This window comes from Amblyomma mixtum, chromosome 3 (genome assembly GCF_055824585.1).
Source record: "Amblyomma mixtum isolate Tamu chromosome 3, ASM5582458v1, whole genome shotgun sequence".
Taxonomy (NCBI): domain Eukaryota; kingdom Metazoa; phylum Arthropoda; class Arachnida; order Ixodida; family Ixodidae; genus Amblyomma; species Amblyomma mixtum.
The window spans coordinates 77,997,135-78,068,427 of record NC_143014.1 but is presented as its reverse complement, the minus strand read 5'-3'; the positions used below and the strand labels follow the sequence as shown (position 1 = coordinate 78,068,427).

Genomic DNA, 71,293 nt, shown 5'->3' with positions numbered 1-71,293 from the left:
GGCGCAGTTCTGCCTCCAGAAACACTTGTCGGAAGCGCCGCAAAGGCGTTGTTACCCAGAGGTTACTTTACTATACAGTGATCATAAATAGCGCCATAATGTATAGTTACAACATTAAATGTTACAGGAAGTTCGTAATTCGGTACCGGTAGGGTGTCTTGGCCCTGTGTCAGCAGGCATGAAAATAAAGGAAGGTTGAGGAACCGCATATTATCTTCCCCGCATAGACTGGATGCCGATATGTGCGGCCTGCGGCCCCATAGTGTCAGTGGCGTGACCAAAGACGGGATTAAGTAGCCGCCGCCGCGGCTGCGCTGCTGAGGAAACGTCGTTGTTCGGGAAGCGGGTTTTATTTTTTGCCGCGTTTAGTCGCTAAGAGTAAGGCTGTTGTCGCAAACGTTTTCACGTGCTCAGCAAGATTAAAAGGGATATTGGTCCAGCATCCTTTGGCTCTATTATTTATGCTGTCAGTGAGAAAGCGTCCCTGTACCAGAGCGATTCGTTGTAAACGCCGAACAAGCAACCCACAGCACTTCCTCCCGCCCCACTGTATGCAGCGTCAAAAACAAGACCACGAACGGCAAGTAGAAAAGGAAGCGGTTTGTCAAACGTTTCAGGAATCACATTTTGCTCCTGGCGCTGCATTCCAGTTCTTAGCGCCGGCGATCGCCAGCGGGACTGTACAATGACGACTGCTGCACGTATATAGCGAACCACTTAAGTAAGCAGCGCCACAATTTCTGCTCAATTGGGAGGCCAGCTCCTAGCCACGTTCGCTGACATCGCACAGTGCACGTGTGTTCACGCATTTCGCCTGCACCAAAATGTGACCGCCGTGGGCGAGATTCGATCTCGTGACCGTGTGCTCAGCAGCCGAACGCCACAGCCACGGCTCTCTAGACAAGTGCTCTGGACAGGTCTGCTCACGTCTGTACATGTGGGCTTTTAATGAAGCACGGAACCGTTTTTCAAAAGGTGCATGCATATTCATTCTCATTGAGTGCGTGTAAGGGCGCATGACACGATCCTGGCTTGCGCTGCGTGCAGGTTCGTGTACTTGAAGCTACTGCAGGTCCTGCAGTGGCGACGGCTGGCAGCGCTCACCGAGGACGGCCACAAGTATAGCGAGTACCTTAACCTTCTGCATGACGACATGCAGAAGATGGGCTACACCTTCATCACTAACCGCAAGTTCCCCCACGACCACGGTACGCACAACGGCACTCACAAGTGTCAGGACATGTCCCAGTACTTGGCGGACCTGAAGTCGCGCAACGCGCGCATCATCATCGGTGGCTTCGACGAGGACGCCGCCCGCGCCATCATGTGCGAGGCCTACAGGCAGGTACGCGGCCATTCCTGCGTCTGCCAATGCGGCCGCTCGACCCGAAGGCCGGCAACGAGCCGTCAAGCTCTCGCTCTGGCCTCACCGGGATTTGAAGCTAAGAGCCTTTCACTGCGTGAATATGCTAGAATCGTAAAGAATGGTCTTTTTGTGTTTTTCGCTTGGCCGGAGGCGACAATCCACAGAGTTAAGCCACCCGCTTAGCTCTCTCTAAAGGAGGAGGAGGAGGAGGAAAAAACTTCATTCAGAGCCAGCACTAAGGCCCAGTGAAAAGAGCGCTTGCTACGCTAAGGCCCGCTGATCATCTTCCGAGCCCGAGTGAAGCCGAGCACTTCCAGCAAGTAGGGGAAGGAAGGGTAAGCGAAATGAGGAAATGTAGTGGCAGTGTTCATGAGTAGAGAACGTGTTCTGTGTTTGCCCTCGTCTCCGTACAGTTCGGACAGTGAGCTGTGCCACGCCATCCGAAGTTGCAGAGAATTAGTTAGGAGAGGAGAGTGTTAGTTTGAACTGTGCGAAGGACGTGTGCTGGTTTCGTGTTGAGTAACTAGTGGGGGTGGGGTAGAATTGTATGACTTTTCCTGGTGTTATGGTAGTTTTCAGTTAGTTGCTCTTTGTATGTTCCGGCGTCTTCCGCTGTCGTTGGATTCGGCCAGGTGATCTAGGGCGCCCGGTTGTTAATTTCGCGGGCCCGTTGATGAACCAACTCATTCACCTCGATCCCAACGTGACCAATCCAAGGCAGGGTGATTGTAACGTTCGAACTGCGGTTACAGGATTCTATTAGAATTTCATGTACGCGGGTTTCTAGTAGTCGGTGTTGTATATTCCGAATGATTTTGCTGGAGTCGGTATAAATGTTGATGTTAGGGGCCTGGTGTTTAGTGAGTAGAGATGCTTCTTGTATGGCATATATTATCGCATTAGTTCCTTGAGTGGTTATGTTGGGAGGGTTGCGTTGCTTGTTCTTCTCTAAGCCCAAAGCATGCTGTCCGCAATGCATTGCGACGGTACGCACAACATTTTCTGCTGCATCCGACAATCGGCACGGTTTTCCGTTTGACAGGGCATGACGGGAAGAGATGGCTACCAGTGGTTCCTGCCGACCTGGCTTGGCCAGCAGGAACAGCGCCACCAGGAGTGGTACAACACCGAGTACTACAATCAGCACTTCAACGAAAGTGTCAACTGCACCCTCAGTGAAATGAGGATGGCTATCGACGGTTACATGAGCCTGCACCCCAAGGCGTACGCCGACGACAACGCATACATGCAAGATAACAAGACAGTGGCTGACTGGAAGGCGCAATACAAGCAGATTGCTACAGGTCAGGTAGGAAAATGGCGTTGTCTTCCCACTGCGCAGTGTTTTACCGGTTCCAGAGATGAAGTGTGGCACTAAGTTCTGGGCTTCATGCGGTTCCGCGCAGTCCACCGTATAGAGTGCACGCCCGTACAGAACACTTTTTTCCTTCCGCAACGTTGAGATCATGAATTCACCAAACGTCACTATTACTGACACTGTATGCGAAGGGGTTGCGACTGATCGAAGCATAGAGGCCGAATATTTCCGTTCTTACTAGCTGCATGTCTACAAAAAGCATCCAGAGCTCTGGGTAGGGAAGGCATATTGTAACACTCAAAGAAAATATATCATTAAAGGGGGCACGGAAACGCCCTTCTAATTCGAGTAACGCTGATGAGGGGCAACGGAGCGCGACATCACAGCGACCTTCATGGCCTGCCACGTGCAACGAGCCTGGGCCAGTGCCAACCAGGGAAAGTGCTGCTCCGCCATCTCCTGAAAAAACCCTTGCCCAGCGACGGCCCATATTAGAAAACGGCTCTTCAGGGAAGTCGGCCTCCTGTGGAACCGCGAAGGGGACTATGTGAAGTGGACTATGGACAATCACTTCACCAGCAGACTACCTCGCCGAAACTGGTCTACACTCCTTCTTTTAACTTTCTGTAACCTACATTCCACTCCCCCTTTTCTTAACTTACGCCTCATGGCAGACTTCTCGAATAAAAAAAAAGAACCTTGGTCGGCGGGTTCGCCATGAGGGAAGGTCTCACAAACACGTTGGTCTAAATGACTCCCGCTTGTTCCGTTCTCTAACAGTCCCTTAACGTCACCCCTACCATTTTACTTTCCATAGCTCGCTGCGTTTAAAGCACATTTAACGTGCAGTGCAGAGGGCGTGCGACAACCGGCGCTGATTAGTACTACACAGTGAGGTCGAACAGGTGATTGTATACGTTAGCACACTTGAGACCAACCAAATTATTACCATGCATAAATAGCGTTTGAAGCACGGGAGCTTCAGATAACTGTCACAATGCCACTTTCACCAGATCGCGCCTTTGCGTGAACGAGAACTGCCCCGTAGCTTCCGCTATCGAGCACCGAGGCGAAAGGATCGATCAGCAGGTTTTGTAGCCATGGGCAGAGCTACAGTATTCTCTGTTGCGGTGGAGTGGAGCTGCCGGCCGTGAGCGGTCTGTGCAGCACGTCACCTGAGCTGAGCAGAGATGAGAGCTGGTTTTCGGGAAACTCAGGTGGTGAACGGTGAGGGCATAACAGCATATTTCCGATTGTTGAGATTACAAAAAGTAGAAAGTCAGAACGATAAATCCAAACTGTGCGTGCTCCCCGTTGATCAGCCATCGAGATTCTCGCAGCGTCATTAGATTGTTCAGGCGCCTGTGCGCCGGTATTGCACGTTACCCCGCGACACGCTTGTCAACTACGACATTGGCCGAAATAGCGCCAAGCCCAGGTGGTCGAAATTATTCCGGAGACCTCCACTACGGCAGCTCTTTCTCACTTTCTTCTTTGCCTGTGCGCTGGTATTGCACGTGACACCGCGACACGCTTGTCAACTACGACATTGGCCGGAATAGCGCCAAGCCCAGGTGGTCGAAATTATTCCGGAGACCTCCACTGCGGCAGCTCTTTCTCACTTTCTTCTTTCACTCCCACCTTCCTCCCTTTCCCTTACGGCGTGGTTCAGGTGTCCACCGAGATAAGTGAGACAGATACTGCGCCATTTCCTTTCCTAAAGAAACAATTTAAAAAACCAATTTACCAGTCGATCACCAAAAAAAATGAAATAAGAGTTTTGGCACATGCAGTATACGCGTTTTCATTCATGTGTCGAGGAAGTGCGCATGCTATACTGATGGGCACATTACGCGAGAAAGCGCCGTGTGGACAAAGGCGCAGTAAACAAGACAATTTAGTTTATAGTCTCCTGTTTTGGATGATAACGCCTGCGCCCAGTTTACTTTCAAGCAGGGACTGGTTAATGGGCCACTCTTGAAGGCGGCGGCCCCATTCCTTGGGCCTTCATCGTCGAAAAAAATGTTCAGCACGATATTCCTATATGAAATTCCTTTGCCACCTTCATAAATTCGCTCCTGCTTGCAGTCAGCATGTGCGTTTTGTGGTCTTCGTAACAAACAACGGCTACAATGAGCTCACCACTGCGGTTGGTGTGGTGTGACCACAGGGTCAGAGCAACGTACAACCATAATAATAGTGTGGCAGTAAATAAAGCCTTGCGCTATGCCGCTATAACATCTGCACTAAAGTTTCCCCTGCAGTTTCTGGGCAGTATAGATATGATGAGTGCGCGTTGCAGCGCATTTTCCCTTCGGGCCACGCATCGGGGCTGTCGCACCACTGACCAAGTGGGGCCGTTCAGAAGCCGCTGCGCTGACGTTGTTGCAGGCACTTTCGCTTATCGTAATTTTTTTCTCCCGTCCAGAAACAAGAGGACAGCGACTACGGTGGTTACGCGTACGATGCCGTGTGGGTGTTTGCTCTGGCTGTGGATGCTTTGTTCAAGAAGAACCACAGCTACACGTCCTCCCTTCATGAAGACGCTACGTTCAAGTGAGTCTTGACTCGCAGTTCACTGGCTGCTTTCAGTATTACGTTGAACTAGCGCAGTCTGACGCGATTCCGACGAAACTGTCGAAAATTTTCAGCAACTCAACCAGGAGGGCTCAAATCGGCCCAGTATTCAGTGTTATCTAAGTTCCTGACGCTGTTTTGTGAACCAACGGGGCAAAATAAGGCGTGGCTTCTTTGACGAATGAGGTTCTCTTTTGCGATAGCACTAGTGAGAAGCAAACACGAGCGTGCCTTCGGGAGCAACTGTTCGGCTGCGCTGCTCTGGCCCTGTAAGTGCATCGCGCACAAAGGGACTTGTAAGTGTTGCATGTACTGTCGCGATCACAATATTTCGGGACATGGGAAAGCGTGGCAAAACTGCGTTCTGCGCCTCCTAACGACGCACTCCCGCTCGTTCTTTCTTCGCAAGCATCTCTGTGCCCTCACTCCTACGTTTCGCACGGCGGACGTAGCTCGGAACCGGCGCCAGGTGCCGCTTCGATATCCGGCTAGCGTCTGCCCCAGCCGCTGAGAAGAGCGAAACAGATTGCTGCTGCCTTTCGCGACACAGCGACTTTGCGTAAAGGGGAGGGGGCTCGCAGTGAAGAGTTCTTTGTTTTACTGCGTTAGCACTATGAGCGACACTTCCCCAAAACGGCGACTTATGAAGCCTCCATCATCTCAGCAGTTCAACTACAACCAGTAAGCACAGTCGACGGCAAGTTCGCTGGACATTAGCTTCGCAGAGTGCTAGACACGCGGAACACACCTGATGGAATTTTTGCCGGGCATTGTTATATTTCTACTTTTTCTGTTTCGCGTATCCGCATTTTTCGCGCAGGGTTTGGTGTACCAACGCTCTTCGCGACCATAAGCAGTTGTCATCTCGGCATATGGAGCCTTGTGGCCCGTTCAGCGCTTGCGCATTGAAAATTGATGGTCACGCCTGCGAAGAACACGAGAATAAACAGAAAGCATAATTGCACGCTCCCTGTCCTTTACCAAGAGTCGCTGCGCCGCGAAAAGCGACACGTGATCTGCTTCACCCATTGGCTGCTTAGGCAAATGCTTGCCAGATATCTATGCGCCACCTGGCGCCATTTTTTATGTACGTACGGCGCACATAAGGTAGGAGTGACGGTACAGAGAGGCCTGTGATGGGCGAAAGAGCGAGGGTGTGCCGTTGGGTGGCGCAGAAAGCAGTTTTGCCACGCTTTCCCACGTCCCGCAATATTCTGTTCGCCACAGTACGTTGAACAAGGCTTGAAAATATGTGCGCATTTTGGCAAGAATGAACTCGGGTGGTGGTAGTGGCGGAAAACCAACGCCCGCGGGACTGTTTACATTATTGACTCCGTCAAGATTTGGTTATGCCAAACCCACTGAACGTACTCGAGAATTTTCAAGCAAAATATATTCATCTTCAAGAGAAACACCGAAGAGCGAAATAGATAAAATGGTAGCTGTCCTAGAAGTATTTCTTTTTTCGCGCTTTGACTCAAGCGTATGGAAGCTTGGAGGCTCTCGAGACCGCGCCGTTCGGAATATGCGATGGCGATTACGACTGCGTCTGCTATAGGGCGCGCCGTGACAGCAGTCGCTAAGCGCGCAGCAGAAGAGCTGTCGTTACAAAAAACATCGCTTTTGGAGCTTTATTTCATTCCACACATAATTTTTAAGCAAAGACATATCACGCATCTAAAAAAGTTGAGCTTAAATAAGGCAGTGAATTCAGGAATTAAAAAAAGTCCCAAGTGCACTGCGTGAGCGCCGACAAAGCTGCTATCCCTCAAAGAGAACCGTATTTTTTTTTTTACCTCGCTTTCAGTTACACGAAGTTTAAGCAAGAAATCCGGCCGCCCTGCTTGCATGCTCAGTAACCGGCTATGAAAGAGCTGAGGGCAGCTTGAAATACGTGCGCGTGCGCGTGTACGTGTGCGTGTACGTGCGTGTGTGGGGGAGAGAGAGAAAGAGAGAGGGGTAAACGGAAATCTGGAGTAAACGTTGACCAGTTTAAACGTCACTGATTTGTCCTGACCACTCAAAACCGCATGGATGGCTCCGCGCCGTTTTCTTCGAATCTCAATTTGTTCGCATTTCATAGCACCTTCTTTGTGAAGACTTCAAAAGGTGGAGCGTTTGCAGTGCGTGGATTATCGATTGCGAAAGTTAATGCACTGCTATATGCGACGGGCAAGCCCTCTGCGCCAGCAGCAGGCAGTCTCTCTTTCATTGGAGGTGCCGTCGTTCGTTTAATTTTGTCTACACCTCCAGGGCTCGGCAGAATTGAAGCCTTATTGGTTTTAAATTAGCGACTTTTTCTCGACCTGCCAGTATAGAGAAAAATGCACCTTTTTTTTATACTCCAAGTCATATTATCAAGCTGTCTAGCACCTAGACTTCAGTTAATGACTGTTTTCTATATTTTCGCCAGTCTCATTTTATTGATCAGGTTTTCGACTAATCATTGGTTCGTCTGTTTTTGTAAACTGAACCATCGAGTTTCCAAATTGGTTATCGTGCACTTTTTCGTGCCGACTGTCAAGATAACTATGACATTATTGGTCCTAGCTGTGTGTCTGTTGGTTTCCTCGCTGCATTTGTTTTCTCATTCCTCACATGGGAAAACAGTCTCATGAGACCAAGGCCGCAGCAGTTTCCATTATGACCATTGTAAGGTTAATCTCACCACTGAAAGTCGTGGAGGAACAATCATTTATTCGCCGACATAACTGGCGCGCAGGGAGCTGATCCGGCTAATCAACGCGACCGACTTCCACGGCGTGTCGGGCCATGTGCGCTTCTACCGATCCAGTCGCCTGACGGACGTCATCATCCGGCAGTGGGTGAACGGCAGCCAGCACCACGTGGGCACGTACAGCCCCGGCGTGGGCGGCGCTGACAATCTGACGATGCTGCAAGCCATCCACTGGCCCGCCGGCCGCAACCACGGCGACGGCAGTGAGGAGCCCCTGGTCTGTCCGCTCGAGGGGCTGCGCCGCCTTCTGGGCACCAGCTGCGACCTGGCCATCGTCGTGGCCAACGTCATCGGGCTCAGCCTGTTCGCCCTGCTAATGATAGGCGGATGCGTCGTCTTCAAGAGGAGGTACTCCTCCGGGGCCTTCAGCCGGCCTTCTCGGCCTGAATGCTCCACTTTTGGAGCCTTCTGCTATTTTTTTCGACCAAGGAAGCAGGGATTTGGTCTTAACGATATCTTCGACGTAGTGCACGCTTTCGGGCTGGCAGTTGTCGACGCGATACGATGTAGCGCTTGTGTCTCGTCGTCGTTCTTTCTCGTGGTGTGCATGGTTTGCGCTATTTTTTTCTCTATTTCAAGTATGCACCAACTAGCCCAAAAAGAGGTGTTAATGAAGTATCGTTCAGAGCGAGTAGAGGTTTTTTGGGCCGGCTATCATAGGCGACTAAGTGTTCATTCTCATTTTCTATTCGCTCCGACTGAACATGTTCGTGAGGGAACTCTTTGGGGTTTTCTAGAGGAATCTGGCGACACTTTCCACTTACTCACTGTGCGCTTTTATTTAGATTACCTGTACGGCCTCTCCAGTAGGCAGATGACACAGGTTTTTATAGTCTTTATTTCGTGTTGTTCCGGCAGCCTTACCTTGCGTTTCTTGACACTTGTACATTAAAGCGAGTTAAGCGTAGCCTTTTTTACTCCACACGTCGGTCAAAAGACTGCTTTGCGCCAAGAGAATGTTCGTGTCATGGTCGGAGAATCGGCGCCTGTGTGCTCAGTTAAAGACCATTGATCATCGTTTTGTTTCGTGTCGTGATGCTGCGCTTTGGGACATATACTACAGTGAACTCCCAAGAAAGCAGATAACACCGTGCAGAATCATATTTTTGCCTGCCGAGCAAAACTTTATAATTCCTTGTGATCTGTTTCTGTTGATGGGGCTGTTCATTCTATTGAAGAACTGGATTATGGATTGACATGCCGAACCACCCCGTTCGACCAAGTCTGTTCCGAGAGCAGTGCGCTTTGATCCGTAGGAAGATCCCCCTGACTGGTTACCCTTTCTTGACGCACGGATGTGCCTCAGAACGCTCGCGGTGGAGTGCGGGGGTACGCGTCGAGATCGCATCGTGCGACCGGGTTATGTGAGGCACGAGCCGGTTCAGAGAGGGAGTTAATTTCCATGCAGTAAAAAAGCTGTGGCGATGCCCTACTAAATGAAGCTGCCCTATAATTACGCGGGCGTTCGTTCGAATCCCGCGCGGGGCGCTGAGATTTAAAGTTTTTTCTGCTGGATGCTATTTGGGCGGAGAATTTCGGGTGTTTCCGAAAGTTCTGGCTTCAGGTTCGGTTTTAGGTTTGGGACGGCGTTCGCCTCAGTTTGCTGAGAATATGCCCCAAAAGCATTTCATGCTTGAAAAGTGGACCGCGTCAAAATAGTCGAGCGTGAACGCTGGTCAAGAAAAAAAAAATGGTGATGCAGTGGTCGCTTTTCATCCATCCACCCGTTGGCACGGCCGTTTCAGGTACGAGGAGAAAGTGAAGCAGACCGAGGCGCGCATGCGCGAGCTGGGACTGCTGCCGTCCAACCACCTGCCTTCTTTGGACGGATGGGAAATGCCGCGGGACCACATAGTGATCAACCGCAAGCTGGGCGAAGGCGCCTTCGGCACTGTGTTTGGCGGTGAGGCGCTGATAACCGACCAGTGCTGGCAAGCCGTGGCTGTAAAGACGCTCAAGGTCGGTGCCATCATCGAGGAGAAGGTACGGCATTCACTCGTGTCCAGAAATGCCAATTTCTGTAGCATGTGCTTTTGTACTGTGCACTTGCCTTTTCAAAGCCACGTATTATTTTAGGCCATGCGTGACTGATGCGTTGTAAGCCTTGGGTATAGGTGCCTGGATGCGCGCTCTCTGCCCCGCGCTGAGGCAGCGCGCATGCAGGCACCGGCCCAGCCTTCAGGTGCAGGGCGCGGTGCTGCCCTTGAGCGCACTGCAAGGTGTGTTCGGCACTTGCAGCTGGACTTCCTGAGTGAGGCGGAGATGATGAAGCGCTTCGACCACAAGAACATCGTGCGGCTGTTGGGCGTGTGCACGACGGGTGAGCCCGTATACACGGTTATGGAGTTCATGCTGTACGGGGACCTGAAGACGTACCTGCTGGCCCGCCGGCACCTGGTCAAGGAGAGCGAGCGCCACAAGTCCGAGGAAGTGTCAGACCGCTGCCTTACGGCCATGGCGATGGACGTGGCGCGCGGGCTAAGCTACCTCGCTGACCTCAAGTACGTGCATCGCGACCTAGCCTGCCGCAACTGCCTCGTCAACGCCGGCCGCACCGTCAAGATAGGAGACTTCGGCATGTGTCGGCCCATGTACGACTCGGACTACTACCGCTTCAACAAGCGCGGCATGCTGCCCGTGCGCTGGATGGCACCCGAGAGCCTCAACGACGGCATCTTCACCACCATGTCTGACGTCTGGAGCTACGGCGTGCTGCTGTACGAGATCATCACCTTCGCCAGCTTCCCGTACCAGGGTCTCTCCAACAACCAGGTCCTCGAGTACGTCAAGGGCTACAACACCCTGCCAGTGCCCAGCGGCTGCAAGCCCGAGCTGTAAGCCTTACTCCGCACGCCCTTGCCCGCGCTTCGCCAGCAGCCGAGTGCAAATTTTGCAGAACGCCCGACTCCTGTAAAGCGCACTTTTCCGCGCTTCACGCTTGTTTCGGGGCGTGAAATGCATGTAGGGCAAGGAATTGTCCGGTGCGCGAGAGTACCGCGAAGCAACGTTTATTGCATGCAAGTTTAGTGGCTGCCTGTGCTCTGTACACGCTTGCGGCAAAGCTTGCGGCTGCCCAGTGGGCGTCGCGACTCGATGGGCGCGCTGGGCGGCCGCTCAGTGCGCACTGTGCGGCTCGCAGGGAGGCTCTGTTGCTGCGCTGCTGGGCGCGCAGCCCGACGCAGCGGCCCACGGCGTGCGAGATCGTCGAGATCCTGGCTAACGACAGCAAGCTCATCTCGCCCTGCCTGGACTTGCCCCCGGCCAGCGTGCAGGTCGAGGGCACCGACTCGCTCGAGCTGACCGCCATCTGCGATCGTGGCCGCCTGCACTCCATCTCGTCGCTGGCCCGGCGCGTGGAGTCCGCGGATCGCGCCGCCGGGGTGGTGGGCCAGCCGCCGCCGCCGCCGCCGCCGGGCTCCCCGGTGCCTCCCCCGCGCAACCAGTACGTCATTCTCCGCCAGCTCAGTCGCGCAGCGCTGGATGCCGCCGGCTGCCACGTGACGCCACTCTGAGCTTCGCTTAACGGCGGCCGTTGTTGCGGACTTTTCTCTCTTTTGCCTCGTCAATTTTGCGCGCTCTGAGTCCTGCACATGCATGAAACCCAGGGCAGCGTTCTTTTTCCTTTCAGCCCGGCCTATCTTATCCACCCTGAGCTGCGCCCTAGCGTTGCCAACCACCCTCAAACGCTTGAGGCGCCCAAGACGCTATCGCCGCTCCTGGGAAGCTTGCGGAAGACGCCGAGGTTCTTGTACTCGTCGCGCCTGGCGACTGCGACGCTGACCTAGCGCCGCCGGCCTGCGCCTCCGGTGTGGACAAGACATGCGGCCGCCCCTTCTCTACTGTGCCTATGGACGCATGCCAGTGACCCATCGCACCGCTTGGCGGCGATGCACTCTAGTCCTACAATCGCAGTGTGCGAGATCATGTTCACTCATTACGTGTGTGTGTGTGTATGTGTGCGCGCGCGTGTGTGTGTGTGTGTGTGTGTGTGTGTGTGGTATGTGTGCGCGCACGCTTCTCCAAGTGTGCGAATTGAATCGGTGGAGAGACCGGACGTACCTATATCACCTATACTGTACAGCAGTCACCGTCCATTTTTGTTACGTATTGTCTGTGGTCTGGCCTTATAGCGCTCCACCAATACTCCCGACTATCTTGTCGTTGCGGCTGCGAACCCTGTGGGGCTCGGGATTGGTCATCAGGATAGCGCATTAATTTATTGCTTTTGTGCAAACCCTATGCGCTGCTACTCGGAGACGAAAGAATAGACACGTCTGCACGTGTATATTGGGAAGGAACAGTTTGCTTTTCGGATGTTCTTGTTTCGTTATGTTAAAAGTAACGTACATAATTGTTGTTGTTGTATATATTCTGCCTCCATCAACGGTGTTCGTGTCGCGATACAATTTGCGGTTTCGCTGAGCGCAGATTGTGTATAGAAACTGCTGTTCCAACGGCACTTGTCATATGAAGGACTTGTTGCTGGGCTATTCGCCTTAAAATCTTGTTGCAAGATACTGAGCGCCACCATAAGCAAGGAAGGGAGTTGAAACAAGTTCTCCTGTGAAATTAAGGCACCCGACACACTGAGGATGCGCAGTGAACCAGGTAGACTGCTTTAAGTATCCAGCGTCTCATCTGTGAACTCCCTTTTCAGCGATCAGCACGAATTGTACAGGCCTAATAAACATTCGACCTGTTTGGATGTTTTAATTTTGTCACGGGTTTCTTTTCGTCTCCTATGTATGTGTGCCTCTCGAGTGACCACCACAGCTACGCACAGATATGATGAACTGTCCACCTGGTCGTCCATACCTAATGTAAGAGAGTGTATCATATATCTCGCCTGAAAATTTCTTACCTCAAATGTGCCGTGCAGAAATGCATGCATGGCCAAACTTCTCCACTGAGTGCTTCAGCTAAGTAGTAAAAAAGCTGTAAAAATGCAACGATTCGGCTGGTGCAGAGTTGTAGAGCGTCGTCTTGACCAGGTCGCCATATTTTTTAATGTGCCCAATTTTCTAATAAAAAAATAACTTTACTAACTTTTTATCGTTAACTTTGGAACAATTTTTTTTACATAAAAGCTCTAGAGCCTGTTCGGAATTAATCTTCAATTTAGTCGTTCTCTCTAAATCAGCGTCAGCGCGCAGTCACGCGATCTAAATATCGCGTGACTCTGAAGCAATGCCACATACCCACGGTGGGAGAGCTCGCGCACACAGCACGCGCGCCCATCTTTATATTTCTTATCTTCACAGCCGACACACAGGCGCCGTCTGTGAGCGCCTCTGCGGTGCGGCGTAAGTGGGAGCTACAAGGCCCCCCGCTGAGATGGAACGGCGAAATGGAAACGCCGAACAGGCAAAGATGCGGCTGCCTTGGCGGCAGATAGATCGGCGGATATGCCAGTGACATTCTTGGGAGCTCTTTAGAAGGCGTCTCGAGGTACGCCGGTTTGAGGCGGTCCAGGGTGGCAACCTCTTAGGGACCATTAAGGGGTATGGTCGCAGACTTCGGCGTCTTGTGGAGTGCACGGTACGGGCCGTCATAGGCTGGTGTAAAACGCGCCTTACAGCTTCTCGCCTAAGAAAAACGTACCTCGAAGACGCAAGGTCAGGATGCACGAAAATGTGCCGCTCACAAATCGGGCGGAACCGGGAAGAGGTGCTGTATGCAGATCTGTAGGTGCTGGAGGTACTGCTGGGGTTGGGGTGACGGAACCAAAGGAAGGAACAAGTCTGAGGGAAGCCGTAGGAGGGCGCCGAAGAACAGTTCGGACGTGGAACAACCAAGATCCCTATGCAGGATGGCGCGTAGACCGAGATGGACCATAGGAAGGTGGTCGACCCAGTGCTCTCTGTCCAGGCGTGCAGTGAGGGCAGCTTTTAAGCTGGCGATGGAGCCGCTCGACCGTGCCGTTGGCGCAGGGATGGTATGCGGTGGTAAGGCAATGCTTGGTGTCGAGCAGATGGCTGAGCTTGTGAACAGGGCACATTCGAACTGCCGGCTGCAGTCCGTTGTGACTATGCCAGGGCAGCCGAAGCGTGAATCTCATGGTGAGACGATGGCGTGTGCAACTGTGTCTGCTGTGATGTCCGGAATGGGCACAGCTTCGGGACAACGGGTGGACTGGTCAGTCATGGTGCGGATGCACCGGCAGTCGTGAGGGGGAGGAAGTGGCCCAACCAAGTCGAGATGGCTTGGGTCAAAGCGACAGCTAGGTGGCAGGAAACGCTGTGCGGGAGTCTTCGTATGGCGGGTCACTTTGGCGGACTGGCAAGCGAGGCATGTCGATGTTAATGCTCTGTCGGACGTACCGCTGTACGACGAGGCGTGGCTTGGCTCGGCTTGGACGCTGGGATGGCAAATGTCTTCAAGGGAGTGGAAAATAGCACGACAAAAGGCGTTCAGAATGAAGGGACGAGGTACAGCCGTTGACGCGGCGGTCCAGAGTGATCCGAACACAAACGGATCAGACACGATGTCCAGACGGAGGGTACAGGGACGGTCACGAAGCGATTGGAGCTCAGGGTCCTCAAGCTGCGCACGGGCCAGACGTCGGACGTTCCCAGTCTACGGCAGGTGGAGTAGTGCCGATGGTGGTAATTCGAGAAAGGGCGTCAGCAGCCTCGTTGTCTGTGTCTTCGACGTGGCGGTTATCTCTGGTGAACTCGGAGATATAAGTCAGTTTACGAAGCTCTCGTGCGACGTACTTCGAAGTTTGTACGGAATACATACGCCAGGGGCTTGTGATCCGTCAGGACGTAAAATTATTGTCCCTCCAAGAAGTGCCGGAAGTTCTGGATAGTGGAATAGATGGCGAGAAGCTCGCGGCCAAAAACGCTGTAGCGCGTCTCGGCAGGTTGGAGCTTCCGAGAGAAGAAACCCAGTGGGTGCCACTCGGCGTCGACTTGCTGCTGGAGAACCACGCCAATGGCAACGCCGAAAGCGTCCACCATGATGCGTGTTGGCATGTCAGTCCTCAGATGGATGAGGAGGACCGCATCCGCATCTACGACGGCCTGTTTAACAGCCGAGAAAGCGGCTTGGGCTTCGTGATACCGGGCATTTGCGGATGACGAGCTCTTTGTCGTGCGGAGGTCTCTGTCGGTAGGTCAAGGGTGCAAGAGCTCAGCACAGTGTGAATAAAGCGCCAGGAGAAATCCACCAGGCCCAGGAACTCGCCCAGCTTGCGCAGGGTAGTGAGTGCTGGGAAGTCTATTACTGCCTGTACGTGGGAAGACAAAGGGCGAATTCCCAACACCGAGATGTGGTGGCCTAAGAACTCGAGCTCGGAAGACCCGAAGACGTATTTCTGGGCATTGACAGCAAGGCCGAATTGTTGACAGAGCTGGAACAGTTCCCGGAGGTGACGCTCGTTGTCTTGTAAAGTAGGACTCGCAACGAGTATGTCGTCCATGGAGGCAAAAACAGCCGGGAGTCGGCGTGTTACCTCTCCGCTGTAGATTGTTGAAAAGTCTGAGCTGCGTTGCGTAGGCCAAAAGGCATTCGCACATACTCAAACAGTCCGAACGGTGTAGTGATAGCGGTCTTCGGTATATTGGTTAAAACCTTGCAGCCTTCCAAGTTTGCGGTGAAGTCTTGGATGTTTAGAAGGGGATATATTTGTCGTGAACCGTGTGAGATTTCAGGGCCCGGTAGTCCCTACAAGGCCGCCAGTCATCATCATCAACCTGAATATCCCCAATGAAGGGAAAAGGCCTCTCCCATGTCTCTGTAATGCTGCGGCCACCGTATCCCCGCAAACCTCTTAATCTCATCCGCCCACCTAACTTTCTGCCACCCCATGCTACGCTTGCCTTCTCTTGGAATCCACTCTGTTACCGTTAATGACCAGCGGTTCTCTTGCTTTCGCATTACATGTCCTGCCCAAGCCTATTTCTTCCTCTTGACTTCGACTAGGATGTCATTAACCCGCGTTTGTTCCCTCACCCACTCTGCCCTCTTCCTGTCTCAACGTTACACCTATCATTTTTCTTTCCATAGTCTGCTGCGTCCTCAACTTAAGCTGAACCCTTTTCGTTAGCCTCCACTTTTCTGCCCCATAGGTGAGTACCGGTAAGATATAGCTGTTGCATATTTTTCGCTTGAGAGATATTGATTCTCCTCGTTATTCCCCTCTCGTGATCAGGATCAGCGGTCAATACCTGCCCAAAGTAGACGTGTTCTTTTACCACTCCCAGCACCTCGCTAATAATTGTGAACTGCTGTTCCCTGTTGCCCAAGAAAGAACCGGGTGACTGCCGGCCACTATTTGACTCAGTGGCCGCCAGTCACCTGGTTCTTTCTTGAGCACAAAATGTAGAAGTGAGACCAAGACCCATGTGCTAGAGGAAGGGCATATGATACCCAACTGAAGCATATGGTCGAACTAGCGCTTCGTAATCGCCAGACAATCGCCAAAGATGCGGCGAGGATGAGCTGCAGCAGGTGGACCGCGCGTAACAGTGCGATGAGTCACGCTGTGCTTGGGTGGCTGGTTGAGGTTGCAAGGCTTAGTGACGTCTAGAAAGTCCTGAAGGACCTTGGCATACTGGCATGGCGGAATCTGAGTGCGGATCCCAGTGGGAACGACGACCGACATCACGAGAGTGATGGAAAGGCTTCATGCTGCCGTTGAGGCGATGTCGCCGCATGATGACGTCCAGGTCGAAGTGGGTCAAAGTCGGGGCCATGGATGGGCTGATGGACGTCGGCGAGGAGGAAGATCCATCGGAACGCGCGCCGGTGGAACAAAGAGGGAGGGAAGGAAGACCATACGTGGCGCTCGTGGTGGCATTCGCCGCACGGAGCGTAGGTCCTCGTGACTTGGAACTGCGGTCAGCCTTGGAGGACGGTAGCACACTGACCGGGGCACTCGTATCGACAAGGAAAGGTAGACCGGAAGTGTGGTCCCCGACCAAGAAAAGGCGGCCAGGTTGACGAACGAGGTCACAGTCCGCCGTCAGTGACCTCGCCTCGCATTTCTCGACCAGCTGCCTGATGAATGCACTTGCGGGCGCGGTGCTGGCAGGGGCTGTGATGCCAGCATTGGCGAGTTGGGAGGACAGTTTTTGCGGGTGCCGGTCGGGGAAAAGGAACGACGGCTATGACGTGAAGAGGGTCCACGCTGGCCATGAGAGGACGTCCTAAGGGTGTAGACTGAAGCGGCGAGCTGGTCAATCCGAGCCTCTAACCGGGATATGGCGGATGGCTAGGGCATCGAAGAGAGGGTGACGATTGAAGGGAAGTCGGGTCGTGAATCCTGTCGGCTAGCTCGGTGAGGCGGTCGAGAGTCTTGTCCACTGCAGCAGCCAAGACGAGGCGAAAGGACTACGGCAAACGCTGCAGGAACAGTCCCCTCAACAGCGCACCGTTAGAGTCGACGTTGCTTTCACCCAAGTTGGATTGCAAAACATTTATTTCGTCAGGAAAGGCAATATGCAGATGATCCGTGCTAGGTGGCTATCAGTCCAGCTGCCGCATGCTGATGATCAGCTCGAAGGGTCGTCAATCGCCCATCTCTTCGCTGGTGAGCACGTGGAGACGCGCGCGCTCGGTCGCCGTGGTGCGGTCCAGAATGCTCTGCTTAAGGCGCTGATAAGTAATACCGCCCAAGGGCCCAGCGATGACGTCCGGCGCCTCAGATAACGGGACTTGGCGTGACCTACGACGACGCGAGCCACCTCAGAAGACAGGTTGGAAATTAGGTGCTGGAACCGAGAGGTCTCCAAGGTGACGCGGTGGAGGTGGAATACGGCTTCCTCCTATAGGCGAACCACACCTGCGGGTTCTTGCGCCACAACGAGCGTAGGCGAAATTGGATGGCTGCAATACCCCGTGGGAGCGAGGTAACGTCAGGCGTCGCCTGAGTCTGGTTGGTTGCTGGGATCGGTCATCTCTTAGGCTTGTTAAGAACGGGCCACAATCCCACCGCTGGAACCAGTGTTAAAGATGGGGCTTCTATCCCACCGCTGGAACCAGAGTTGAAGACGGAGGGGTACTGGAGATGACTAACTCGTTTAGCCCCGCAGGTACCGGCTCCCAAAGACGATGTCGGACTGCGTTATCGAGGAAACTGTATAGAAGGGTTTATTCTACATATTTACAGATGAGAATCGAATCGAATGCTCCGATCACACAACAACATCCCGTTAAATACGGTTCGCGTTCCCCAGATCCCTGACTGGGGAACTTAGTTCGAATAACGTTGTCCAATCGGATGGGCCATTGATGACGCTGGCGGTACCACCCACGGCACGGGGCGGTGCTGAAGCTCTCTCGCTCTCTCACAGCTCGGGGGATGAGAAGGGGAACACCAACAAACACTGAGGTGTCGCCTTGTCCACTGGGGCTAGTCTTCTGTGCGTTGCCGCCGCGGGAAAGGAGAATCCCGCAGTCTCCCCGCAGGTGAATGACCTCCTCGATCTCCCCCGCCGGATGGCCGAAGCACGAGACCTCTTCGAGTACACAGCGTCTTTCAATTAGCAGCCTCGCTCGGCGTGACCTTGTGTAGCATCAACCCGTCCGGTGACCCGAAGACCGACTCGGCCAACGTATACCGCTGCTTCCGCCGTGCTTCCTGTGCATTTCTGCTTCCACCGTTGCTGCTGCTGTCGCAAGCTCTCGCCGCATCTTTGCCTAACGACGACACTCGTCTGACAGTAATTTCTCCCAGGCCCGTGGGACACAGCGTCCTTCGATCGGTTCGGAGGTTCGGTTATTTGGAGTGCAACAACCCCGTCCGTCGTCGTCTATACTTCTGCCGCCGGCGCCAGGCCTCGTCATATCCCTTGCTTTGCGATGAGTCACACCCGGCTCCCAGGACCACGTTGTCCACTCTTAACAGGCTGCAGTCACCACAGAGGGTCGCAGCGGAGCACCAGGAAAAGAGATCCAGCGTTGCAGGCATTCGGAACTGAACTGCCCCTTGTTGTTGTTGTCCTCAAGAAGATAATGGCCCGTACCTACTGTGGGGGACTGGCCAAGACACGGGCGGCGACTGAAAGGTGTTCAAAACGTTTTTTAAAAAATGCAGATTTGGTGATTTAAATTAAGAGCAAATCAAACACTGTGAGATTGGCGACTGAAAATGGGAATGGAGAAAAGTAATTTAATTACAGTAATTTAATTACTGCCATGTATGCCCGGGACACCCTACACTTTAAGCGGCGGAGTCGCAGACGTGGGCGAAAGCGGCGCGACACAGGTTATGATGACTCGTCGCCTCCCGCGTGCACCTATCGCTGTAAGGCCGTGCACAATGAGGTGTGGCGCATCTATGCTCCCGGAGGGGTCGAGCCCTAGGTTGTCCCTTCGCGTATTCTCGGAATCGTCCGCTCCTCGGCTCCCCGATCCCGCTCGGTGGCGACTGACTCACCCCACAGCCGCCGCGATGGCTCCGTGGTTATGGCGCTCGGCTGCTGACCCGAAAGACGCGGGTTCGATCCCGGCCGCGGCGGTCGAATTTCGGTGGAGGCGAAATTCTAGTGGCCCGTGTGCTGTGCGATGTCAGTGCACGTTAAAGAACCCCAGGTGGTCGAAATTTCCGGAGCCCTTCACTACAGCGTCCCTCATAGCCTGAGTAGCTTTGGGACGTTAAACCCCCCTGAACCATGTGACTCACCTCCTTTCTCCACAGGAAAAAGAACTAGGCGGGCTTTTTTTGCTTTTCGAACAGAACACTCCTCCCAACCAAGAATGGCACAGGGACACTTGCTGTCAGTGTGACTTTAAAGTTCAGCCATGGTGTCCGAGAACAACAGAACTACACAAATATACATGTCTGCTCGGCTGTTCAATACGTCCACAAACACGCACACATGCGCACACATAGCGCTTCGCTCAATCCGCACACACAACGTTTTAAATCAATCTGCGCACTCCATAATCCACCATGTTATGTCTGTATGCGAAACTGGCTGGTTGGCTCCCAACCTCCTACACCCCTGAAATGGCTGTCGCAGGGTTTATTGATCCAAATCTCATTTCCGAAGAGGTACACACAAAGCATCAGGTATTTGTCCTCTATATACAGTCACCACTATAGGCTACTACTCTTTCCTGCGGTCACTAGAAAGGCAACAACAAGCTCGCTGATGTCTCAAAATTACGGTTCTTCCTTACATTCTAGGCGAGAAAGTGATTCGACACATTTGTGCAGAGAGCCCTTGATGTGCACCATCTCCAAGCCGTACTTTCGCAAGGCAAGTGACTAGCGCATCAACCGCAGACTAGTGGACGCTGAGCAAGTGAGATAGGTGAGTGGGTTGTCGTCGGTTGCGACCCTCACTTTAGCCCCGAATAACCATGTATCCAGTTTTCCTATGGCCCACATGACTGCAAAAAGCTTCTCCTACAAATGCGGACCATTTGGTCTCATCAACTTCTTACTCAGAAATGCAATTGGTCTCTGCTCACCTTTAACTGATTGCCCTATCGCAATTTCTCGTGCGTCTGTTGTGAGAAGGAATTCTCGGTTGTGATCAGGTTCGTCCAGCTCGGGCAATGACGCTAGTACCATCTTGACCTTACAAAACGCCTCCTCCGCTTGCTGCTTCCACGAAATAATGTTGGTGACCCGTTTATCTGTAAGGTCCGTGAGTGGGTGCACCACCTTCGAGTACTCCGGCACATATTCTCGGTAATAATTGAAGAGGCCGAATATACGCCGCGCAGTTCTTTCTTTGTTTTGGGTTCGTTCAGTCATGTGAGTGCACTCACTCTGTCTGGATCAGGAGAATGAGTGCCAGGCCCAACCTGACTTTTGCCTGTGCGAACTTGCATTTGGCTGCATTTGCAGTTAGTCCTACGCCTTTCATTGTCTGGAGCGCAGCCCGAAGAAGTCTCACGTGGCCCTCCCACGTCTCTCAAAAAATAGCGACGTCATCAATGTACGCCATTGCATACGATATGTGTTGCCTCACAACCTCATTTATAGCCCTCTGAAAGGTCGCTGCCGAGTTTCGCAGCTCATACGGCATTACCTTCCATGCGTATAGACCTTGAGGGGTGGCAAACGCGGTAAGCCACTGCTGTTGCTCGTCTAATGCAATCTACCAGTACCCGCGAGTGATATCTAATACCAATATGTACCTGGCACCTGCGACTTCATAAAGCATCTCCATCATGTTTGCCACTGGGAAGCTGTCGGGTTCTGTGATCGCATTCAGGTTTCGGAAAACTATGCACATTCTCACCTAACCGCCCTTTTGTTGCGAAAGCAACACTACGCGAGTCACCGAGCCATTTCGCGGAGCCGAGGAAAGGCCATACTGCGCATGCGCGACGACGGCGCACAGCTTTGGGTAAAGGTTTGAACTTGAATCTCGAAAACTGCGGTACAGCAAATAAATATATGAAAGTGTTACGCGTATTTTCTGCTTTTTAAAAATATTTTGTAATGTTTAGGATACTGATTGGGGCCTTTTGATTTAATGATTCTGAACGATGTTCACGAGTTGAGTAAACGCTCTTGGAGTTTTAGTTTCAGACTTATGTTTTCGAGCGCAGTGTCGTAGTGCTTAAGATGAATAAGCTATGGGATTACAAAGAGCCACTTGCGCTCTCATGCTGAACTGAAATTATTTTTGAAAGAAACTAGTGTTTCAGTATTGGCCCTCTCGGAAGCTGGCCTGTTAAGCGGGAGATCTTTGACTGGATATGTCGTCCGTAAAAACTGCAGCATGAAGTGCAGCAAGATGTGCCGCGCTTTATGTGCGCCCGTAGATTCCACACGATTCTTTGAACGTCACCGAACTTTTCACGGATGACATTGAGGTACCGGCTGTAAAGATACAGCTCGGCTTTCGAGCCCTTTCTGTTGCACCCTGCATACGTGTCTCCGCGGAAGACTGTAGCATTGGATTTGTTTGTACATCAGCTTTGTGACAGCTGTCCAGCTCATCCCGGGGGCGCATGCACTCCTTCAGTGAGCTGACCCAGGTATATCGCGTCAAACGCCAGCTATACCCCTCACCCCACCAATCCCTTGACAATTACCACCAAATATTATGGCGCCGCATTCAGACCCGCACCCTCCCCTCCCTATATTTGCTCTCCCGCATCCACATGGGAGCATACACCTTCTCCTGTACCTAGTGCACTCACCCATACGCTACTCTTACCCACGTTCTCCTTGAATGCCCTGCGGATCCTCCCCCGAAGGGACCCGGAGCTCCTGACCATTTGGGAGGAATGGGAGATCCTACTGCGCTTGACGGACCCGGCCGGGCAGAAGATCGCCGCTGACCGAGCCGCTCACGTCACGGAACTCCATGAACTCATGAACGTATAGTGCCGTGATGTCGTGCGGGGACCCAGGGACCTACGTGTCGCAAATTTCATGGTCAATAAAGTTACTTCCCTCTCTCTGCCCAGCTGCTCGAATTATATGCGGTGATTTCAACGCCCATCGCTCCGTCTGGGGTGACAGGAACACGGATTCCCGCGGACGCAAATTCGTAGACGTCATTGACAGTTTGGACCTGTGTGTTGCAAATGGCGGAAGCCCTACTTTCTTCCGACCTCCAGCTTCAGCCACAGATATAGACCTGACCTTGCATTCACCTGACGTCCGGGTGAAGCGGACAACAGCACCTGACCGCATTGGAAGGGACCTCTACCTTAATTTTTGTATGTGCTGCCGACTTCCGTATGCGTGGTTCTAGAATAGGGCATGTTATCAAGTGGGACAAGTACAGAGAACACCTAGCATGTGTTTCTGGTGACGTTATTGACAAAATTATTTCTAGTAAGATGGCAGCAACTACTGCGGTCAAGTTACCTGAGCATTTTCCGGTCCCGGATTTACAACTTTATCAAGAACCATTACGCTGCGCGCAGAAGGGCGGAGCGACAACTAATGAAGAAGGAAGACAGAGCCTTGAAGACGGCCTTCAGTACGCTGAATTCTGCCATTCCACGACATACGTACAAGCTCTGCAGGTCGCAATGGGCCTCCTCCTGTGCTAGTTTTACTGTATTCTCACCGATGACGAGAATATGGCGAGTCATTGGCAGTCTTGCTAGAGAATCTCAACCTTGTACGCCTTCTGAGGCTCTTGCAGTGTGCAAGCAGAAACATCTTGCGTGCTTGGCAGAGAAATTTGCTGATGCGTTTGTACGTGAAAATTCTGGAATTGACCTCTGTCCTTCACCTGCTTCCTGCACGTCTGTCATGGATGCTCCGTTCACGCTTAGAAAGCTCCAGACAGCGCTCAACGGCCTGCGGTGCCGGTGTACACCAGGCCCCGAAGGCATCACTAGTCAAATTTTGTGGAACCTGACTCTGGAACACAGGAAGGCGCTCATGAACTACCTCAGTCGGGTTTAGGAGACTGGCGGCGTTCTTCCGTCATGGAAGGTGGCCTGGCAAAGAGATGACGGACCTGGCCACGCGTCCTGTCTCACTGACATCCTGTGTGGCTATGCTGATGGAGAAGCTGACAAGTGAAAGCTTTTCATGGTGGCTCGAGGACAGCAAGGTACTGCCAACATGTATGACTGGATTCTCATCATCATCATCAGCCTGACTACGCCCACTGCAGGGCAAAGGACTCTCCCATGTCTCTCCAGTTAACCCTGCACTTTGCCAACTGCAGCCACCGTATCCCTGCAAACTTCTTAATCCCATCTGCCCACCTAACTTTCTGGCGCCACCTGCTACGCTTTGCTTCTCTTAAGGACCTTAAGGACCAGCGGTTACCTTGCATTCGCATTACATGCCCTGCCCAAGCCCATTTCTTCCTCTTGATTTCGACCAGGATGTCATAAATCCGTGTTTGTTGCCTCACCCACTCTGCCCGCTTGCGACCTCTCAATGTTACACCGATCATTTTTCTTTCCATAGCTCGCTGCGTTGTCCCTAACTTAAGCTGGACTCTTTTCGTTAGCCTCCACGTTTCTGCGGTAAGATACAGCTGTTATATACTTTTCTCTTGAGGGATATTGGTAAGCTGCCATTCATGATCTGAGATAGCCTGCCATGTACGCTTCACCACATTCTTATTCTTCTAGTTACTTCCCTCTCATGATCCGGATCAGTAACCACTACCTGCCCTACACATATTCCCTTACCACTTCCAGCACCTCGCTACCAATTGTGAACTACTGTTCCCTTGCGAGACTGTTGAACATTACTTTGGTCTTCTGCATGTTCATTTTAAGACCTACCGTTCTGCTTTTCGTGTCTAACTCATTGATCATGTTTGCAGCTCATCTCCTGAGTGACTTAGCAAGGCAATATCGTCAGCGAATCATAAATTCACAAATCTAAATATCACAAATCCAGGCCTCAAAACACCTCCTGTAAACAGGCGGTGAATAGCATTGGCGAGATCGTGTTTCCCTGCCTGACACCCTTCCTTATTGCAACTTTATTGCTGACTTTATGAAGTACTATAGTAGCTGTGCAGTCGTTGTAGATATCTTCACGTATTTTCACATAAGACTCTTCTACATCCTGATTCCGCAATGCCTGCATGACTGCTGAGGTTTCAACTGAGTCAAATGCTTTTTCGTAATCAAAGAAAGCTATATATAGGGGTTGGTTATATTCTGCTCATTTCTCTATCACCTGATTCATGGTGTGAATATGGTCTGTTGTCATTGTCAAGCATCATTTACGAAAGCCAGCCTGATCATTTGGCTGATAGAAGTCTAAGGTTGTTCTGATTCTATTTGCGATTACCTTAGTAAATACCTTGCAGGCAACAGACAGCAAGCTGATCGGTCTGTAATTTTTCAAGTCCTTGACGTCTCCTTTTTTATGAATTAGGATAATTTCACCGTTCTTCCAAGCTTCTGGAACGCTGGAGGTCATAGGGCATGATACGTCGCAATTGCTTCAGAGCTCAATACTGATTAGTTTGCAAGGCACAGGCGTACAGGGCCATCTGCTAAGATTCACTTACTTCTTGGTCAGTGATTGTGAAATTCGGGTGCGAATAGGGAGTACATTAAGCACCGAAAGGGCTGCATCGCGAGGTGCGCCTCAGAGAAGTGTTCTTTCCCCCACGCTTTTTAAAGTTGTAATAGCTAGTCTTCCCGATGCACTGCAGAAAAACTGCAGGCATGTGTGTACGTGGATTTAAGCAGATGGCATTTGTCTTTGGTTTACCGGCTACCAACTCAAGCGATTAGCCTTAATAGCTCGACAGGCCTTACTTTAGCTACAATATTACCTTCAAGGTGTTGGATTGTCTCTATTAATGGAAAAATCCAGCTTCGTCCTGTTTCCAGGTATAGGAAGACGCAATGCGCGGTTAAGATAGACCGTGGTCACTCTTACATTGGCCACTTCAGTCACATTCGCTTTTTGGGCGTCATGTTGACTCCCGCTTACAGTGGAGACAAGCTGTGGACTCGATTGTCTCGTCTCTATCTACGGGTCTGAATGCATGGTAGAGAGAGGGTGTGGTAGATGGTCCTTGGCGATCACAAAATGAACAAGGGAGGGGAAAACCTCAGGTTGCTTGAGCCAACGTTTCGACAAGGGGACTTGTCTTCGTCTGGGCAAAGCGTTCATCATTGGCAGGGATTAAATAGGGCCTTCTCTCCGAGGAGGAAGGCCCCGGGGGTGGGGAAGGAAAGTGGTGTGAGAGGGGATGCGTGTCAGGAAGGGGAGGGAGGTGAATCTTGATTCGTTAAGCTGCAATAGTGGAAAAACTTATATCCCGAGGGTGTGTAATGAACAAAGGCTTTGAAGAGGCTGCGACGGGGGGTTGGCGCTGGGTGGACCTGAAAAACTCAGATAAGAGGATTAGTCAGCGTGGTACAGGGAAATGAGAACAAGGCAAACAAAATAGGAAGGACAAGGCAGGGGGGGGGGGGGGGGGGGGGGATGGCTCGAGTTCAGAGAAAGCCAAAAGGTGGGGGCAGAGGGGGTAACAGGAGTGTCATGGTTTCTGAGAACTGATAGTAGGGGTTTAGCAGAAAAAAAAAGAAAAAAAAAGGTGAACAGAGGGAGAGGGTGAGAAGGCCGGAAATGTGGTGGAAGATATGACCTGGGAAGGGTGCAAAGAGCGATAATATACTCAGAAGTACTTGTATTTGGGCGTGTTGGTTCATAACTTTTCAGGAGGACACAGGGGCGCAACAAAAGACACGGACATAGAAGCAGACAGGGACAAGGGCTTGTCCCTGTCTACCTCCACGCCCGCGCCCCCCATCGCGCCCCTGTGTCCTCCTGAAAAGATAATATACTTATGCGAGGTTCTAGGAAATGGTCTGACCACGTGCAAGACATTTGTTAATTTAAAATGATGCTAACCCTGAAATGTACTTGAGAGATTCCAGGTTTCCTCTGGACATGTTAATCCCTGTTGGTTGCAGTGTTTTAAATTTGTGGATTAGGGATGCTTCTCTGTATTTTCTGTCCCTAGTCGATTTGAAGCCTGACTGAAGAATGAACAATTTGATTTCGTGGAATTTGTGATGGTGTTGATTAAAATGGGTCGACACTGCCTTCTGTTCATTCCGTGTTGTGTCAGCCCGGTGCCCGTTTAATCTGGCACTCATTGTTTTCCCGGTTTCTCCGATATATTGTTTCTGGCAAAAGGAGCACTGGAGCATGTAGATCGAGAGCATGAAGTTACTGTCGGTGGTGGTTTCTTACCGAGCCTAGCATGCACCAGGATGTCTTTCAGGTTTGTGTTGCGTCTGTATGTTACCCTTGGTGCGTCGGGAAATATTTTCTTGAGACGGTCGTTACCAGTTAAAATGGGGTGGTATTTCCGCAGGATATTGTTTATGTTTGGAAGCGCGTTTGAGTATTTCGTTATAAGTGCAGGAGGTCGTTGACTGTTAGCTTTTGTTCGTTTTTTAAGAACTACATCTAGTTTCAAAGTGGTTGCTCGTTGGAACGCATTATTAAGGGTTGTCTGTGGATGATTTCTGGTGATTAGTGTGTTTTTTAGCGAGTGGAGGTGTTTCAGGTAGTCGTCGTCGTCGCTACATATTCTTCTTAGTCTCGTTGCCTGTCCTGCGAATATACCTTGTTTGCAGTGTCTTGGATGATGGCTAGTGAAATCTAAGTATTGTTGTCGGTAAGTAGGCTTCCTGTAAAGTGTGGTTTTGAGCTTGCTATTTTCTAAATGGACAGTGGTGTCAAGGAAATTGACTTGCGTTTTCGAGGAGTTGAAGGTGAATTTAATGCTGGAGTGGCATGAATTGAAATGTGTGACGAATGCCTTCAGGGTCTCAGCCCCATGCTCCCATATCATGAAAATGTCGTCTATGTAACGCAGGTATATAAGTGGTTTTTTTAGAAATGAATTTAGAAGTTTAGATTCTAGTAGCCCCATAAAAATGTTCGCGTAGGTGGGCGAATGGAGTGCCCATGCTTGTTCCAAATACTTGAAGGTAGTAAGAAGAATCGAATTCAAAGTAGTTGAGTGTTAGTACCAATTCAAGTAGCGTGAGGTACACTTCAGTTTCGTGCGGGTGAGGACTTTGAGTTAGAATTTTGGAGAGTGCGTCGATACCTTCATTTATGGGAATATTTGTGTACAAAGCGGCGACGTCAAGTGTGACAAGTATGCTATCTGCCGGGATAATGGAAGCGTCATTCAGAGGCTCTATTATGCGGAGAAAGTGCGGTGTATCCTCGACAAAGGAAGGGAGGTGGGTGGGAATATCTGCAAGATAGTTGTTCAGGAAAATTGATAAGTTCTCTGTGGGCGTGTTATTGTTTGAAACGATAGGTCTGCCGGGGATATCTGCGGAAAACAAGTCTTCTGCGGAAACCTTATGGATTTTGGGAAGTAGGTAAAAGCGTCCTGCCTGTTTGTTTAGCGGATTTAAGAAGTGGTAGTCGGACTGCGTGATTAGTTCCCTTGATAATAGGAAAAACTGCCTGTTCTCACGAGGATTCGAACCGCGGACCTGAATATGATCCTTAGAATCGCAAGTTAGCAATGGGGAAACCACCCTTTCTCAATGGTCAGATTTCAAGAAGCACTGATGATTGGTCGCATAACGTACCAACTGCCTTTAATTTCCCCCTCGGTATCGCAGCTTCAACGTCTCTAAATTTTGCGCAGAAAGGGCTAAGAAGAGCCCTTGGAGTTACAGAGGCGGCAGCGAACAATGCAGTTCATGAGTCACCACCCAATGGGCCATAAAACTCCTGCAGACGTCCTAAACTTCCAGAGGACGTGCAAGAGAGTTTTAGTGCCCTCTGGGTACCGAAACCTCTTAGTCTTGTCGCTTCACAAGGTTACTAATAAAACTTCGCCGCCTCGGAGAGGCGGCAGCTGGGAGAGCATTTCTGCAGCGGCTTCGAAAGAGATCTGAGTCCCGAGCCTACTGGGCACTTAATACTGTTAGCTCCCTAGGCCTTGTGTTCGAAGACAAAGCAAGCGGTTGAAATCACCCTGGTCATTTGCGAGCCTTGACTACAGTCACTATTCCTCGCGTGTGCGCTAAGCGCAGTTCTCCTTTGGCTGCAACGCGCTCGCTCGTACTTGAACATTTAGAAACACAGTATGCCCGCCATCTTCAAATTTTCACTGTTGGTTCTGTGGATAAGGTCCCAGGAGCTAGCGCAGTGGCTTTTCACATTCCTCCTTTGAATACTGCCTGGTCTGTACGCTTTACTGAAGTCGTGTCCTCCGCAACGGCCGAAAACGTTGTCATTGAGGCGGGTTTTACGGTAGCTACGGTCTTGTCCGGCTCAACCTTTTTTGATCCTGACGGATTCCAAATCCGCCCTTCAAAGGTTAGAGCACGGGTTCCCTACTGGTGCCTTGTCTCTTAGCTCTCTACGCAGTAAAAGCTTCTCTATTCGTTTCCAATGGGTGCCCTCACACATAGGTGCCATATTCCACGAGGTGGCGGATAGCCTCGCCCATAAAGCGCTGTCAGGTAATCCTTCAAGAAAAGTCCCTCAAGATGTCAATCAGAGCAACGGTGCTGAGCCATTTCAGTACCCTGTGAGGTTCACCCAACCAGCCATGTGTGACCAAGAGACTAAACAGATCCCAAGCCACTTTACTACATCGCATTCGCACGGGTTCTGCTCGTACCCCTGCGTGGATGTATAAGACGGGTCTGGCTTCGTCTCCGCTTTGTTCCACATGTGATGTATGCGGGGATATAGAACATTATGTTTTGTGCTGTCCAGTGTACAACGCGGAAAGGTGTGTGTTGCTCGCTTCCCTCAAGAGGACGAGCCCTTCACAGTTCACTTCAGGAAATTCGCTACCTGCGCGAAAATCAGTCACGTAGAAAGAATGCTTCAGGCCTTAATTTTTTTGAAGTTCCTCTTGGTCTCGGATCTGGTCTCCAGATGATGACAGCAGGATTTGACTATTGGATATTATGGGTGAGTGTGTGTAGCGATGTAGATCAGCCAGGTCTCGGGTATGTGCCAACCTCAACTCAACTCTACTCAACTTCGTGCGTTTTATGCAATGAATCTTCAGACATGGTAGTTGCGCGAAACGCACACACACACAAGACAGCGTACGGAACGAGCGCAAACTTACAACTGATTTTATTCAACGGACATGGCACATGTTTGAAGGAAAAAAGAATGCACTTCGAGCATGCGCAGCGAAAGGGTACAGCATGGGACAATCAGTAGCACACCAAGCCAAAATTTACATCGTCTTATCGAGGAAGGCTAGCTCACGTTGAACAGTACAACCGAAGAATCACCGATGCATGCATCTCCTCTTTTCTTTATGAAATAGGCTTCCATGACTTCACGTACGATGGAATCGCGACTCTTGCCCAGAATTCTAATCTCATTCAGCCGTGACCGACAGTCACGGCAGGACAGGCAATGCTTAGCCAAATTAGATCCCTCCCCCGTTGTTAGCGATAAACCATGTTCCCGTGCACGATCGTTCAAGCAGCGTCCAGTCTGGCCTACGTACGTTTTTCCACAGGTCAGTGGTATTTCGTAGAAAACTCCGACGGCGCATCCCGCAAAGGGCCTAGCATGCTTCTTGCCGAACCCACTTTTATTTGTTCCTTGACCGGTGATGCGTGGGCATAGCTTTGCCAATTTGGACGGGGCTGTAAACACCATTGGCACGTTGTACTTTCCCGCCACCTTCTTCGGGTTGAGTGATACTTTGTGCACGTACGGCATGACTACTGGTCCTGCTTTGCTTTCAGCCCTTTGCCGCGCTTTCCCTTTCATCTTTTGCAGTATAGCGTCTCAGCCACAGCCGCCACGATCGTACAAGGGAACCCGGCAGAGAAAAGCCTGCCGACCTGATCATTAACAATGTGCCCATGGTGTTTGTAGCACCGTCCAAACTGGCAAAGCTATGCCCCCGCATCACCAATCAAGGAACAAATAGAAGTGGTTTTGACAAGAAGCACGCTAGGCCCTTTGAGGGATGCGCTGTCGGAGTTGCGAAATACCACTGACCTGTGGAAAAACGTGCGTAGGCCAGACTGGACGCTGCTTAAACGATCGTGCACGGGAACATGGTTTATCGCTAACAACGGGGGAGGGATCTAATTTGGCTAAGCATTGCCTGTCCTGCAGTGACTGTCGGCCACGGTTGAATGAGATTAGAATTCTGGGCAAGAGTCGCGATTCCATCGCACGTGAAGTTATGGAAGCCTATTTCATAAAGAATAGAGAAGGTGCATGTATCAGTGATTCTTCTGTTGTACTGTTCAATAGTGAGCTAGTCTTCCTCGATAAGACGATGTAAGTTCTGGCCCTGGTGTGCTACTGATTGCCACATGCTGTACCCTTTCGCTCATCCCGTACCCTGTCTTGCGTGCGTGCGTGCGTGCGTGCGTGCGTGCGTGCGTGCGTGCGTGCGTGCGTGCGTGCGTGCGTGCGTGCGTGCGTGTGTGTGTGTGTGTGTGTGTGTGTGTGTGTGTGTGTGTGTGTGTGTGTGTGTGTGTGTGTGTGTGTGTGTGTGTGTGTGTGTGTGTGTGTGTGTGTGTGTGTGTGTGTGTGTGTGTGTGTGTGTGTGTGTGTGTGTGTGTGTGTGTGTGTGTGTGTGTGTGTGTGTGTGTGTGTGTGTGTGTGTGTGTGTGTGTGTGTGTGTGTGTGTGTGTGTGTGTGTGTGTGTGTGTGTGTGTGTGTGTGTGTGTGTGTGTGTGTGTGTGTGTGTGTGTGTGTGTGTGTGTGTGTGTGTGTGTGTGTGTGTGTGTGTGTGTGTGTGTGTGTGTGTGTGTGTGTGTGTGTGTGTGTGTGTGTGTGTGTGTGTGTGTGTGTGTGTGTGTGTGTGTGTGTGTGTGTGTGTGTGTGTGTGTGTGTGTGTGTGTGTGTGTGTGTGTGTGTGTGTGTGTGTGTGTGTGTGTGTGTGTGTGTGTGTGTGTGTGTGTGTGTGTGTGTGTGTGTGTGTGTGTGTGTGTGTGTTTCGTGCAACTACTATGTCTGAAGTATTGAGCCAACTAGCCCGACAACACGTTCTACGCAAGGAAAAAGTTCGAAAAGGATCGGGCATCTCTCATCACTTGTAAGTAAACGGGCCAAATGATACATCTGCATGTTTCAAGACAGGTTTTACCTGCCATGAAATGTGCACAGTGCACACTAGTGCTAATTGTAAAAATTAATGGGAGTTCTCAATAGCGCTTACGTGCGTTTCGGAGTACTCTTTGCACCATGCGGTAAGTATAAGGTGACACTATTCCGTGCATTTCTGCTCCCACCTATCTGCTGCAATCACTGGCGTAGCCAGAAATTTTGTTCGGGGGGGCTCATGTTGCAGCGTGGCCTCCTCATAGAATTTGTGGAGGGCCATGAAATTAGCAAGTATAGACGACAAATATTTTAATGAATCTTTTTCGTTCAAGAACTTTACCTTCTTGTGTATATGCAGAGGCCAGGAAAAATCTCAACGACGCTGTCCTTCGTTCCAGTGTACTGCGCAGCAGCAGCTACAGCGCGGTCATATATTGCGAGTAATTGCACCGAAATTTTAGTCGCAACAACGAGTACATGTATAAACGAGGAGTTCTGCAAAATATGCATTAGAAATTCGGAGACAAAATGGAGTATTAGTAGTAAGGGAGTAATTTACTCCCTTGAGTAATTTACTCCCTTACTACAGATCTACTCCACCTTGGGGGATTCCCCTAAATGTTTGGTCAACACTGTTCCCACTTCGAGTTATAGATCAATTCGCTCTCGCCCTACCACAAGCTTGCCGTCCCGGTTAGCTCAATTGGTAGAGCGACTGCTCCGGTGTAGCGGTGGTCCCGGGTTCGAACCCCGGACCAGGACGAATTTTTCTTTAACTACGAAGTTTCTGTGAAAGCTGTATAGCTTTCCTTTGCGGCCGTATGGCTGCGCTCGGGTGGACGTCAATGAGTAATTTACTCCCTTACTACAAATCTACTCCACCTTGGGGGATTCCCCTAAATATTTGGTCATGGAGTATTAGATATGCGAAGATACAACTACAAGAAGATACAAAGGACAAAAAAGTTCCAATTGAAACAAAATCACTGTATGTATACACAAAACCTCGCAACAAGATATTTAAATACACGTATGTCTCCATTAAATCTGATGCTAACTGATGCTTGCATTACGTGACTCCAGGTGCATGGGCGTTGCTACGAAATCCAACCCGAGTTAGCAATGCTCGCGCCAAAATGTATTTTCTAGTCTGAAAAAGACATTGTAGGTGGCAAAATGCCGAATGACTTCCGGCGCCGGTGGTTGTTTTGGTCAGTGGTGCGTGACAGTTCGAAAAAATTTGGGGGGCTGCCCCCCCTCCCCGATCGTTCTTGATGATGCTGTGAGCTCTGCTGTTGGCAAGTAATCCCATTCTGAGCTCGTCCCGTGCCAGAAAAGACGCGGCACCGTCGTCCTCAGCGAAGGAGAAAGATAAAAAAAAAAGCATGAAGCCCGAGGCAGTTCAAGAAACGTTCGACATTTACTATAACAAAATGCTGACCACCCAAAATAAGCCAGTCAGAGCCGTTGCTGTAATCATCGGCGCCATGTCCTTTGGGTATTGTGTTCGTACTCTTGCGCCGAACAAGTTTCCGACGTGTATCGCGGTAATCGAGAACGAAGGGCATGCATAATACCGTGTGATCTAGGGAAGAAATGCACTCCAAGCGCGTCATAGTCGCGGTACTCGCCTTCAAATAACAATTTAGAAGCAACAAGGCACCCATATGAAGTTACATTAGATATGCGACGCTACATATACCATCCGAAATGCTCCAAAAGCGGCAATTTTTCGTTGTTTGCACCATGTTTACAGCAGTCGACAGTTGCACTACTTGCCGCTATCTTACCACGAACTACGTTGCCAGGTTCAAACTCCGTTCTTTGACCAGATTTAGCAAGCGTCTAACCATTCGATCACACAGAAATCGTTCGATCATGACGGTGTTCATATGTTGCCCATGAAGCGTTGTTTTAAAGTCAATATGTCCTGTAATAAAATATGCGTACTGTACATTGCAATAAATGAGCAGAAAAGCAGATAGGCGTCAACGAGCACCGAATTTGCTCATGGCGAGAGAGGGCTTTATCTTCATGCCGCCAAATAAAGCTAACCGTGGAAAATAATTTTTTTCGTTTAACAGACACTTTTTGGAGCAAATATTCTTGCAAAAAAATGTTACCGCTTAGAATACTACACTTCAGAAACTTCCGTTTTCTCATTGTGAAAAACAAACGTTTCATTGGTGCAGCCCACTGATCTCCATCAGGGGGCTGGATGGCGCATCGGGCGCCCTTCTAGCCACTGCACCTGAAAGTGAAGCCACCGGTAGTAAGCGGCCTCGACCCAGACCAGAAGTCAGCAGCCTGGCCTGCATTTGGCAGTGCATGAAGTTTGACCTCAGCACGGTTTTAGAGCGAAAAGCTCTACTCCTCCCAAGCAGAGCCTGAAGGTCAACTGGCTCTTAGATTTGACCCCTAACGGGAGGCGTGCCCACGCACGGGCAAAATCGCGCGTGGCAGGTGCCTCGATCTTCATCTTCACCTTCGTTGCCACAGCTGCGCGCTTGGCAGTCACGTCCGCCGCTGCGCTGACTGCTGCTCGGCCGCTCCTCCTCGCCAGTTGTGGCATGTGATGTGTCACGTGATTCGCTCTTGCGCTTGGCAGTCACTTCCGCCGCTGCGCCGACCGCCGCTCCGAACGCTCGCTCTTGCACGTGCGGCACGTGATGCAACACGTGATTGGCTCTGGCTGAAGTCTTGAAACAATAAAGATGAATCAAAGTTAAACCGCGTCTAACCATGGTTAACAGAGTTTTCGCTCTATGTATCCTGGCTCAGATGAGTTGAACCACAGCCACTTTTTAAGTTTCAGATTTAGTTTTCCACTGCGCATTTCGTCTTTTCGCCGTTCTCGTCTTTTTACATGACAATGCCTACCTTTTGCGCCGTCGACTGCATGAGGAGACCAACAGAGTCTTCGGGAAAGACGTTTAAAAAATAAGGATCCATTGCATTGCAATGGAACGACGCTAGCAGACGACAGGACGTCGCTACACACAGCACGCACAGAGCCTCCTAGTCATCTGTGTCGTCCCGTTACGCTATAGCGTCGCCAACTCTGCTCTTTATTGTGATGCACGTGCACGCACTCTAAGCCCAAGTTATACCATCAGTGGGGGATAAATTTAAGAAAGAATAGGCGGAAACCTTTACCAGGCAGCCGACTTTGCAGTGACCACTTTACCGAATTATGTTTCGACCGAACCGGACCGAGGGCTAGGCTATCTGGTGAGGTGCCGACGATGTTCTGCTGGTTCACTTTAGCGCTTCCAAAAGGTATGGCACTGCTTTTTCGACGGAGTGTATCAAGGTCTGCTTCATACTGTACCAAATTAGCCGCCGCGGTGGCTCAGTGGTTATGGTGCTCGGCTGCTGACCCAAAAGACGCGGGTTCGATCCCGGCCGCGGCGGCTTTGGAGGAGAAATTCTAGAGGCCCGTGTACTGTGCGATGTCATTGCACGTTAAAGAACCCCAGGTGGTCGAAATTTCCGGAGCCCTTCACTACGGCGTCTCTCATAGCCTTAGTCGCTTTGGGACGTTAAACCCTATAAACCAAACCAAACCATACTGTACCAAATTATGGATAAATAAGCTATTATTCGTGATGCTCGGTGCAGTTGACTTCTAACAGCGCTTGTCACGCGCGCTGTAGCATCCGTATATCTCGTGAGTCGTTTCTCCCGCGCTGCGCAGCTGAAACGGGGCTGTGCTATGGAGTTAAGTAAAAAGCACGTCTGGAAGGTAAATGATACCCTAAAGCGATAAACATCACACGCCATCGATTAGACGAGACATCGGCCGCCTGCAACTCGAAACTGATACACCGAGCGGCTCTCCCAGTGTCAGGATTTCTTCCTCCACGGGATTTCCGCACATCGTTCGCCTTTTCTTTGCTGCGCGGAAATCCAGTTTTAAGATGACCTAGCCTCATCGTCATTCCACTACTGCTCCTTTACGCTCGGAAGACGAGAACCAGATAAGAACATAGTGTTTTATGCACTTACATCATTGCCGCGGCAGGGCATGCCTGTTTTCTTCGGTTTCTATGAAATTACAGGGTTCTCCAAACAATGCTCACATTTCTTTCGTGCATCTTGCTTATTCCTTTGATATAACTGCAGACATTACACGAGAACAAAGCAGAAACTGTGAACGAAAGGTCGAAAGACGCGACTTTTTGCATTGAAATACACAGTATACACCGAACTTTTGGGACATGCATGCCGTCCAACTTCCGGTACGACACTAGGGTTTGGCCACAGCTTGAAAGGGCATATGAGAATTCTAATTTGATCACTTGAGGCGTGAAAACGTTATCGGGCTTCATATCGCGAAGAGCCGCTCAGCTCTCTGCCTCTTCGAACCATCGAATGGATTTACAGCGCCGTCTCATGGGGGCTGCCATCTTTGGTCACGTGATCACGCCGCCATTACACGCCTCCTGACTGTTCGGCGCATGCCTCGTCACGACGGCTGCTGTGTTTGGTGGTTCGGCCCCGACAGCCAGTGTTTCGGCTGATACGGTTGTAAAGGAGTGGGAAAACGACACTAGGGTTTGGCCAAAACTTCAAAGGACATGTGAGAGCCCTAATTTGCTCACTTGAGGCGTGAAAACGTAATCGGGCTTCGTATCGCAAAGAGCTTCTCAGCTCTCCGCCTCTTCGAACCATCGAATGGATTGCCTGAATGCTTGTCATTGCTTCCACTGAAGGCTTTGCTGAATATTTTTATTGCTATTGTCTAAAACAGCAAGGTTTAAAGCTCCTGTGGCTGCGCAGATCGTTGTCATATTGGGTGCATGTATGCAGGCATCGTTCTAAAACGTTCACATGCACATCGTACGCATCTATTTACAAGCTGCTAATGCTGTTTCGGCAACGTAAAATATTTCCTACTGATTCGTTAACACAGAAAGGCGACAAAAATAAATATGTAGGCAAATGTTAACTATCATGGCAGCAACACCATAGCAGCCTATAGCTTCACTAGGTGGCGTGCAATTGTTTCCAGTGAGTGAAAAACTTTATTGTCCAGCAGAAGACAACAACCTCATCCTACCCTCCAGCTCTCCCTCTCAGTCGAGAGATAGGGATTCAGGTGGACAGGGGCGCCGCGTCAGGTGCTGGCCTGAATTTCTTGAATCCCGGTGGCCTCTTCAGCCAGTCGGACGGCGAGGAGCTGGTGCTCAGGGTCCGGGCTACGCCGCAAGGTCTCCCAGGCGTCTCTACTATCTACTTTATTCGCTCTGCCTGGGGATTGTGAGCACTCCCAAATAATATGGTTGAGGGTCTCTCTCGCCCCACATTTCTTACATTTGTCATCCTCAATATCCGGGATAATATGTTTAATTAATATTGGGTGCGGATAGACGCCTGTTTGAAGACGTCTCCACGACACCGCCAGGCTGATTATTAAGCTTCACACTGTGGTAAGCAATTGTTTCGAAGTATTCTCGATATAAATGTAATAACACGCTCATGGCAACGCGTTTATGCTACACGAAGTTCACAGTTACGTTAGTCTCACACAAAATTGTGTTATGCTCTGCGCTTGATATGCGCACTTGAAAATGCTCGAGGTCTCGTTGGTGGTAATGAGCTTCACTGTGAGCGCTGGCCTGAGAGGTCACTTTTAGTGACTCTCTCGCATGGAGCGCGAGGAAGGGACAACCAGCCAGCACAGCAGCCGTAACGCAAAATGCTTTGTTCCAAATATGTCCCACGATAGCCGCGCTTCCCGGAGTGATGTTCAACAATAGCACCAAGACGGTATGCGATACGCGTACTGACGGTTAACAGGTGTCCGCTTGTACGGCTGCACTGCATAACCTACAGTAACGGTATGCAGGAGCGCAAGTAGTCCTTCTTTTCCGTTGCTCCCTCGGCCTCGGGCGCTTCTGTGACACATCTTAACTTATGATCAATGCGGTTCCGCTACACACGCAGGCGCAACCGCCAGCATCTGACAGTACGCCATCACGGTTTCGGCGGCGGAACAGCTTGTTCAGGCGGCTATGTTGTGGAAGCTTACCCTCGCAGACTTTCCAAGATCGAAACCTTTCTTCTTGGTTTAGCTATCATGCGCTGGTAGACGTGTTTGTTGTGTTCGCTCGTTCGGAAAGGTGTATGGCTAACGAGCTAAGTCCTGAAATTTTAGTTTTAGCGTCCTGTGTGACAGGAAATCTTTGATGTAATTATACGTCCTTTGGCCGACACCTATGTCCTGAAGCCCCGCAAGGATTGCCGCATGCGTAACATTGTCGAAGGCTTTGGTTAGATCTAAACCTAAAATCACCTTCGCGTCTTTGGATCTCGGTTTACCTGGGAAGTAAGGGAACGCCGCAGGGATCGGTGCTCTCCCCCTTCCTTTTTAACGTGGCAATGAGGGGCCTTCCCGCCGCACTCAGGAATATAGATGGCATAAAATTTAGCTTGTACGCAGATGACATCAACATATGGTTGAACATTGGTAGTGACGGTAGCATAGAAGAGCGGCTGCAGGCAGCGGCAGACACTGTAGTGTCCTACGCGGCCGAAAGGGGCCTTGTCTGTTCGCCGCAGAGATCGGAACTTTTTGTTTACAATCCGAAAGCGCTCCGGTGCAAGCGCGACTGGAATTTTGAAATTAAGGTAGAGGGCAAATCTGTACCGAAAGTTAATCACATCAGGATCCTCGGACTTTTTATCCAAGAGGACGGCTATAATGAAGGAACTATCAAGAAGCTCAGCAACTACGCTGCGCAAGTAACAGGGATCTTCAGGAGGGTCGCGCTGAAGGGCAGGGGCCTCAAAGAAAGTAGCCTCTTGAAACTGACGCAGGCTTATATTATTAGCCAAATATGCTATGCCACGCCATTCCTCGATATAAGGGTAAACGAGAGAGAGAATATCGACGCAATTATTCGGCGTTGCGTCAAGAGGGCGCCGGGCCTACCTATCTCCACCTCTACAGACCGCCTGTTGGAAATGGGGGCGCATAATACTTGGATTGAACTCGCAGAGGCGGTGCGAATCGCCCAGCTCGAAAGACTGAGTACAACGAATACGGGCCGGACCATCTTAGAGTGGGTCGGCCGAAAAGTAGATAGGGGCATATGCGACAAGGTCGCCCTACCGCCACAATGTCGCGAGAATATCATCGTTCCCCCCCTCCCCCGCAACATGCACCCAGAACATCACAGGGAAAGACGGGAGAAGAGGGCGGAGGCGTTGGTTAAAAGGGCCGGGAATTTCAGGGCATATGAGGTTGCCTACGTGGACGCAGCGAGTGGCAGGTCGGGGGCGGCGGTCGCCTCAGTGGTCGACGGCCGAGGTGCACCAGTCGCCGCCGCCTCCATTAGGAGTAGAAACATAGATACGGCCGAGGAGGTCGCAATAGCGCTTGCTTGCGCCGGAACCAAGGCTAGTTTGATTCTTACTGACAGCAAAACAGCAATCTGCAACATCGGAAAGAGCAGGGTCTCGCCAGAAACGGCTCCAATTCTGTCCGCAGCCAAAATTGATCGCAAGATCACCTTAATTTGGGTCCCAGCACACACATCCGTCCCCGGTAACGCGGTGGCCCACGTGTTAGCCCGAGATCTCTACTTCCGGGTAACTGTAGAGCCACCCGACCCCCAGGGGATGGACGAACGTTTGCAAACGTACGCGGAAATCGCCGTGCACTACAGGTTAGGCAGGCGTCTAATGCCACCACCAGATCCAAACTTAACCAATACAGAGGCCATCGCCTGGCGACGATTACTGGCCGGAAATTTCGTTAACCCCGTCTGGTTATTTCAAACCACGTTAGACGATAAAAAAGATGACAAATGTAAGACCTGCGGAGCGAGGGGGACCCTCGATCATATAATTTGGCAATGCCCCGGATCCCCGGGTGCTGCGGACAATATTAAGAGTAGAGCAGCCTGGGAGGCCCTTCTGCGAAGCGAGGTCCCCGCCGACCAGAAACGAGCTGTCCGCCTGGCGGCTGAAGCCGCGAAGAGCCAATGTATCTTCGCCAGTCTTTAGTCGCGGAGGTCCCGTCCCCCGTCCCCTAGGCCTGCGTGCCAGGGACGGGGAGTAGGAGGCCTCCTACATCGGTGGAAATAAAAGTTGTTATCATCATCATCATCCTATACGTACTTGTGCAGATCGGGGCCGTGAAACTCGCAAACGATCTCAACTCTCTGTTCTTGCAATGCACAACACAGCACTTACTTCCTCTGCCTTTTCACATCTTCGTAGAAAGAACACATTCAACAGCCACACGCGATATTTCTAGTGCTGCGTCGCTGCATCGCGCCGGCGACTTACGAGGCCCGTAATGGCGCCGAGACCCGAATGCGCCTGTGGCGCCGTCTGGTCTCAAACAGAAGAACTGCGACCCAGCTGCAGTCTATGTGGACGCGGCCCGAGCAACGGAAAACAAATACTTGGCCACCATGATGCAAGTGACAGAAGACCATCCCAGGTTCTTTGCAGTAGCGACAGTAACTTCAGCAACAGAGGCCGAAGAAGTAGCCATTGCCTTAGCTCTCAGGGACGAGAGCGTAGACACAATTAATAATTAGAATCCAAAATTATAACAAAGGCCTGATTTGCTCTGCAGCCGCAGGTCTAATCGAGCACAGCCAAAGAATAAGCCGCGTAGAAATTATTTGGGTCCCTGCACACGATGGAAATGCGGGAAACGAGATGGCGAACCGATATGCCCGAGCTCTAGCAAACCGGGGGGGGGGGATAGGGGAGTGTCTCGAAGTCTCAAATCGGTTTATTGGTTTATTAGGGTTTAACGTCCCGAAGCAACTCAGGCTATGAGGGACGCCGTAGTGAAGGGCTCCGGAAATTTCGACCACCTGGGGTTCTTTAACGTGCACTGACATCGCACAGCACACGGGCCTCTAGAATTTCGCTTTCATCGAAATTCAGCCGCCGCGGCCGGTATCGAATCCGCGTCTTTCGGGTCAGCAGCCGAGCGCCGTAACCACTGAGCCACCGCGGCGGGTCCGAAGTCTCACATCAACGAAACTTTCACTTACCGAGAAATGACCAGTCAACTCTGTGAGGCGCGGAAACTTTACCCCGCACGTCACCCGGACCTTCCCAGACAACAGGCCAGAAACTTACGTAGGGCCCAAACTGGGACAGTCATGACCCCCATTCCTCTGTTTAAAATTGCCACACAACCCATCGATCCCAACTGCTTACATTGCGGTAACATAGCAACAGACGAACACATCCTATGGGACTGTAAGGAAAATCCACCTCCAAAAGACCTTCTACCGGCTCCCTCCCGGGAGGCCTGGCTTAGGCTCCTGAGGGAGCCTGACAAGAACACGCAAGCCAAGCTTGCGGACTGGGTTGGAAAGGTCGCCCTCCGTTAGGGGGCCATTCAACCCACCCCATTGATCTTTTAGATCAATAAAGTTTCTCCAATCCAATCTATAGCGCCCGCTTCGGAAAGCGGGAATGCGGTATCTAGTCACCTAGTGGATATCAGTGGTGTAGTCTGACTACACTCAGGTTAACCTCAGGCTAACCCAGGCAAAGCTCAGGCTAACCAGCTTTCTGCATGCAATGCAGGCAATCTGCGCAGCTGCCCCTCAGAACCGCAGCGAACGTGACATTCACTACGTTCCCTTCTAAAGTTAGAATCCGCCTATGCATTGAAACTTTGATCTGTTCACATTATAAGAACTATGCATTGGAGTACGCGCTACAAAACACAAGCCATTGAGCAAAGCAAGAAACAGTGCTGGTGAGCAAGTCGACGGCGTTGTCACGCTTGTTTCACGATATTAACAAGTTAATTCGCATCATACAAATGCGTTCTCTAACGCACTGCGTAGCTTTGAAGCAAAAGCTGCCGTAATACAATTGTTTCACTGCAGCCGTGTAAAGTGCAACGGCAGCTCGCAAAAACGGCGTGTGCCGGCCGCTCCACGCTTCCGTGCCGCGTCTAGCAGACGACGCGCCCGGCAGGGAGTAAGCAATACTCGACTGCAGCGCCGTTAGTTCTCGCGACCGCTGCTTGGAACACACTCGAGGCGCTGTGAAACTGTTTGTTCTAGTAACGTTGTTATGGGTTTTGAAAGGGGGATACGTCTTCCCTTCTTATTCGCTGCTGATACTTCAATCGCCGCTTTTTTTTTTTTTCATGCGTTGACCGCTATGGTATCAGTGATCGCACCGATCGCACTTCAGCGTGACGCAGGCAGCGTCCTCGTGCGGTGAAAGTGGTCAGGCGAGTAGGGCAAATTATGCTGCTGAGGTGTTCGGTCTGCAGTTGTGGAACAAATTCATTCATACGCACAGCCTAGGACTTTGCGTGTTTATTACCTGGACATGTTTCGCTTGGTTGACGTGTGGGCCTGCATTGCCCAGTTTACTTACGTTGGCAGGGTAGTAGATATATCGAGAGGCGCCTATCTCGCTCAAGCCTGAAGCAATGTCATAGTCTAGCATCGAAAACAGCTGGCCCGCTGTCAACGGGGCGTGCAACATGGATTCCGCTGATTACCGACACGGAGCGAAGAAACTGGACTCGCCCACATCGCTCACAGAGTTCGCTCCTCTCAGCTCCGATGTAAAAACGAAAGCCAGTGGATTCTCGTTCAGCCGGTTCTTCAAACTTTCTCGATCACCTCGCAGTGATGCGACCGCTGACGCCGCCGTGCCCGAAATTGTGCGTGATGAGAGCCCTTGTCAGTGCATCCCCGAAGACGAAGTTGTTGCGCCTGATCCGCAGTCATTGCTCTGTGCTGGAACTGAACGTGACTCGCCGACTGCTGCAAGTGCCAGCACCGCTGAATCGCAGACAGTGCCGTCATCGTCGCTACCTGAGAGCAGAGCAGAACTGGAGGTTCTGTACACGCGCAGTTTTTCTGGTGTGTTGAGCCGTATTGCGCACATCATGGATCGCGGTATCGTGGCCCCAAATGCGTACAAGGACGCTGACTTCAAGCAATACTGGATGCCAGACAGTAACTGCAAAGAGTGCTACGAGTGCGGCGACAAGTTCACTACATTCCGCAGGCGCCATCACTGTCGTATTTGCGGCCAGATCTTCTGCAGCCGCTGTTGTAATCGCGAGATTCCGGGTAAAATAATCGGATATAGGGGGGATTTACGCGTTTGCATGTACTGTTGTCAAGTGGTGCTGTCCTACGTCAAGTCCCTGGACTTGAGTGCCGACCTGCGCGGGGTTCTTGCGGACCTACAAAACAAGCTAGGTATGATGCGGATGGAAGAGGAAGACTCGACTTCTCCTGACACGGGCACATGGGGCTCTACAGGAAGGAGGAAGACTTCGGTAGGGTTTCGAGAAGAGGCCTTGGTGGTCCCCAAAGGTGACACAGAAGATTACAGCCCTTCAGACAAGCCTGGATTTCAAAATCCCGCCCCTGGGAGGACACCTGTCTATGACAAAATGTTCATTCGCGAGTTATGGTCTCAGATACAGCACCCAATTCATGGAGCTCCCTTTCAGACCTACCGGCATCGTCTTCACTCCTACAGCAATTGTGTAGTTGGGAATGAACTTGTGGACTGGCTTGTGGCACAGGGCAAAGTGTCTTCACGAGGAGAGGCCATTTCGATTGGACAAGCCTTGATTGAGAGTAATTTCCTAGAGCCTGTGGTACCTCATGAGCCCATCTTTATTGATGCCTATTCCCTGTATAAACCTAGCTCCGACAACCAGACAGATGCTCACCCAAGCCATTCAAGCAGCCCTCCTGATGAAGTTGTGGAGGAGAATCAGGATCCTCTTTGGGTTTCAGAAATTCAGCCTGCAGGCAGCCTTTCTCCATTTGCTGTTATGGATGACTCGCTTGGGGTAGATAAGGGGCCAGCTGACCGTGTGGACAGCCCAATGCCGTACAAGGAAAAAAAGCGACTGACAGCATCGACATCAACCTTTTTTCTCAACCTTGACTTGAAGGAGTCAAGAGTGACTGTGTCGAGACCCCGGGATTCATTGGCCATATCTCCAGAGGAGGAAGAGCCGGAGGATTCTAGAAGGAGTCGATGGGACTCCCATCGAAGCACTATAAATAATGAAATATGTAACCACACAATTACTGATGATTGTGTCAGTGGAGCCTTATATGCAAGCAGCAGCATGAATAACCTTGGTCAGCAAAAGGTGCTTGTTGATGAAACAAAGACTAAAGAAACGAAGGAGAGTCTGAGTTCAGCATACAGTGTGCTTGAAAAAGACTTGCTGAACCAGCTCCTAGCTGCTGACGGACTTCCGTTGCCTTGGGCTGATGTAGTGTTGCCAATTGTGCATAAAGTTGCCAACACTGTAACTCCTAATGTGAAGCACCTAGATGATGACATGGACATTCGACAGTATGTTCACGTAAAAAAGATTCCAGGAGGAAGCCGATCTGAATGCGCTGTTGTGAATGGCGTTGTCTGCACAAAGAATGTAGTGCACAAGAAGATGCGCCAGCAGTTAACAGATCCACGCATCCTTCTTGTTGGCTCGTCAATTGTGTACCAGAGAGTTGAAAACAAGCTTTCCTCACTAGACCCAATTCTTATGCAGGAATGTGAGTACCTCAAGCATGTTGTTGCTAAGATACAGGTCTTTCAGCCTGATTTGCTTCTTGTTGAAAAAACTGTGTCCCGCTTAGCACAAGAAAAACTTTTGCAGATGGATGTTACTCTAGCAATCAATGTGAAGCCATCGGTCATGGAACGCATCTCACGCTGCACTCAGTCAGCTATTGTTAGCTCCATAGATGCTCAGCTTCGAAAACCCAACTTGGGCTCCTGCCAGAATTTTTTTGTAAAGACTTATGTGCTCCCATCAAATAGATTTAAGACGCTGTTGTTTTTTGATGGATGCTCAAGCACACTGGGCTGCACCATTCTTCTGAGAGGTGGCTCAGCAGCTGAACTGAAGAAAGTCAAGAACATAATCCGCTTTATGCTGTATGTGGCTTTTAACTGGCGACTGGAGTTGGCCTTTTTAACTGATGAACATGCTCAGCCACCATCACAATCGCAAGTTGCCGAGGATGACATTGAGAATGAGGTTGAGGAAAGTAACTGCATAGCACATGAAGACCCTCCTACATCAGATCAGACAGAAGAGCCAAAGGTGGCAATGGGGCCAGAGGACAGTACAAGAAAAGTAGAGATGAGTAGTGTAGAAGACTTCAGTGATCCACTTCACACTTTGCTGAATGCAGATGAAGATGAGGCAGCCCTCACCGAGCACCGACTTTCCTTGAAGTCGCAAGTTTTGCCACTTAGTAACTCATTCAAGTTAGCACTGGACTCGACAATTCTGTGTTGCTCGCCCTATATCAGGCTTACTCTGCCATACCTGAAGACTGAGGCTGGCCGTCGTTGTGAGCTCCGCAAATTTTTCTCTGATGAAATTTACTGGTCGCCTAAAACTTGTGATACCGAGGAGGTTTGGACAAAAGCAGAACCCGATGAATCATCATTGAGCTCACTGAGTGCAAAGAACACGCAAGAAAAGGTGGTCATTCTTCCACATCACCCTTTCTCATTTCAAAAGCTTTCTTCATCGCTCTGGGAGTCTGCTGAAGCAGAGGCTCTGCTAGCCGACTTTCGAGCACGCGGTGGAAGGATTCAGAACCTGTGCCAGCACAACTTCAGCAAAATTGTACATTCATCAGGGAACTTGCCCGCTAATAGTGCTGGGGGTACCACAGAACAGCATATGTGGGATGGTAGGACTGATGCTCTTAGTCCCTACAACCATCAAAGACTTGCTGTTCTTTTCTGCAGCTATTCACCAACTTCAAGCAATGCGCCGTACTTCTGTGTCAATCCGTGGGTGGTCAACATGGATTTTTACGGCCGCAATGACATTCCACTTGGTGGCTTCTTGGAACGCTACTGCTTTCGACCAGCCTATACATGTCCAAACGCATCTTGCGACACCCCTATGCTTGAACATGTCCGCAAGTTTGTTCATGAAAATGGCTGTATCCAAATCCTGTTGCATCACTTAGACAACCCAGCAGCCACAACCCAGAGCTCTATTCTTATGTGGAGCTGGTGCCGGAAGTGTCGTTTTGTGACCCCACTTACGACCATGAGTGACGAGACTTGGTCACTCTCATTTGCCAAGTACCTTGAGCTGCGCTTTCACGGTCACGCATACACTTGCAGGGCCTTGCATGAGCAGTGTCAACACACACTGCACCACGATTACTACCAGTACTTTGCTTCTCAACAAATTGTGGCTTCCTTCAAGTATTCTCCTATCGCCATGAGGGAGGTGGCATTGCCCCCACCCGTAATCTCTATTGTTGATGAAATTCCTCAAGTGAGTGCTGTGGTCGATGAGATTCGAGACCTGGCACTGAAAGGCTACTGGGTTTATAACACTGTCGTAGAGACATTGTGCTCCCTGCGAGCTCAGGTGCAGGCCACGAAGTATGAAGCGTTCGCTGCAGACCTCATGGAAATGCAGCAGTCCGAGAAGAATGCATTTAAAGAGAAAATTGAAGACATTCAGCTTCAGCTGACTTCTCCAAACCTAAAAATGTGTCAGTCACAAGATCCAGCCACACTGGATACAAGTGTCCTCAATGAGGTGTGCTCACTTGCCTGGAAAATAAATGACAGCCTTGTCTTGCTGAAACACTACATTGCAGATGCTGTTAACTGCTGGAACAAGAGGTTGCAAGATTTTGAGTCGATAAGAAAGAGGGAAGAGAAATTGTTGGCAAAAACGAGCCAAATGAAGAAGCCTGCATCTGCACTTGGAGCCGATACTTCTGCAGTCTCAGATGATCAAGCAGGTGTGCCCAAGCAAGAACTCAATGAAAGCATAGACACTGCCAGCAGTCTGGGAGACAGCGATTCTGCTGGAGATGCAGATATTGCAGATGGCCACTTTAGCCTTGAATCACATCACTGTGACAAAGAAGTGCAGGACGACAATGTTTCGTTCCTTCCTGATGACAGCTTCAGCCCTCCAACTGGCCCTGCAATGCTTCGCGTGTCAAGTAGTAGCTCGTCAGTCTCAAGCTGCATCTATGGCATTTCACCAGGCATGCAGGTTGGTCTTGGGGGCCAGGACTGCAGCACTCCAAAGCAAGACAGCAGCTATGGCCAGGCACCAGCATTGGATGATAGCACAGAGTCAAAAAAGTCTACAACATTGAGGAGCCATGAGCGATCTCGTTCTGATGGCGCAGAGCGCCTGCTTGAGAATCGATCAAAGCTTGCAACACCTTCAAAAGGTGAAGATGACACACCTGGGGGAAAGCAAGAGAAACGAGGAACAGTGAAGACCATCATCAGCCAGCTCTTGTCAAGCTCTGGAAGCAATCCTATTCAGAGCCCTTTTCCTCCATCTGACCACTTTAATGTATCACATGGTGCGAGGATTCCCATTGTTATTTATGACCAGGAACCCAGTTCTATAATTGCTCATGCTCTAGCTTCTGCAGACTATGAACAGAAACTCGTGGAACTGCAATCCACCTTAACAACAGCTCTCAACCAGCTGCGAGAACAGCCAAGTCCTACTGCCAAAGCACCTACAGACAACAGCATGGTGGATTTTAATGACTTGGCACTCTGTAGCAGCCAGGAAACAGACAAGCGAACTGGGCACAAAAATCCCAACATGCACATTGAAACCCAGTTCAGTGATGCGACATCACAGTTTTACTGTCGTATATTTTTTGCCGAGCAATTTAGGAAGTTGCGATGTCTCATTTTCCCTCATGGAGAAGACCGCTTCATTCACTCACTATCACGGTGTGTGTCTTGGAGCGCACAAGGTGGCAAGTCTGGTTCTTCCTTCTGCAAAACGCATGATGACCGTTTCATTCTGAAGCAGATGTCTCGTTATGAAGTGCAGTCATTCCTTGAGTTTGCACCTCTCTATTTTCAGTATGTGAGCAGTGCTTGTACTGATAGGCAACCAACTGTCTTGGCCAAGATTGTTGGAGTGTTCCGCATTGGGTACAAAAACTCAGCGACAAATGCTGCTTCCAAGCTGGACCTTCTGGTCATGGAAAATCTTTTCTACAAGCGCAACATCGCTCAGAAGTTTGACCTCAAAGGCTCCGTACGAAACCGAATGGTGAACACACGCACGCAGACTGAAGGAGACGTGGTTCTCCTGGATGAAAATTTGCTGAAGACAACATGCGATTCACCTTTGTATGTTCGGCCACATTCCAAAACCGTCTTGTCTCTGGCTATCAGAAATGATGCGAATTTCTTGTCTGACAATTCTGTCATGGACTACTCGCTGTTGGTCGGGTTTGACAATGACAGGAAAGAACTGGTGGTTGGCATCATAGACTACATACGCACCTTTACTTGGGACAAGAAGCTTGAAATGGTGGTGAAATCAACTGTGACTCTTCGTGGTCATGGGAAACTGCCCACAATTGTGTGGCCAAACCTTTACAGAGTTCGGTTCTGCGAGGCAATGGACAAGTACTTTCTGTGCGTACCCGATCACTGGAGTGGCCTAGGTCGAGGTGTTGAGTGTTGATGTGCTGTGAATTTGGACATTGGCAAAGCAATTTTTGCACTCATTTGTGACTGAGTGATGGTGTTATGCAGACTGGAAATGCTGTGATGAATTGCTATTGTGATAGAACCTTTAAGAGGGCATAAGGGCTTTCCATCCTAGATTGCTTGCAGCCCGAAACGAATATTATGCAGCCTTCACCTTTTGCAATTAGTGTTTGCGAGCTTTTTATTGAAGTGCAGCACTGTAGCAGTAAAAGCCTACTGAGAAATATATTAACATATTTTCGTTGAGGACTGCTGATATAAAAGTTCATTACATGTAAGCTTTCTAGTCTACATTTTATAGTGAGCATATACTTTTTTTCCGTGGTCTTTCTTGTGTTGCATACCAGTGCATTCAGTGGAGTATTTTATAGTGCATTAGGCACACTCGTGCAGATTCAGAGCAGTGTGCAACTAATTTTGCATGGGTACATTTTTTTTATTCACGAATGCTGTTGCAACGTGCTGCGACATTTGAAGCACCATGAATAGTTCTGCAGTAAATTGTCACTACATTTGCGTCCAAGGTTCGTTGTGGTTTTTTTGCATGTATAACGCGTTGCCAAAGCCCCCGGCTTCCCGCGACTCCACAAAAAATCTTGTACTTATCATTTTTCATGGAACTGTGTGTTGGCAGCCATAGCCTCTTTTTGACTCTATTGTTGCTGACACCAGTGGCAACGAAGGAATCGTGGAAAAATTACTCATTTATGTTATTTGCATAAAGATAACCCTAAGAGAGAGTTTGAGGCCTCTGGAGAATTTTAAAAGAAATATTAGTCATAACACAAGCTCAAATTATTCAGGCCAACCATAGCCAAAGGCCCAGAGAAAAAATCTGATGGCACCATATGGCACGCCAAAATACAGATTATAATAATGAAAATATTTTAACCTAGACCTAAAAGTTATGGTCGGTCTCCCTATTCTGGGAGTCTTTTGGATCTTGCAGCCGCTCTTGCCCTTTCATGACTTTGACAAGTCAAATGAGAATTTGTTGTTGGCATTCAATACTCTTGGAAATTTTCTCAGCAACATGTTGAGCAGGCAGCGTTTAAAATATCTTGCCCTTTCGGTCATCTTTTGGTGGACGTCTGGGTTTTCTGACCATCGCTCATTTTTAAGTTATTTTATTGTTTCTATTTTGGAGTTCTCTTGAAAATTCCACACCATGTGTTGGTGGTCTGCTTCTAACCTAACCTAACCAACCTAACTTGCTGACCACATACTCAGAAATCTTCTACTATAAGCTGGGTAGAAGGGAATGTGTGCCGCCGAATTATATAGACAAGCAACAAGAAATAATACCGAGAAGTTCAAACATGTACTCAAGCCCAAAAAGGCTTCACCTACCCATGAGACCACAAGTCTAAACACAAAGCAATGAATTCGTTGACTTTTTGGTCTTTCCTTTCCCTACTCCACTTACTTCTTCAGTGTGCTCTCTTTCTCAATGACCCACACATCCTTCTGTCCACATTCATAGTCCGCCGCCGCAGTGGCTCAGTGGTTATGGTGCTCGGCTGCTGACCTGAAAGACGCGGGTTCGATACCAGCCGCGGCGGTTGAATTTCTTTGGAGGCGAAATTCTAGAGGCCCGTGTGCTGTGCGATGTCAGTGCACGTTAAAGAACCCCAGGTGGTCGAAATTTCCGGAGCCCTCCACTACGGCGTCTCTCATAGCCTTAGGCGCTTTGGGACGTTAAACCCCATAAAACAACCAACATTCATAGTCCCCCTTCTCCTTGCCGCTGCAGGCTATGTCCCAAGGTCATTGAAAAGCTGGCTTCTCGCAGCGAGAGCTCCACACTACATTCATACCTTGGTTCTGAACACAATGCAAGATGCTCCTTGACGCATTCTTTGATGTCTCCCGCAGAATATTGCAGGTTCTTTGTTCTTCATTCTTAAATTTTCCGCAGCAGAAAGTTGAAGGCCACACTCAATCATTGCTAATTCGAGTTTTCCGTACAGTGCTTCTGTTAACTGCGAAGTACAAAGCAAAATATGTGTTGAAACATTTTAAAAATGGGGTGAGTGGAAATACGCCGACACTCAGGTAAAGTCGAGCCCATGGATTATATCGAAACATTTACATCGAATAGCCGAACATGCCCTTGAAAACCTCATGCAAAAGCATAGCATTACTGTTTAGTGGAACATTCGATATATCGAACGGTGTGCTGCACCACTGCAAGTGATGCTTCTAATGGTGCTCTTCACGGGTACTTTTGGCACGTGGGGCTGCATGGCCTTGGGCACCTGCTGGCAGCACTAGTGCTCCGCAACTGCACACGAGGTAAACATGGAGTATGCTTGCATGTGGCCGTCAATCTCTCATACTCAGTTTCCATGCCACACTGTTGTCATGTGGTGAGGCTAACCCTACTAAAGCCTTGCGGCATCCTTCGCCTGTTGAGCATGGCTACCGAAGTGGTGCTGAAACCTACTTCAATTCTAATGAGATTAAAATTAAGTATATAGTATACTGGCAACAGGATTAGACACATTATGTACATAGTGGCTAGTTACAAAGCACCGTCTGCTGCAGCTTCGATGCGAAGTAGGTTAGGCCTCACCACGGCTAGAGTGTGGTATGTGGCCAGCATGCTGATGGATCGCACGTTGCAAGCAGCGCGTCACTAGTGTGGGGGCAATGTATTCTTGCTTATTCAAAGTTAGATAAGCGTGTCTAGTGCCTTTTTTTTTTTTTATAAACTGAATTATTGACATCACCCTTTTAGAGTTCAACATATCCAGGTTCGAGTGCATTTTCGATATACAGAACTATTTCGCGATCTCCTTAGCGTTCTATAAATCTGGGTTCAACTGTATTTAGGCTTATCTTCGGCTGGACACATTTAAGCCATCCCTGACATGTATGTGCACTGTGGTCTCTCCAAAAGGTGTCATCCAGAATTGATGTGTGTTAAAATGACCAAAGAAAGAAAACCAGAGCAGTAGACAGGCCAGTTCATATATTTGTATAACATATGAGGGATTGAGGAATGGCTTCAATTCATCAGTCAACGAAGGTTGTCTCCAGGTCTTCGGACTTCATACAGATCTTCAGGAAGGGTAGAAGGCAAATTTACAGCATATGAGAATCAAGACATCTGCACACTGTTTCACTTGTCCAGGTGAAACATGATGAGCCGGAAGTTGAAGGCTTTGGCAGCAAGCAGCTTGTTGCATTCAGCAGAATCAGGCAATGGCAGCGGTTGATACGGGCTCTCCATGGCAGCTTCTGTGAATTCATGCTGGTACAGGCGTGGGTTCACCTTGACGTCTCCGAAGGGGCCCTTCAGCACCATGTAGTGAATTCCCATAGGTCTACATTGCAAAACAAAACTTTTATGAAGACAGCTTTGACAACACCACTTCTCAATTAACAGCCATGCAATGAAATTAAACTTTTTTTCTTTTCTACTTTCATGCCAACAATCCTGACAACATGCTACACAGCTGCTGTACATCGAACGGGTTCATCGCTAATGCAGTTTTCAAGGGAACCTCATGAGGTTTAGTTCATCAGCATTAGTCATTTGCAGGTGGAATCCATATCAAGAGCTGGCAGTAGAAACTTCTGCCAATAGCAGCCAATTCACAAGCCCTGTCACAATGAAGTTTAATGGGAGTTTGGAAGTGCTAATACTTTATACTGATGTGCAAAAGGATGAAGCATAGCACTGCTGCTTTCCTTTCTGCTGTGCATTATTACCAAGTATGAAGCTAGATTGGGTTACCAGTACAAATGTAACTCATGCCCAAACAGTGAAGCTTGACCTGGTATACACATCAAACTTTCAACTATAGTCCTTGGAACACAGTACGAGGTCATTAAAAAGCACTATAGAGCCTGCCAATGTGCAATATCTTATAACAAGCTTTCCAGTTATGCAGTCTTCAATTAAGTTCTCAAAGCTAGTGCAACTGAGAGTAGTGCTACATCCAATTGCGGGGGTACAAATGCCACACTTTCAAATTATGACATATAATCCTAAGCGCTGTCACATAAGGCTACTCTACAAATGGACATGCTGTGCTTGCCGCCAGATCAAAAGCAAAGTGGTTTCCATAGTCCTTGACTTTTACTTCTGCTAGCTTAAAGCTTGTGCACTTGTTGAAGCTTGGTGGCCGTTACCACAATGCATGCAGCATTTCATATTTTGAGTGAAAAATGTGTGCATCATGGCCTGGACAGCAGTAGCAATATGTAATTTTCTGCAATCGCATAATCAATGTGTGATGGATTCCACCATCCTTGTGCATGCACAGTTAGATTAATATGGCGTCGCAGTGAGTACCTAACCAGAAACTGAAAATGGAACCACTTGGTGAAAAAAAGGCTGAATAAAAATTGGAACATATCAGTAAAGTCTGAAAAACTCCACACGACTGGCACTGAAATTTTCAATATTAGAAGCAATACAATATGAAAGCAAAAATCCTGACTTGTCTACCCTAGACATGGCTACTAGAGATTAACAGCAGCAAGTATATTCCACTGCAATATAAAACATGATTTCACACTGGTGGCATTGGGATACTATTTCAAGTTGTTTGCAACTGACCACTTGCATTGCCCAAAAGACAGTGCTTAATGTGAGTACCATTAGTAAACCAGTAATGAGACAAGCATAAATAAGCACGATTTTGCAAGAAAGCAATGAACCCTTTCAGAAATATTTTTGGAAATCCTGTGTACTGCCCGCAGCCGCCTGCCTACTTAGTTGTTGCAAGTTTTAGCCATTCCCGAGACAAATGCTATTTTGTCAAAGAGGGGGACATCCTCCTTATGTTTTGTATAGACTTGCAAAAAAAAATAATAATAAAATAAAACTACTGCTCTGTTAAAAAAAAAAGCAAAATACACCTCACTGCATGTCACATGGAAGACCAACGGAAATTCATTATTGCTCTTACCAGGCTTAATGTTTAATGGCAGTACACATCCGTTTCTTTATTCGCTTGAGGCGTTTTTTGTATGCCATTGTTCTTTGTTGCATTCTCTTTCCCCACAATGCAGCACAGTGACAGAAACCAAATGGCCGCTTAGTGCATTAAAATGCTAGTCAGTGTGGCACTGCAGGCGGTTAAAGTTGCCAATATTTACAAGTTAGTTCATAATGTTGATCAGGTTCCTTTTGTACCACATCCAAGGTAAACTAAAGAACAAACTCTGAACTGCTGCACTTGGAGGATTCAGCTCAGCAGAATTTCTAAGGGAGCCCACTGTACTGCCTGGCCCACACACTGCCTCAGTGCAATTAACCGACAACCCCTTCTTGACACAAAATTCACAAGTTACTCACGTTACAGCCCTGGTCTTGAGCACAAGGTGGTAGCTGAGAGTGCGTTCACAGGACTGAGTTGGATCACGCTGATTGTCATTGACACGTGCTTTTACTACCCACTGCGAGCTGAAGGCAGTGAAGCGAGAGGTCTCGTAGTACAGCTTGTGAATGAACTCGTCCGTACGGTAAGGCTTGAACTGCAAGTCTGCAGAAACAGTGGTTTCACTAAAATTAAACACTAGAACATTGGGGAACACAAAAACGATTACTTCTGGTACTTCTGCTTGAACTGTTGGTCAATTGCTTTTTTTTTATGTGCGAAGTTTTCAAGGAGAGTAGGCACATTTACCAAGGCTGATGGATTACAACTGTGACCACACACATTTTGTATATCCCGACCCCCAAGAAGGAGGAGGTTGCCAGTGTATCAAAGAAGGCATTTCCACATTATTTTGACAAGTCCAGCTTTGGCCTCTAATGACTGCTATGGCTTATTAAATGCAAACATCAGTCTCTTTGGCACTGACATGTTAATAAATTACAGAACTCCATACCTATGAGATTGTGTAGACTTTGTGTTCATTTGAAGGAATAGGCTGCTGGCAGAGATAAGTGAAAAAATATTGGTATATCCTGGTAGGTCCTCATCTATTCTGGCAGAATTTAGTGCAATACTGGTGGTTTTGTCAATAATTTACAGTTTAAATTAGCAGAGAAAGTGCGGCCATACCTGATGGTAGCGACACACTATTTTCTAATACAGTCATTTTGCCAGTAGGCAGGCTACATTGCCATAAGTGAATGCGTTAAATTTTATGAACAGGACTGACTGCAATACAAAGTCATTTTTGTTGGAATACACTTTGGGATTCTTAACTTTTTTAAAATCTTTAAAATAGTCACTGTCTGCGCAGTTTAACCCCACTTATTTTAAATAATTTTTTTAAATGTTTCTAAAAGGCAGACTGCCACTAGTATGTTAGCAACGGCACTGCCATCGGCAGAGCCACTTCCAGCAAAATATGGTGGCAGATATTGATGACAGATATCACTAGCGCTATTTTAGTGGCAATATCTTTAAACCAGATTTAAGCTATAGTTTCAAGACTAGCTATATACTATCTCACTAATGCTGCTCTCATCACCTTGGCAGCGGATAGTCGCTGCTGTGCCTCTAGCATTGGCATTTGTAAGCTTCACCTACCAAATGGGAATTGAAAATTGTTTCCAAATGTTGAGCCGGTTTCTCAGCACCACAGCTGGGCACACGTTTCTTTGGGCACAGAGATTTTGATAGCCGCAAAAAAAAAAAAAAAATCCATAAAATTCAGTAGACTGACCCTGCAGCGTTAAAATTATATGCACTTTCATTTAGCCATTCAAATGACATGGGTTGCTTCCAAAGTTCATCACAATTTCAAAGTGAGACAACAATGGTCATCAAACAGTACACAAGTACTCCGTATCAGACTTGTACGTAATGTATTACAAGTAATTGACTACTCTAATAAATTATCTTCTTTCAAATTTTTAATGCACTGATTACTTTTTGTAACGTGTTAACATTTTCTGTAATTAAATTTTTTTTTAAGGCTTCGGAAGCCTTTAATGCCTCATCGTTGTAAGCAGGAGTTGTCGACAGAAATGTCACGCTTTTCAATTGGTCGAAACAGTCGTGACGTCACAGTGCGCGAATTTCAAACGGGTCCAATTAAAGGGATCGTATAGTGATGCTCCAAGTAAGTGGGACTGAGTTTAGTTAATTGCTTAATTACTCAATTAGCCTAATTAACCTTTCTAGCCAGGCCAGATAAATAAATAAAACCGAGTAGGAAATTGGTTGAGCTCGGGAATCGAACCCCGGTCTCTGGAGTGCAAGACGAGCATGCTATCCACTCCGCCATGCCAGCTCGATGATTTGGAATGAACAAAGGCGCGTCTAGTGAATACGGTGTCTTCGCTCACTCCCATCTTCCTCCCTTCCCGTTACGGCGTGGTTTAGGTGTCCACCGAGATATGCGAGACAGATACATTTCCTTTCCTCAAAAACCAAATTACCGACGAGCAAGGCATAGAACTGAACGGGCGATGGCGTTCTATGGACTCCCTGGCAACGTTGCAAGACGCTGTCGCGTTCCACTCTTGGAGAGGAAGCTTAACATCTTAACCACACATCAGTGACGCAAGCAGCAACACCGCGCTTAAGGCTTTCGCCTCACCGCACTTTAGGTACACAAAGTGCCAAACTGAATTTTTTTTTAGAAATCCATTACTAACAATATATATATATTTCTTTTTTCGATAACCAAGTTGTAGCCAATGCTACAACTTCAAGATTCTGAACTCAGTAGCACACACTGGTGTAGCGTGGTATTCCCTCACGTTACAGGCGACAACGGCTGAACTGCATAGAAGCTACAGGTGCAAGGATGTCCGCACATGCAAGCCCGAGCAGCGTACATTTCACATTTCACCATAACGACACTGCGAAATATGTTTAGTAAGCTTCGGCTTTGTCCCTCGAAGCACAAGCAACAGCGATGCCCGGCGCTCTGCTTAACTCCGAGGTGGCGTGCAAGGCCTTCGTATGTTAAAGCAGTGGATGTCCCTCTGTGTGTGTACATTGAGATACTCTTCAGTGTCACTACTGAGGTGTTCACAAAGAAATGAGAAAAAAAATGGCCAAGAAAACTTAGGGAAAAAGAAAACCTGCAGGTGAAATTACCATCATATGTACTGCAACAGACTACAGATCACGCAAGCAGCACCGGCTCATTCTCGTCGATGTATATCTGTGCTATGCTAATAAAAGATGAATGAAAAATAATGCCACAGTAATAGACTACTTCTCTGTAATTGTTCAGTTACTTTTCACGGGCTGCTACATTTCAGACGAAGTGTTGTGCTGTGTTCGTTGTATCTGAGACACAATGCCATTGCCCTAATGCATACTTTGCAGTAGCACCGCCCGCGTTTGTAATAAGAGAGCATTCGTTATAATTGCAGCCGTTATAAGTAGGATTGGCTGTATTCATTCATATGCCTCTTTTTCTTTTTTCATTGCCAATATCCACAGAGAAGTACTAAAAAAAAAATTTGTTCCACATACCACGGTGGTGCTGCTGGAGAAACGCTTGAAAGACTGGAGTTTTTCTTTGTTCCAGCTTTCCGACTAGCTGCTCACATTGTGTAGCAGATTTCTTCACGAGTATTTGGCTCAATTTGTTTTGTTACACTCAGAGGCTCCACTATATGCGATGACAATTTTAGTTTTTTATTTTAATAGATTGCAGATTTTCTTGGTGCGACATCTTTTCTACAGTTTAGACATGTACTGCTTGGTAAAAATGAAAACAAAAAAAAAAATATGCGGTGAAAAATAAAAATCTAAGATTGTCATCAAACGTACCGTGCATTCAGAAATGCAGTGAATGTTGAATCAGTCTCTACCATGTTCTGCTGAGACTTCAGACTTTCCACAAGGTGTAGAAGATAAAAAGTTGCAGAAAGAAAAGTTCCCCAGATATAATGCTGCTGAAATTTTGTGCACTTAAGTTTGAAAGCATACCGAACACAAAAATTTGACCACAATCCATAAAAAAATGAGGAAGTTGGTGTTGAAAGCCACATTACCCCTTGAGGTTTGAAAGGCATTTGTGCACCATTAAAAAGAAAAAAAAAAGAGCAAGACTTGTCCCTTTTTTATACATGGGATATGTTTAAGGGCCTTCATTTTTGAGTAAATCCCATTTTTCCATATTTATGCACCACAACCAATTGTTAAAAATAAATCTGCAAGTTTCAAACAACATGAATTAAGACAATTTTTATCCAAAAACTTGTTTTTTCCAAAAAAGCAGCTTGCCAGCACAAACTGCTGTACACATTGTAAGGGAGCTATCTGATATTATCAGTTTATGACTTGCCCATGCATAGTAGTGTACATTAGGAAATAAAAAGTAATACCAAAGCTTGCCAAAGCAAAACTCATGTCCTGTCAGTGTTCTACAGTGCCTAGGATATTTATCTCGACAATTAACAATTCTGCTGAGACTGTTCAAAAAGTGAAAAGGACCGTTTGAAACAGTAATATACTTGGCAATGGTATTACCCTAGTTCATGCAGTAGAAGCGAAAATGTGGCATAGGTAAACCAGACCCTCAGAGGGACAAGCTCAGCTAGTTCAGCCAGCCAAGTGGGCCAGTACTGACGTTAACAAAGACAAACGAAACCCCAAAGGCTGGTGGCGGAGTTGTTCACTCCATCTTCTCGGCAGATGGTGCCACCAGTCCACGAGTCTGGCTACGCTTGTTTTTCAAAAGGCTGGACTCCAGCCACAAATGCATTGCCACACAAGCTGCACAGCAAAATCTGACTGTACAAAAATTTCAGTGTGAACAAATCAACATTCAAGAGAAAAAGCAACCCAGTTATTTGTATACTACAACCTATCTGTGGGTAAATTAGGAAAAAAATGCCAGAGAAAAGTGAGAGCACTAGCTCAAGATAAAGTAATCAAAGCAGATTTTTTGAACAAACAAAAAACACACCATTGAAAGTGATCTTCTCAACAGACAGCAGTTCAAATATGGTGTTGTACAGCATTTGCTCCTTGTGCATCTGCTGATCGATGATCTCCAGGGCTTCCATCACCTCTCCGCCCGATTTGTGAGGATGTGAGCACACTTGGGTGTGCACTTCCAGCTCATGGTACGGTCCTCTCCACTGGCAACCAATTCGACTGTACTGGCAGCGTGTCAACCTGCGTTCACATATGCCTCTCTCACAAAACAAGCATAGGTCAGGCAAGGTACAAGCTTAGCACTTGCCCATACGATAAATAATTCACAACTTCTATAAAAAGTGCTGACTGTACATCACGCCACATTTTGCAGGGAAGCAAGCACAACTTTCTCCACTAAACTACCAATTTTGTACAAAAACAGCCGCACTTTATCATTTTTGTTTGTTTTCTTATTTATCTATTTACATATCTACATTTGCCCACTGGGCAATTATAGCGGGGGTAGCACTATTACCAGTGAAATATGAAAAAGACAGCACACTAGTAAGTACCCCCACAAAAGCAATCACCATTTCAGTATAGGGACAATTTGCATTGCAGGTAAGTTGCGAAATTGGTTCTAGACCAGAGCACCCTCGTATGGAGACAATATAAGCAAGCATTATGAATGCAAACTGTGTTGTCGTTTTGGTCAGCGCTGTAAGCCTGCCTCCTAGGAGGCAGGTTTCCTTCAAGTCAGCCTGCTATGTCAGGCACAATCATACAGGTCTAAGACAGGCCATTTGTACAATAAAATAGCCAAACCTCACCACAACAAAGCAGAACCCGAAGCAAAATTCATTCGTTATATTTAGTACTTGACACAGAAAGTAGCACACGTAAATCTGCAAAAGACACACAAATGCTAAACAGCACTGTGGTCTCCGAATATGTGAATACAAAACTTGCACCCCAGAATACACCCGTCTACTCTTAACTTTCACCACAGAAGCAATTATAAAATTTGGAGCACCTGTTCACATACAGATTATGCAAGTGAGATAACTGTAATGTTTGGAAGCTTGTGCTTATAATTACAAGGACGGAACAAAAACAAACCACTTCCACTGTAACCAATACATCATCAGACCACACATTACTATAGTTTCATTCTGGAACACCCACTGATATGAAGCACGGCGAACTAAACCTTACCTTACCTTAGTGATGCTTGGTTATTTTGATACATTAGTTTTCATTGTAGCAACGTTCAAATCTGCTTTCAGTACTAGTTTCTTCATAGTCCCCTTGTGCACCACTACAAACCTCCCAACACAATTTAAAATACTGAAAACCTCTCTAGAAGTTGCATGCTGTAAGTATGCCAGGCAATTTACACAAAATTTTTAGAAAGTTTGCAAATGCAAACATGACAGTTTGAAAACTTTACCACGAACATTAAGCCAATATAGCTGTAAATGGCAGCAGGCTAAACTGACATTTTTCAAAGTTCTAATGACGTACTGTCACAAAGGAGAGTGTAAAATCTCGGTGCCACACTGCATGTTGATTGTAAGGAGCGCCCCCTTTTTTTTTGTTTCCTTTGTTTGAGCCTATTTGCAACAATAAAAGAAAGGTCGACGTAAAAGGTCCCACTGCACAGCTTTAGGGTGCCCCTGGCCCCTTTTATACATACAAAATTTAGATGAGAAACCGGGCATAAATAACAGCTGTATTAAAATAAACAAAAGTTGCACACCGCTTTACCTCTCAATAGAAAACAAGACAAGATGAAAATAACAATATGACAGCACTGCAAGAGACTATACAAGGGATCACACAAGAGGCAAATTTCAATCCCGTCATAATTTGAATATCAATCGTTCGATGACGTTCTACGTCACACCTGCGGTAAGTCAGGACGTTCCACGTCCGCCGCTTATGAACGTGGGTGGCGCTGATGAACACTCTCAAGGTTAGGTTACATGTAAAACATAAATACCCCCGAAAGCAGAAGATTTGACAGCCGTCGCCGCAGCTCAGAGGTAGAGCACCGGACGCGTAATTCGGAGGTCGTGGGTTCGGATCCCACCGGCGGCATGTGGTTGTTTTTTCTTCTGCTTTTCTAATCAATTAGCATTAAGCGATAACATATTCAGTAATATTCTAAATTCCACAAATAAAATAAATAATTAACAAAAATCCCCTGTGCCCCTTGGTTTCTGTGGCTGTTGGCTTCTGTCATATTTATAACGAGCCCCTCATTCCCCTTCCCTTATTTGCTTAAATGCTGGCATCCAGTTAGGCACTGGTACCGTTCCAGACTGTTGAACATTATTTTAGTTTCCTTCATATTAATATTTAGTCCCACTGTTAAACCTTTGAGAGTTTAAGTCCTCCATCATGGCCTGCAATTCAACCTCCGAGTTACATAGCAAATTGGAGATTACCAGGGTTTTCTCTATTTTTCTCAATTCAACCCTCTGAATACCTCTTGTGACCATGCGGTGAATAGCACTGCACAGATTTTCTCCTTGCCCAACACCCTTCCTGACTGGTATTTTATCACTTTTCCTGTGGAGGTCGACAGTTGCTGTGCAGTCCCTGTAGATATTTTCTAGTACCTTTACTTCCACACCCTTGCTATGCAATGCCTGCACGACTGCCGATGTTTCTATTGAATCAAATGATTTCTCGTGATCTATAAAGGCTATGTATATGCGCTTGTTGTATTCTGCGCATTTTGCTGTTTTTTGATGGATGGTATGAAAGTGGTTCATTGTCAAGTACCCTATTCAGGAACCAGCTTGGCCGAAGTCTGAGGTTTCCCCAATTACAGGGTCTGTCCTGAAAGTAATGAGACAAGTCGCGGCGTGGCGCGTGCATGCGCTAGATCGGGAAACCACTTTTGGGGGAAGGAGGGGGAATCTTCAGCTTCATAATGCAAAGACCTCAGTTGGCTTTGAGCAAGTCAAGCGTGAGGACTTGTTCGAATGTGTACCCCTGTTTCGTCGCTGCATCAAGGAAACCATGGAGCGAATGTTCGAACAGCGCTATGCGGTGAAGTTTTGCAATAAACTGAGTAAATCACCTACCAAGACATTCGACAGCATGTTGTAATGATGCAATGACCAGATCGCAAGGGTTCCAATGCCACAATGCATTTACAAATGGCCATGAAGATGTTCAGGATCACACAGTCCACATTACCATTCGTAACCGTCATCGACGGGTGCCCGGACCGTTGCTCGCTGTGAACGTCTTCACGACCATTTGTAAATGCTTTGTGCCATCAGAACACGCGACCTGGACATCGCATCGCTCCCACATGCTGTCTTGATCACGTCGATTGACTCGGTAGGTGACTTACTCAGTTTATTGCAAAGCTTCACCGCGTAGCGCTGTTCCAACGTTCGCTCCATGGTTTCCTCGACGCAGAGACGAAACATGGGTACACGCTCGAAGACGTCCAATCGCTTCGCCTGCTCGCAGCCTACTAAGCTCGTCACATTGTGAAGCTGAAGGCTCCCCCTCTTTCCCCCAAAAGCACTTTACCAATCTAGTGAATGCGCGTCACGCCGCGACTTGCCTCATTACTTTCAGGACAGACCCTGTATATTAGGGATTACCTTTATAAATACCTTGTAAACAACAGATATTAAGCTAATCAGTCCATAATTTTCCAAGTCTTTCACGTTCAGTTTCTTGTGGACTAGAATAATGTTGGCATTCGTCAGTGTTTCTGGTACGCTTGAGGCTGCATTGCTTGCAAGCCTTTCCAACCTTCTGCATTTGTCACCTGTGGGACATCCATTTCTGGACAAGTAGCATACGCATCACACAGCTCAAAAACTGCCGTTTCACTTTCAATCTTGTTCACTGTTCTCTACCACATGGCATGGTACCAGGAAGCTGTGCTTTTGATGAGAGGTGGCATCAATATAGTTCACAGTTAGGTGTTGGGCTTTACAGTTTAAACCGAAAAAATACCTATAAAAGTACAGCGAATTCAATTTTCAAAATTCAGTTTTAACCAAAAAAGGTCAGTATCCGTGACATGCGCAATGCACTTGGCTAGCTACTGAGTAGTCGTTACACTCAGTCAAAGAATAAAATAACAAGGTACAGAAGCAAGCGGCGTGGTGAGACTGCGATACTATTGAATTAGGTAGCACAGATGTATGCTTTCAGACATTAAGTTGCTGTCTTACATGCCTCTACAGACTGGGAGGCTCTGCTCTTCACCGAAAAAACCCTGGGGCTGTTTACTGTCATGCTTAGACACATAGTTAAGTAGGTTTCTCCGCTGCATGTGTATACAGCATGCATAAGCGTCACCAAAAAGTGTTGTCTTGTTTACTGCAACGGTTCGGTGGCAGTTCTATCACTGCAGTCAGCACGCGGACTACTTGATGCCCTGCCCCCTCGCTCAAACCAGAACAACAACCCAACAATAACATAACCAAGTTTCAGAAGCAAACTTCAATTAGTGTTTTTTCTGATGGTTCCATCATTTAGCTGTGCTGACTTTTTAAATGATGATACCACTTCCTTCTAGAAGCACATGCAGCTGCATGCACAACCATCTGTGCACTGATTACTGGTAGATCGACTGCTTGTGTTAACAAAATGGCCAAGATACACTCCCGACTTTTGACTGCACAGAAATACCACATTATATCACCAAAGAAAGAAAGGTAATTCATCTGTAGAAAATAATATTCACTGGAAAACAAAACCTGCACTCTAATATAAACACCGAAAAAAATCTTCCAAATTTTCAAAAAATACTGAAAAGTCCAAACCATACAAATAGTGCAAGTGCTCCAAAGAAACGAGCGTTAATCTTGCATACGGTCACTCAAAAGTAGTTTCTTCACATCAACTAAGCCAGGACTTAACGGGTAGTGGTGGATAATTTGATTTCAGTCTTGATGGCATTTCCAGAGCCTCTGACAGATGCTCAGCAATGAGCATTGTTTTGGCATTTAAGCTGTTAAAGAGACCCCGAAATGATTTCGGTGGCCATATCCTAATGCAACAAATCTATAGCGATAGTATTTGCGAGTATTCGAATCGAATGCAAAAGCTCCGAGTGCACCCTATAATTTACCAATAATTCTTTAAACTCGTTGCTTGCAACCGATTATTAGGGCGACGCCTCATTGCGCATTCTTAGCCGCCTCTAGACCCACCCACCAGCGTAGAGTGCGGAATTTGGGCGAGCCTTTTCATTGGGTGTGCCAAAGTGATGTGGGCAGGCTGGGGTGCAGCGGTGTGCAGTCCCAACCTGTTTTTTTTTTTTTAATGGTGCATCGGCGTGTACAATTTGAGGGGGAAGAGAAGAAGCATCTTCTTAATCACCGATAACCATGGTGCACACGAAGCTGTTGCCGATATCTTCGGTGTTAATGAAGACAGCATAAAATCTTTGCAGCATGGTAATGAGTGACGGAATACTGATTGCTCTTGCATCCGTCCTAAATTCAGTAAATATCATTTCATGGTCCCTTTAACTCTTTCCCTACCTTTATCTTAAAAAAAAAGTGCAAACCAGACAACCGCAAAAAGAAAAGGAAGACTACTTGAGTCGCCGTCTTCCTTCCCTTTTGGTGGTTTGTGTCTGGTTTGCGCTCCCCTTTTGAGATGAATAATGTGCAACTCGCCACCTTCCCTACCGCGGCCATTGAGAACCATTGAGCATCGTTTGCCCACTAACGATGACTTCGTGCACCGAATTCAGAACCTTCCATGTTGCTTACGGGCATGCTGTGTATCTGGCTTGTAGTTGGAGAACTCTTTAGCGCTGTATTTTTTTTCCCTTGCAAAGCGGAATGTTTTGAACATGCTCTGAGGGCATGGTAGCGTCAAAGTCGCTTGGAAGTCTCCGCATGCGCAACGTGCACCCCAAAACGTCACCAATTTCAGGACTCCACTTTGTCTCAGACTGATTTTATTAACAAACCGAGCAGCAACGAGTCAGAAGGTGCCGTCTTTTAGCCGGGATTCAGTTCCAACATCGGTAACGATGGAAACCAGCTTGGAACACAGGCGGCCGCGCTCCGGTGCCCAACTATAGGGTTTCCAGTTATTGTTTTGTAGCAAGAATACAATTCAAGATGGAGCTTTGATTTTTTCATAAATAGTGGCCAGTAGAATACAAAACGTTTTGCATGCTTCAGAAAATTCTTAAAATTTTTTTTCTTTTTATATACAACGTTGTCTTTCTAAGTTTTGTTCAATTTTTCCAACTCTCAGATTTGCCAACAAAAAATTTTTCATTTGCAACATGCAATTTGTTATTCAAACTCACATGCCCAAAAATGCACATTTACTTAGCAATGTTTTCGTGTACTATATAAAATTTTAAATGCAATAGTTTTCACAGAAAAAAAAAAAAGCTATTAAAACCTACAAAAAAGTCATTTTCCCCACAGTAGGGAAAGAGTTAATGTTATGCTATACATTTTTGTTGTATGCACATGAAACTGAGCACAAGTGTTCTCGCGCACTGTTCAGCTATCGCTCATCTGACAGCCTGTGCTAGCTACAAAAGACTGCTTGTATACGCCCGTTACACACAGTAAGGTTGCCTGCTTTGCGGCCTGCCAAGTAGCAGGAATAAATGTTCCTTGATGCCAAACATGGCAATTTTATCTGTGTTAAAAGTGATTTGATTTTGCTCCTTGTAGTCTCAACAACAGATGAACTGCTCAATTTGCCAAATGCACTACATTGTATGAAGTTGGGGCTCAGAGAAGAGATTGGAATTCACTTTCATCTGCAATAAGACTTGTTTAAAAGTTTTTGGAATACTATGTTTACTATAAGTTGTGACACTACTATATTTTCTATGGGACATACCAGAATGAGCTTCTCAAGTTCGCAACACACAGCTGCAAATGCCCAGTCAGGCTGCTTTAGAGCCGAAGAGCAGCTGATTGAGCACATCTTCAACTTTGAGAGTGGCTGAGCACCTCCTTTGTCCGAATAATTGTACCACACACCCAGAAGAAAAACATTCAGATCCAAAAAAATTTTACCCATGTTACAAGAAACTATAAATGAAGTACACAGCAAACATTATGGTGCACAGGGCAAGCCTCTGCTTCACCACTTCGTGTAAATGCCTTGCCACATGACTAATGCTAACTTTATGGCCGAAGCACAAAGAATGGAATAAATATTCTAGGTGGTCTGATAAACACACATAATCATATATATATATATTGTAGATTGTTTTGCCACAGCACAGCTAAGCAAAGCAAGAAATGATCCCTCGCTGGAATGTTTTTTCTTCTGTTCGTTCTAGATTTCGTGAATAAATATTTTAATGCTGCATCACTAATCAATGGCAGTGTTTTAATGAACAGTCTAAGAAGATGGAGAATACGGAACAATGTATTTAATATGCCTAGCAGTTTCATTAAAGAAGTACCAAGAAACAAATCAGTAAGCAGGAGCACCCACTGCTTGGCTGACATGGCTATGTACTTATAGCACTAATCTGGATCACACTGCCACAAATGGCACATTCCCACTATTCAGCACAAAAATGCAAGGGCTTCACTTAAAAATTGGCAGTGGCTGAGCTCTGCTATGCCAGGATATACGTAGCGTAAGCGGCTAACTGCCAAGCGGCAACCTCGGGGCCTGAGGAATTGTGGTTGAGGTTGTCCAGTATTCTCCGTCGACTGGCAGAGTGCACTATATCAACCGCATGTCCCGTGCATTATTATATACGCATGGTGCGCCCTCCTCGCGCATGCGCAGTAGCGCGCGGCAGTCGTAAACACAGCGGCGGGCGCACGCGGCTCCGGCGCGTCTGCCTAGACTGTGACGTCACGCCTCTGGAATGCGCCGACCGGCGGAGCGTCGGAGAGGAGTGCGCACGCCGGCGGCGGCGAGGGCGACGCAGATGCGCCTCTCGTGACGTCACGCGGCTGCCGCGCATGCGCAGTATGGTCGGCGCAGAGGGGACGCGAAGCTCCTTCCAATCCACGTAGTGTAGCTTACGCTACAAAATACTGCGATGCCAACAATGCACATAGAGCACAGAATGTTCCTCTGATAACTAGGACCATAAAAAAAAAAGGACACACAAGCACAGTTTGTGTGTTCTTTTTTTCCATCCCCCTTCAATCACACTGTGCTTATAATCACGAACCAAAGCCAACTAGCCTGACATTGCTTTTTAGTCTCTATCACAGCGGATACCACCTATAACTTTCTCAAGAAAGGTTAAGCACCATAAACACAAATGGGCACAGCAGAGGTGCTTTAATGATGAAGGAAATGTGCCTAAATGGGTATAAACAGCAGTGAATACGGTTGAGACATTGTAACGAGTCTAAACACCAGCTTCAGAAAGGAAATTACCTATGTATAAAACAGTTTTCAGTGTCCCTTTATGATCTCATGTTCAACTCAAAACAATTCCATTAAGTACTTGTAATGAACATGTAAATGCAGGCAGTGGGTTTTGTACCACTAACTGTATAAGAGAGGTTTTCAGAGCTCATGACATAACTGCTAGCGTCAGCAATCAAAACTCAGTGATACCATCTTGCGAGCACCCAAACGTGGGCAGCCGTGTGAAAGCAGCATGAATATGGCAACACTAAAACATTGCACAACTGCCTGTGCAGACCTAAAAAAAAAAAAAGTGTATAGATGGGTGTGCTTTTTCCAGCCAATCGGTGTGTGCACGATGATTGGCACATGCATATGAAAACCATTATCATAGAAATAGTGAATCTATTCACTGCATGGCATCCTGTATGGAAGAGGTGATAAAGCTATCAGCCATCACCTCTGCAGTCTCAATCTTCATTGAGCCAATGGCAATCCAGCTCATTGCGAATCAACCATTGATATTTTTTTTCAATGGCTACAGAGTTTGATAACTATCACCACAATGAGGGTTCATGAATGACCTTAGAGATTTCACAGGCTGCTGAAAGCAGCACTGGACTCACTATATATAAAGAGAAATAAAATATAAAAAGTTACAAAAGGCAAAAACTTACATTAGCTGTAGTACATGTGCACTCATTCAAATCAATTCTTCAGAAATGACTGCTTTGCAAGATGCCAATTAAATATGCCACAGCACATGCACACTGCCAAATGACTACTGGAATACGTCATATGGTAGTGACATGCATGGACAACCTGAAGTCCACAGGCGTCACCTGAGCGTACGTCTGAGAATGAGGTATTATACATACTTGCTGTTCAATGCATATTTTCCCTCAAGGAAACAGCATGTACCGGCTGTTTTACTCTTAAGAGGGTAAGTGGGAGCACAAGGCCACCGCCCTTTGCGAAGCGCTGCCGCTGATGGCTGAAAAAATCGACAAGAAAGGTGCAAGCACAATAACCATGGCCTGCTGTCGCCCATTCTCGCCGGATCTCGGTGGCAGCGGTTCTCAAAGCCTGGCAGCAATGTGCTCCCAGTTTTCCTCTAAGTATGAAACATCTTGTACCTTCAAGACAAAATCTGAACTTTTCACCTTTGCCAAGGGCACTACCCCACACCCCCTCGATAAAAGTACCCCAGATAGCGCATTTCCAAGAGCACCCACTTCCCAGTCCACATGTCCCTTAGAAAACAGGCCCGCTTGGATGGCACCCAATTTAGTCAGCAGAGGAAAGGGGCAGTTTTCTGCACCAACAGCAATGCTGATGCAATTAACTTGGGAGAAAGACCCTTGTACAGCTACCTCTGCAAAAAGAATCATAAGATGAACACACCACTAGTGCGACTAAATTTTTTAGCTGTTACACCCAATGAAACCATGTCACAATGCCATAACTACAGCCATTAACACCCCCCCACCCTTTATTTTTCTTGGCAATCATTTTGCAAATGCCATCTGCTGCAAATCAGGTCCGAACACCAGCCTTATAACAAAGCAGGGGAAAAAGACAAATGAATACACTTGATTTAGACGCACCGTTCTTCGCAGAGTTCGGCTTCGTGGCGCTCTATCTGTGCCCTTGGAAGTTCACTGCCGCAGAACACACATTCGGTGGGCAGTTCACAAACTGCCTTCTCAACAGCAAGGTTGCGTGAGCAGAGCTCACGGCTGATGACTGTCCTGCAGTTGGGGCAGGTGGCGGTCTCGTCACGGAGACGCGCATCTGCCAGGAGGTGAGTAAAACAACCGGCACACATCAAGTGGCCGTTGGTGCACTGCAAAACCACAGCAGGGAGACGAGAATCACCATTGGTGCTCGGGCAGCAGAACTCTCTCCTTCTGGGAACCTGTTAGAACACCTTGCAAGGGGGAAAAAAACTGCGGCAAGAGGCAAGACAATTGCACAATGAAGCCCAGAACCAGCCTGGGGCACTTACCGCACCCAAATGCAGCACCATAACACTCGGAACACAAATGCACCACACATTAAAAAGATAACACACACACACACAACACATCAAAATTATTGCTGAACATAATCAAGTCCTGGGAGAAAAGCTGCGGCAACACTTATAGCACACTGGCTGCCAACAGTCAATTGGGTTAGTGTCACAGGCGCGCAGACACATGCAAGCTCCCCAGCTGGGGTAAGTGCGCTCGACTGGGTCTTCTTGCCTACAAACCTGAAAGAGGCAGAAAAATAAGAGAAAGCTGAATTACTAGGAGTGCACATGAAAACCATAATTGCAGCTTCATGACTTACCTATGCCACTTTACCTGAACCCACAAAATGTCAAAAAAAGGGGGTCCCAAAGCCTGCTCATGCTATTCAGCCCCTTACAATGCTCCTTGACACAATGAAATGTGCCACTTGCAACATTCCAGTACTCAGTTTGATCCTGCTCTTCATATTAGTCCTAGAAATAAGCTTTTGGTTCTGCATATTCCAGACAAACATCTCATGGGAACAGAAAACTGGGCAAGTTGGAACGGATTCATCTTAAAGCAGCGCGATAAACAGGACGAGAGAAAGAAACAAGAGACTTCCTGGGTTCTTTGCGCTCATGTCGTCTCTTGTTTCTTTCTCTCGTCCTGTGTATCGCGCTGCTTTAAGATGAAACATCCCATGTTCATGCTACCTCAATGCAAAGAAATCAATAATCTTTTCCAGGACTTGGCAGAGGTGTTGTGGCTTTCATTCTTTACGTGCCTGTTAAAGGTGGTCATTTTATTAATAGTACATTGACAGCCATTACTACCTTCGATAGGCTTCAACATCGCTTCAATGTAGATGTAGCTGGCTGTTTTTCCAATGCTTGTACAGCAAACATTAGAAACCACAGCAACTGAACACTACCCCAGGTGCCTTCACTTTGTTATTCAACTGCATATGTCCAATAGCTGAACCTGAAATGCATTTCTGGGCGTCAGTCCATTGTTATGGCATTGAGCAAACAGGCACACACACCACGAATTCTATATCTTGCTTACAGCAGCAGCCAGAGGGGAGTTGTCTCAGAGGCACACAGGTATCCTTCCTGGGCAAAATTCCATGCTGGTCATGTTCCAGTGTGTACTTTTCTCCTTGCATTAAATATTCTTTCCCCAGCTCAGACAATACTTACCATTTGAAGTGAGGCACCAACCTCAATGTATTCAAATATTTCAAACTTCCCAATGGAAGCACATGAATGAAATGTCCCCGAGTATACTACTCACAACTGAACCACACTCACGAGTCATCAGATCACAATGCAAACAGTGCATATATGCAACACTGCCTGCTAATAAATTTATGTGTGCCATATTTGAAGGGGCTGTATGGAAATTGACTACAGTTTTGACATTAGCCGTCGCGAATGCTGCCTTCTTTTGCTAAGGCAGCATTGCATAGGCAACCTATACAACAGAACCAACACCGAGTGTATGCTTTGGTTGTGTTTATTGCAGCACCAGTGAACTTTACAGCTCTGTACATACAATCCGTGTGTGTAATAGCTGCAACCATGGGAAGCATGTCTTCATGTAGGCCAGTGCATCTTCTGAACAGGTGGGAGTGCTTGTGATGGCAGAAGTCCGATGCATACTCGCTACATAAGGTCCTTCAGTCCACGCAGATTTTCCGCACAGAGAACTCAACACCGAGCGCAGAATCAAGTCACTGCTAAAATTGGATTGCCAGCAATTCTACGAACTTAGCCACATGCAGCCTGGTTCGCAAAACGGCAAAGAGATCAGGCACAAAGCTGCGGCTATATAGTTATGACAACAGCTTGTCGAACATTGTATGCTACCACGAAAGACAATGCACCGACATTAAATGCTGTCAAACATTAACACCATATTGTAAAAAAGTGTTCTCCAACTCACACCAGCGATGTCAAAACTTATTTACAGTACGCAAAAATATCAAGCGTGGCTGTATTTCGTACGATCTGAATGAACAGAAAAGAAGCGTTATGTACGTCGTCAACAATGAAACGTATGTCAAGACAAAAGACGGGGAGGCAAAAGGGGGGAAAAAAAGACCCAATACATATCAACACATGTATATACACAAATACACAGTGAGGCATCGGATCACCTCTACAACGCAACGCTAATATGCCGCCCCATTCTGCAACAAAACACTTCGTCGAATGAGAGAACGTGGAGCGCGGCGTTTATTCGGCCGCGACGTTCACAAGGGCGGGAGGAAGCTGTTACCAAGCCCGGGATTGGATCTGCGATCAGCTGATCTCCCACGTACCTGATAAATGGCGGAGCGGGGCAGGTCCAAGCAGACGGCGCAGCAAAGAATGCCGCCCAGCCTGTGCTCCAATTTGTCAGACTTGCCAAGCATTCTTTCGCCTGCCTTGAAGCGCTTCTTGGCGGGTCCTTCATTTTCAACCAGGCACTCGTCGCTGGTTGATTCTGCCAGCTCGGAGCCCGAAACGGAGCTACCAGTTTCGTCAGCCATTTTGCCTGTCTTCTGTGGGGATGCCGTTTGTTTTGATCGAGACGGACGGAACGACGGAACCAGCTGTTATATCTACGTCACACTTCTGCCGTCCAATAGAATCACCGAGAGGGTATCACGTGGCCTCGCTAAGCCAGTGATGGACAGGCTGGGAGAATTACGCAAGGTCTTTCCTCCCCGCCGCTCTTTTTTACTGATGTTGCCAATGTCCCTGCACATTAGGGCGGGTCCAGACGAGTTGCTCAGCGTGCGCGCTGTGATACAGGCGGTTGTCAGTCCGCGGATGAGTGACCGTGGCAACAATACAGAAAGTTCCGTGTAATCTTTAATTTCCTCTGCGATGAACTCGGATCACTCGCATTCAAAGTGCGTTTTCCAGACGAGCCATGCAAGGTTTCAAGGTCGTTTGCCAAGCGGTGGCTCTAGCGGTTGTTAAATTAATTTAGGTTTTTGAGGAAAGGAAATGGCGCAGTATCTGTCTCGCATATCTCGGTGGACACCTGAACCGCGCCGTAAAGGAAGGGAGGACGGTAGGAGTGAAAGAAGAAAAAAAATGCAGATGCAGTTTCATTAGTTTCATCAATAATCGCGCGCATACACGCTTGCAAACTTAAATATCAGAGGCGCGCTTAAAAATTAACGCCATTACCAG

The 71,293-nt window shown here is 48.2% G+C and overlaps 3 protein-coding genes across 8 annotated transcripts in view; 2 read left to right on the top strand and 1 right to left on the bottom strand.

The window, feature by feature from the left end:
- LOC149350698 (uncharacterized) overlaps positions 1-12,711 on the top strand; it is a 121,721-nt gene extending 109,010 nt beyond the window's left edge. For 4 of the 6 annotated variants that reach the window (XM_089579812.1, XM_089579811.1, XM_089579814.1 and 1 more), the window contains 8 exons: positions 1,048-1,345; positions 2,409-2,675; positions 5,113-5,240; positions 7,984-8,346; positions 9,744-9,981; positions 10,237-10,832; positions 11,138-11,440; positions 11,627-12,711. In XM_089579812.1, coding sequence (XP_089435938.1) covers positions 1,048-1,345; positions 2,409-2,675; positions 5,113-5,240; positions 7,984-8,346; positions 9,744-9,981; positions 10,237-10,832; positions 11,138-11,440; positions 11,627-11,783 — 2,350 coding nt within the window. In that variant the 3' untranslated portion in view covers positions 11,784-12,711. The remainder of the gene's footprint in view (positions 1-1,047; positions 1,346-2,408; positions 2,676-5,112; positions 5,241-7,983; positions 8,347-9,743; positions 9,982-10,236; positions 10,833-11,137; positions 11,441-11,626) is intronic. The other 2 variants (XM_089579816.1, XM_089579815.1) reach the window with 2 other exon arrangements.
- Positions 12,712-41,567: 28,856 nt separating this feature from the next.
- fab1 (1-phosphatidylinositol 3-phosphate 5-kinase fab1) lies at positions 41,568-48,485 on the top strand. The gene has a single exon (XM_089579809.1). The coding sequence runs from the start codon at positions 41,931-41,933 to the stop codon at positions 47,934-47,936; it is 6,006 nt and encodes a 2,001-aa protein (XP_089435935.1). The 5' UTR covers positions 41,568-41,930; the 3' UTR covers positions 47,937-48,485.
- Positions 48,486-50,919: 2,434 nt separating this feature from the next.
- Positions 50,920-70,782, bottom strand: LOC149350696 (zinc finger TRAF-type-containing protein 1 homolog). Its single transcript, XM_089579810.1, has 5 exons — positions 70,432-70,782; positions 67,719-67,957; positions 57,806-58,017; positions 53,274-53,460; positions 50,920-51,291 (listed from the first exon to the last, which is right to left on the bottom strand). The coding sequence occupies exons 1-5, from the start codon at positions 70,639-70,641 to the stop codon at positions 51,087-51,089; spliced, it is 1,053 nt and encodes a 350-aa protein (XP_089435936.1). The 5' UTR covers positions 70,642-70,782; the 3' UTR covers positions 50,920-51,086.
- Positions 70,783-71,293: the final 511 nt, after the last annotated feature.

Bases quoted from the DNA above. Each gene is read 5' to 3' on its own strand.
- fab1 (XM_089579809.1), top strand. From the start codon at position 41,931: ATGGATTCCGCTGATTACCGACACGGAGCGAAGAAACTGGACTCGCCC.
- LOC149350696 (XM_089579810.1), bottom strand. From the start codon at position 70,641: ATGGCTGACGAAACTGGTAGCTCCGTTTCGGGCTCCGAGCTGGCAGAA. The intron at 67,958-70,431 runs GTACGTGGGAGA...GTGGTTTTGCAG, and splicing joins CCCGCTCCGCCATTTATCAG to TGCACCAACGGCCACTTGAT. The intron at 53,461-57,805 runs GTGTGTTTTTTG...CTGTTTCTGCAG, and splicing joins TGAGAAGATCACTTTCAATG to ACTTGCAGTTCAAGCCTTAC.